Source organism: Eleutherodactylus coqui, chromosome 6 (assembly GCF_035609145.1).
Source record: "Eleutherodactylus coqui strain aEleCoq1 chromosome 6, aEleCoq1.hap1, whole genome shotgun sequence".
Taxonomy (NCBI): Eukaryota; Metazoa; Chordata; class Amphibia; order Anura; family Eleutherodactylidae; genus Eleutherodactylus; species Eleutherodactylus coqui.
Window position 1 is genome coordinate 18,967,680 of NC_089842.1, and position 52,149 is coordinate 19,019,828.

The 52,149-nt window shown below is 48.6% G+C and overlaps 1 protein-coding gene across 3 annotated transcripts; it reads left to right on the top strand.

Annotated features, from left to right (window-relative positions):
- The first annotated feature begins 30,839 nt into the window (after window positions 1-30,839).
- On the top strand, window positions 30,840-46,322 carry HAUS5 (HAUS augmin like complex subunit 5). Of its 3 annotated transcripts, none has more exons than XM_066606384.1 (20): window positions 30,840-30,925; window positions 31,358-31,457; window positions 31,547-31,609; window positions 32,411-32,443; window positions 32,843-32,867; window positions 33,150-33,282; window positions 33,462-33,609; window positions 33,696-33,774; window positions 33,857-33,936; window positions 37,408-37,465; window positions 37,762-37,955; window positions 38,887-38,941; window positions 39,126-39,271; window positions 39,379-39,541; window positions 39,617-39,697; window positions 40,434-40,579; window positions 41,231-41,342; window positions 41,406-41,544; window positions 44,377-44,509; window positions 46,027-46,322. In XM_066606384.1, the coding sequence occupies exons 2-20, from the start codon at window positions 31,360-31,362 to the stop codon at window positions 46,151-46,153; spliced, it is 2,013 nt and encodes a 670-aa protein (XP_066462481.1). In that variant the 5' UTR covers window positions 30,840-30,925; window positions 31,358-31,359; the 3' UTR covers window positions 46,154-46,322. The 3 variants fall into 3 exon arrangements, with proteins under 3 accessions (XP_066462481.1, XP_066462482.1, XP_066462480.1); XM_066606385.1 differs by having other exon boundaries at window positions 30,858-30,920; XM_066606383.1 differs by lacking the exon at window positions 30,840-30,925 and having other exon boundaries at window positions 30,932-31,457.
- Window positions 46,323-52,149: the final 5,827 nt, after the last annotated feature.

The window sequence follows — 52,149 nt, forward strand, 5'->3', positions numbered from 1 at the left end:
AAAAACAGATCCAAAATGCTATTTTTGTTTATTTCATTCCATTGCAATAAGAGTGATCAAAAAAGGTACCAATTAAAACTACAGCACTTCACACAAAAAAAACAAGCCCTCAGGCAACTGTTTGCAGCTATTGCTGGTGGGTGTCAGCCAGCACACGCATTGTATGGAGCACAATCAGCTCCCCATCCCCATTCATACAAACCCTGAGCACACAGGATCTAACCATACGTTCCTTCTCCAGAAGGAAAAGACAAGCATGCACAGACAGCCTATTCGGGGGCTTTGATGTCTTTTAATACGTAGCACTGTAGAGGCATTGTTCAATTTTTCCATTTGCATACAGTTCACAGAAGAGCACGGCCTTATTAGTCTCCTGGAGAAGAAACTATACCCTACCCTACATACTTTGACCTTGTTTCCAGATCCTACTATCCAGCCCCTGTTCTAGCTCCGCTCGTTCCTGATTAGGACTTCCTATAAAAGCCTTGCCCTGACACTCCTTCCTTGCATAATTATTCTGCTCCAAGCCTTGATCAAGCTTTACTTCTGCCTGCTCTTCTGCTACAAGACCTCCTGTTACTGCCTCCTGGCTTCCCTTTCCGACTATGCTACCCACCTCATCCCTCTGTACTGTAAACCGAAACCTCCTGTTGCTGATTCCTGGCTCTTCCCTGGCTACTCTCCAAACCTGGGGAGTCAGTCATGACTCGGTGCTTGCACCAGGGGACTTTACCTTACCTATCCTTTAAAGGGGTTACCGGTTGTAAACTATTTATGACCTAAATAGTAGATCAATAGGTGTTCATTGCCCAGGACCATCACTCAGCTGATCGCTGGGTGGCTGCACTTGTGCACTGGTTTCTGACAGCTTTGTTCCCACTGCATTTACTGCAGTCCCATAGTCAGACTGTGTGTGCGAGCGCCTACTTCGTGGGTATACAGTACAGGAAGGGGGCACTACATAGTAACATAGTATGCTAGGCTGAAAAAAGACAAATGTCCATCCAGTTCAACCTGTTTCCACCCCCAGAGGAAGGCAAAAAAAAACTGTGGCAGAAGCCAATTTACCCTCATTCTGGGGGGAAAAAATTCCTTCCCGACTCCATAATGACAGTCAGAATAATCTCTGGATCAACATTTGAGATAAACAACCCTTCTGGTTATTTAATGTCCATAAATAGTACTGCTCTAAAAAGACGTCTAGTCCCCTTTTAACCCTTTCCAATCCACTGTCTGATGTCTTCCAACATCCTGATTAAAGGCTGTACAGCTCCGATGTCGGAAGACATCTGGCAGGGTATTCTTACTGTATATGACTGGTTGCTCTGTTTTCGAGGGCCTCTCCGGCATGTCACATGATGCAGTACTGGCTCTAGCCAGCAGATGGCGCCATTGTAAAATGGCAGAAAGGAAAAGCCCCCTAGAAAACACTGAATCCAAGATCTCTCTCACTCTGTCCCCCGCTCCCCTCCCCCACCCCACCCCCCCCCCCCGCTGCCCCCCGAGCCTGCTCGGAGAAGAATGCAGTTACTCAAGAAGAGCAATGCTCGCTCGAGTAACTGCATTATCCGAGCCTGCTTGCATATCTCTATTACTATTCCCTCCCCTACAAACCTCTGCAGTCTCAGTTGCTATGGAATGCTAACAAACACCTAGCCGGACAGTAGCCGTGTGCTTACAGGACCTTTGATGACATCACCATCATGTGATCAGGGGCAGAGCATTTAACTCACTCGGAATGAAGGACCTTTGATGACGTCACTGTCATATGATCAGGGGTGGAGCATGTAACTCACTCACTCTTGCTCCGCCCCATTACATCTGGAGTAACTTGCGTTTTCTGTCCCTAATCATATGACGGTGACGTCATCACAGGTCCTTTATCTGGAGAACATCCCGAATGAGTGAGTTATGCATCCCCTACAAACCCCTGCGGCTGAGTTGCTATGGAATAGGACCTTTGATGATGTCACAGTCATGTGATCAGGGGCGGAGCATGCAATTCACTCACTCACTTATGGAGAAGTGGTCGTTTTGATCACTTTGCCCCATCAGTACCCCATTTAGTGTATATTAGTGACATCCGTTTCTCCTGCCCATGTGCAAAACCTTACATTTATCAACACTGAACTTCATTCACCATTTTTCTGCTGAAGCCCCCAGCTTATCCAGGTCCGTTTGTAGCCGTACATTGCCCTCCGTTGTATTGATTATATTGTATAATTTTGTATCATCTGCAAATATTGATATTTACTGTGCAGCCCCTCTATCAGGTCGTTGATAAATATATTGAACAGAATGGGGCCTAATACTGAACCCTGTGGCCCCCATTAGCAACAGTGGCCCTGAGTACGAACCATTTAGGCCCAATGTCCACAGGTGGATTTGAATAGCGAAATCCGTGTGGACGATCCACAATTCAAGCCACCCATAGGGAGGCATGGGGCGTCCGCACTTCAATTTACACCTGTGGATTTGATTTGCAGATGCCACGCGCGGATGGGTCCATTGATCTCTATGGAAGCGAGCGATCTGCAATGCATCCGCAATTCAATTGCAGATGCGTTGCGGATTTGTAGACAGATGCCTCTCTGGTTACTTGTAGACCAATCAGGGAGGAGGGGGAAGGCAGTCCCTTTGGGCTTGCGATTTTTTTTTTCCCGCGCGGATGATCCGCAGTGCATATGCGTGAAAAAAAAATTGCATCCATGATCGCCGGCAAGCATTTAAAAATCATTTCCACACTGACATGCAGGTTTTCCACTGCGGAAATCCATGTGCAGAATCCGTGCCTGCCGTGGACATGCGGCCTTATTACCACCCTCTGCTTTCTATCTCTGAGCCAGTTCTTTACCCAATTACACACGTTTTCACCCAGACCGGGCTGCCTCATTTTATATTTCAGCCTATTATGCGGCACGGTGTCAAAGGCTTTAGAGAAGTCCAGATATACGAGATCAATAGACTCTCCCAGGTCCAGCCTAGAGCTTACTTCATCGTAGAAGCTGATCAGATTGGTCTGACATGATCGCCCCTTCATGAACCCGTGCTGGTGAGGAGTTATGCCGTTGTTCTCCTTGAGGTATTCCAGGATGGCGTCTCACAGAAACCCTCGAATATTTTTCCAATTATTGAAGTGAGACTTACCCGCCTGGGTGAGCATAAAGTGTAACTTCTTGGAATTCCCTTCCCTTACCTTTGAGCACTATAACATGGTTTATGGTGCTCAGAGGTGCTGCCAGATGCCCTATAAACTAGTCCTGATGGACTGCTATTTGGTCGATCGTTGCTTGCTCTGGGCGGTTTATTTGCCTGGGTGGCGCGCACTTCTGGCATCTAGCAGACTATTGCAGAGGTCTCTTTTCTGTAGAGATTCGTTCAAATGTCAATGCCCAGAAAGCGACTGATCGCGGCTCCTGTGACAGCGATGATGTGAGGCTCTAGTCACTGTTCAGAATGTGAGTAAATTCTTGTAGCCTCCCCAAATTAGTAAGATATCTGCTATATATGTTAATTCTATCACTGCATTAAAAAAAATAATTCTGTACTGCGCATAACTGACGGCGAGCGTCTGCGCCATTCGCTGTACAGAAGAAACGGGTACCCGGGGTCGCCGTCCGGGACCTGCATGCAGAATCCGGCTCTGCCGTGGGCAGGCGGCCTTAGTGAGATTGCCTTGAAGCCTTCCTCCTCTCACCATATTGTGTAAATATTCGTACATGTTGGCGCTCCTGCCACGCCCGCGACATCACCTTTGTACCTGCCAATAAAAGTGATCATCAAAGAGAAGATAATTGTGTCTCAGTACAAATTAACCTGAAGGAAATGTTCTTCTGCATGAGACTGTATTAATGATCTCGTGGCAGGGAGACTTCTGCTGCTGTGCCGTGTCTTACGTGGTCCTGACTTGTATACAAGTGTAGGTCCCCATCACATAACACTGCGATGGGCAGAAAATGCGCGTTAGAACCAGGCGACTCATCAAAAGAAAAGGTAAAGAACGTGATATGTAGGCAAAATTAAAGTTCGGTCTCACATGGGCGGATTCCTATTGCAGAATCCGCGATCGGCGTCCGCACGGGGGATCGGCAGCAAAACCCACGCATGTAAAGGCATATAAAACTGCTTTTTCACTCACACTTGTGGATACAAATTGCATATTCCGCAAGCAGAGGAAAAATCGCAGCATGCTCTATTTTGCTGCGGACGGCCTCCATTGAAGTCAACGGAGGCCGTCCGACTTGAGCCCATACACAATTAACACAGCCATGGTCATCTGCAATGCAGGAAAATTCACGTATGTAGGGTCGCTGTCCGGGCTCACAGCCGGAATCTGCTGCGGTCCGCCTGCTTGCAGAATCTGACCCGTTCATGTCTGGCTCATTATCACTGGGGCGCCTCTACTCCCCCACACAATTGGTTTTCTGGTGGATTCCCCACACAATTGGTCTTCTGGTGGGTTCTCCGCATTTTTTCTGGATCTTTGTGAGGATACTGAAGGGTTCTTTGCAGTCCGTCGGTCCCTTTCATTTTTGGAAATCATCTCGGGTCATACCCCTCCTGGATCATCTCCGGACCCTTTTATACGGGGTGATGAGTCGTTCAGATTTCTGCATCCAGCGGGTATCTGAATGATTATCGTTCAGTGTAAATGCTCCGACTGAAAGCTGAACGAAAATTCATTAGCTTCTTGTTCGTTGTTCAGTTTATGCATGAATGATACTGAACGGAGGATCGGGCCGTGTAAACAGGCAGTCGCTCAATTAGAAAGAACTGCCTGTTTACTGCGTGTGAAGGCGGGTGGGCTGGAAAGATCCTGCGCCGCCTGCATTCACTGTAGATGTACAAGAACGATTATTGCTGGACATCTGTGCCCGACAGGCCGTCCCTTCGTGTATTCCTGTGTGTAGCGGAGTCTCTCCGCAGGGGTTTGTAGTGCTATCTGCCCAATAATTGTCTAAACCTTCATCTACAGATTTATCTTTCGGCCTTACAACTGTCATGACAGTGGCCATGGATCTGCTGTGCCTTAAAGCCAATTAACATGGTATGCGACCACTTAGCGAGTGCGCCGCTGGACTGCGGGGTCTGTGTTGTGTCGGTTGGAGTTGCGCTCCGCTGGTGGTTGGTTTTTCTGTGCATTGGTGTCTCTCTGACACTGATGGAAGTGGTTGGGGGTTGTTACTGTTAGAGCGCACCTGAGGGCTATCAAGGTGGGGTTTTATTACCTCCTCAGCCATGGTTCTGTGCTAGTCAATTGTTATTGCAGTCTCTGGGAGTGTAGGAGACAATAGCTGTATTCAGCGGCTCATCCAGAGTTTGATTCTGTGTCCCCTCAGGGCAACCTTAAAAGATAAGTTCTGTGTTTCATTTATAGTGGAGCGTGTACACTGATTTTGGCGTATATTTATCTCTAGGTCAGGGATAGTGAGAGCCCCAGGTTACAGCATGAGTGCGTCCTTATCAGGGCGATCCATTCATTATTTAGGTAGGGACTATCACTTGCTAGAGTTCCATAGGGATAGTTCTCTTCTTCTTTGTTTTCTTTCTACCGTTTACTTTCTGGATTCTGTGGTGTGAACAATTCCCAAGCATTTATTTCAGGAATACACTTACCGCACATTTGTTGCGGACATGACAGTCTGGTTGTTGCCCCTTTTTCCTGGTCCTTTCCTCCTTTTCTGGCTGTGGCTATGACACCGGTCTAAAAGGGTTAATTCCAACTCCCTCCTCTTTCTCTAAGGGGTGAAGTATGATTGGAGACCCATCTAGAGGAGTGGGTATTCCTTGCCCCCTTCTTCCCAGCATGCTGTGCTTGTTTAAAAGAAAAGGGTGGGCTTACCTCCCTTCTCTTCTGTGGCATTCTCAGGCCAGGATGTTTTCCCCGTCTCCTGCTTTAGTTTACTGATAACTTATGTATATTTGTAAATTGTTATATAGTTTATATATATTTTATATAAAAGATAGAAACCTTACAAAAAAAGGGAAGACAGTGAGTGAGCTGGTTGTTCTCTGGTTATTGAGGAATTTCTTCTTCTTCAATGTCTATTCTGTTCTGTTTTTTTCAAGTCATGGCTTGTGGTGTTTTCTAGAAAACTGAGAAGTGGGAGATTGGCATGCAGACTTGCCCAGGGATTAGTCTGCGGTCAAAAATTTGCTTCTGAGTGAAATGTAAGTTGAGCCATTAATTAGTTGTGGTTAATGTGGTTTTAATAAATGCTGTGACCAACTCCCACCCATCAAAAAAGAATATTGGTTCTGGGGGTCTTTATTTCTGGGTATGGCAACAAGTGCCTTCGTAATTTGGGGGGGCGGGGTGTTTATGCTGTTATAGTATCCCGGCAGTCTGGTTTTAGGCTAGATCTGGGAGTAGCACTTGGGATATCATCCTTTAACCCCACCAGTCGGGATCTGGTCTTCGCTGTTGGGGAGCCCAGATCATTATTCCAGATCCTTCTTTTTTTCTGCATGTAGACTTCCAATCTATGAGAAGAACGAATCCTGGCCATGTAGACTGAGGTGTGGATTCCCAATAGAATGAAGGGGACGTTAATTTGCGCTGATTTGACCCTGAATTTCATGTGGAATCTGAGCGGATTCCTCATCAGGTCCATGTGGACATCGCCTAAAAGATCTATCTCCTCCAGGTGGGTTGACTTTCCTCCTTATCCTGTCCCGCACTTTCAAGACGTTAATCTTCCAAATCCCTGATAGCTTCTAATTCAGGCTCTGACATCATTTCAAGACGTAGCAAGGCTGATAGTTCTTTGGGTGTGTGCACTTCCAGACCGGAAAATATATTTTTGTAACATACTCTATTATTTATTGTTTTTTTTTTTTAGTATGTCATTAAAAAGGCTGTACACATTAACAGGGATACCAGGACAATTTGTACAATGCACATCAACCAAGGTATCCCAAAAGAGAAAAAGTGCACTCACATAAATATTTTACTGAATCCTAAGAAGGAAGAAGACAAATCTTAAAAACAATTTTAAAAAAGTTCATAAAAAGGCCCGATCACCCATACAGTACATGTGCAGCGTCCCATAGGGAGACCCCGGACACCTGACATACGTGGGGACCTGGGAGGGTAAAGTGTTGGCTTGTCACGGCGGCACTTACCAAACTCCTTTTCACGGAGGGACACATGCAGACAAGGCCAGAGTATTACTGCAGGCCACCAAAGATACCCCTATGATAGGGAATGCCAATAAAACAGGAAAATGGAGGTTGTAGTTGTCACGGGTGACGCCACCGTTCCTACACACCGGAATGATATTCGGCGGAGAATAAATGCAGACAGAGACAGTCTTTGAGTACCACGGGTCCCTAAGAATAGTTAGGGCCCGGCCTAAACTTTTACTTGAAAACTTAAACAGATGACACAAGGCAGTTCATTTTAAGACTTTACAGTGCAGGCAAATGACTTTCAAACATAGTGCAGTACCTCCACCCCAACTCTGAAACACGTGGGTGTGACAGTTAAAGGGTGTACCTCTGCACGGTGATCATGGATCTGGACGGCCACGTAGGAAAATCAGACAGAACAGTAGTACCTCTCCACTGGCCTTGTCAGAAGAAATAGTTCCTTACAATTGCTCTCTCACTATTGGGGATTCACTCCATTCACATCCAGAATTTAGACATCACGGAAACTCTCTCCTCCTCTTCCATCTTCACCACAAGGAAGCTGAAGGTGCTTCCATGTGGCTCTGTGTTAGGAGGCACTCCGGTAGCAGACAAGATGGAAGACCTCTTCCCCCTCTCAATCACTCCTATATATACTTTCTCTCGTACCACGTGACCTGACAGATTTGATACATTGGCAGGCAGACTTGGATTTTATTAAAGTTAACCTCTCAAGCGCCGCAGCTGTACAACACACCTTCTGGAAATGACAAGACAGGTTTGCACAGTGCATCTACATAAGACAAACATGTATGATATTTATGGAGGGGACCAGGATGATGTGCTGGGTCACTACACATGTAAACCCATACAACAGCGCCAAGATGATAATATTGAATGTCGTAAACATGAACATGTATAAAAATACAGAATATACTAAAATAATGTGCGTCCCATAAAAGATCCAGAGAAATGCCAAACAGTGGAAGTGCTAACAAAGTGCAAGAGGAAGTTTCTATAAACAATGTAATATTACTTTACAGAAACCTGTACGAATAATGTGACATCTGATACATCTAGAGGAAACGGCTTACAAAAGCCAGATAGAGACAATAGCGAGGGCCGTGCAGAGTAGGAGACTGCTTGTACAGATAGTCCCCGACTTGCGAACATTCGACTTGCGAATTTCGCTAGATACGAACTATCTGTTTTGCACAGTATGATGTAATGCTATGGCATTACATCATACTGTGCAGGGACCGGGCAGGCTTCTATCAAGCCTGATAGAAGCCTGTCCGGTCACATCGCGGTTGCTGGGCAGCCGGGGGCCTTCTGAAAGGCCCTAGGGCTGTCTATGCAGAGCGCCTATCAAGCCGTGCGCTCTATGGGCACTCTGCATAGGCAGCCCTGGGGCCTTTCAGGAGGTCCCCGGCTGCCTAGCAACCACACAGCATCCCACGATCTCATCGTGGGACGCTGTATGGGCCCCCTGAACGTCGGGTGCAGGCTCTATCTTACAGCGGGCACCTGGCGGCAGCAGTTCTGACGTGCCGCGCCGCTCGTCAGAACTGTTAACACTTTAAATACCGCTGTCAGAGCGGTATTTAAAGTGTTAACAGTTCAGACAAGCGGCGCGGCTCGTCGGAACTGCTGCCGCCGGGTGTCCGCTGTAAGAACAGCCGGCACCCGACGTTGTATGGAGCGGGATCCACCCGCGATCCCGCTCCATACTACTACTTGTTCGACTTGCGAACAAAACGGACTTGCGAACGGGCTCCCGGAACGGAACCCGTTCGCAAGTCGGGGAGTATCTGTATGTGGTTTCCCTTGATGTATCAGATGTCACATTATTCATACAAGTTTCTGTACGGTTATATTACATTATTTAATTAAACTGATACTTGCACTTTTTTTTTGTTTTTATATCCAAATATGCATTTCGTAATAAGATACAGGAGGTCCAGAATGTCTTCAGACCCTTTCACTTTTTTTACATTTTTGTTATGTTGTGGCCTTGTGCAAATTACCAATTATTGTGCACACAATACCCATAATGACAAAGTGACAACAGAAAGTTAGAAATCTTTGTAATTTTTTTTTATTAATGAAAAGCTGCCATCTTGCATTGACATAAGTATTCACACCCTGTCTCTTAATTATCTGTGAGATGTTTCTACACCTTGTTCATTGGATATAATTTTAAAAGACCACCCCTGTCTATATCAGGTCTCACAGCTCACAATGCATATCAGAGTCAAAACCAAGCCATGAGGAGGAAAGAACTACCTGTAGAGCAAAGTTCCCAAGAGCCTCCATAATTCTTACATGAGGAAGTTTGGAACAACCAGGACTCTTCCTAGAACTGCTGAACCACCAAACTAGGTCATCGGGGGAGAAGGGTCTTGGTAAGAGAGGTGACCAAGAATCCAATGGTCTGGCTGAGCTACAAAGATCCTGTGTGCAGATGGGAGAAACTTCCAGAAGGTCAACCATCACTGCAGCCTCCACCAATCTGGGCTTTATGGTGGAGTGCCAGAAAGAAGCCTCCTCAGTAAAAAACATGAAAGACTCCTGGAGTTACCAAATAGCATCTAAAGGACCTCAGACTGCGAGAAACAAGATTCTGGTCTGATGAAACCAAGATGGAACTTTTTGGCCCCAATTCTAAGGATTATGTCTGGAGAAAACCAGGCGCCGCTCATCACCTGCCCAATACCATCCCTACAGGGAAGCCTGGTAGTAGAGCATCATGCTGGGGGAGACCGGTCAGGGTGGATGGAAAGCTGAATGGAGCAAAATATAGAGAGATTCTTAATGAAAACCTGATCTAGAGCGCAAAGGTCCTGAGACTGGGCAGAAGGTTCACCTTCCAGCAAGACAATGAGCCTAACCACGAGGCCAAGACAACACAGGAGGGGCTTAGGGGCAACTCTGTGAATGTCCGTGAGTGTAGAATGATGGGGGGAAAACTTGTTATTTTTTTTACTTTGCATAAGGGCACAACATAACAAAATGGGAAAATGGGAAAGGATCTGAAGACCTTCCGGACTCATTGTATGCTGATAGTACTTAAAGCATACCTACGTTTTCAGACACCTTTCAGAATAAGCTGGTATGTACTGTATGTGTACTTTAGGAATGAACATCTTTCTGGCCATTATATGACTTATATCCTGCATTGTTCCCCATTTTCCCCTTCTGTAGGATGTATATCTGTTTTTCCATGCTCTTAGGACTGATGACTCTGGAGGTCCCTTACAACTCTATCATTCTATGTTTCTTTAACTGGTGGGTGAAGCCTAGCTGCTATGCTGTGTTCTTCAGACTGTTCTCAGAGAACTGCAGAGATCCTGCTTTCTGTCTGTCTCTTACACATACAGACATAACCTCATCATGTAGGAGTATACAGAAGGATTTCGCAGTGTACATGCATATAAATAGCAGATCTCACCATTAGCTCTACTTGCAGCTCTCCCTGTGTGATGGGTCTCCCTTCTCCTCCTCTCTGCATACTGTTCAATGAGCTCTGATGAATCCTTCCCTTATCTGCCATCCCAGTCCTCTGTCAATCATGGGAGAGCAGAATATGGGCAGCAAGCTAGGAGAAAGGGAGACAGCACTTTAGAGGGATTTTTCAACACTCCAAAAAAAATTCAGGTAAATAAAATACATAGCAGTTTTGCTAATGATCACACTGGCTATGATATTTCAAGCTGTTTGAGAAGTTAGTGACTCTTTTAGTTGGTTTGCTTTGAGTACTAATTTCACTACTAAGAACCTACTAATAGAAAATCTGTGTTGGGGTCCAGGCATTGCAGTTAAATTTAGAGGAGGAGCCTATTTTGTGGTAAGCAATCACAGTCTTTACTTAGCAGCTGAATCAGACATACAGTCGCATTAACTTGGCACACAGTTTCAGAATGTTACAACACAGTTTCAAATACTTTCGCAATGCTGGCTTTACTGCTTAGCACATTATCTCAGCTGGTCAACCCTTGCGGAATCAAGTCTCAGTCTCTTTATATATTCACAGTACTTTGGTTACTCAGCAGGGACAACAGTTCACAATGGTGCACACTCACAGTCTCTTAATGGCACACTTTCACTCTCTCAGCATTGCAGCAGGTCCATATCCAGAGCTCCCACAGCCTGACAGTCCCGATTCTGATATATTTTCAGGAATTAATCACTAGTGTCCATTTTTCATACTTTTAAGTATTGTGCTGCACTTTTAGTCCTGGAGGCTGCTGTTTTTTGCTTGATTTGCACTTACATAATATGGCTGATGTTGCCCATTTCAGAAGCCTTTTTGTTTCCAGTTTGAGCCTACTTAAAGGGGTGTTCCAGTGGTAACAAGTTATCCCCTATGCCAGTGGTTGGACCCCCACCATTCAGCTAGTATTCCCCTATTCTGTGGATAACTTGTTACAACTGGAATCCCCCTTTAAGTTTTCACGGGAAGTCTAAACCTTTAGTAGTTTGTGACCAAGCTGTTCTGCCTAGTTCCTTACTCGTATCCCGGGGACCAATCTTTACCAGATAGATCTCATGGATTACTTACCACCTTATGCTACTCGTAGGTTGTTCCTCACAAAAAAGTCATCTGCATTCTAAACTATGTTCAGCTCAACTTCTCCAAGCAATTGGATTCCACCAAAGTCCACCAGTATGGCAACACTGACTGACCAGGCACTGTAATCTTGAACCACGAGGCTCCAGGGCTTTCTCAGCTCATGCTCTCACGCTGCACCCAACCTCTTCCACACCAGACTTCCAGGGTTTCTTGTAAGGGACAAGGCTGGGAGGGGTAGCAGGGAGATAAGAACCCGGCCAAGCATTTGAGGAAGTCAGTGCTTGCCAACGCCAGTGTGGGGGCGCTTCAGGCTCTATGGAGAGAAGCCCCGCTCATGCACCAGATCTGCCACAGGGAGTAGGGAGATGCACAGCGGTATAAAGGGCTATGTTGGTGAAGCCTCTGTGAGGGGTTTTGCCCCATAGTGATGTGGGTGGTTACATGACTAGCAGATCACCACCTAGAAGAACGTCTTCTCTATAGGAGATAATGAAAGGCTAAGCCTTTCCCCAGCCTGCAGGTCCTACAAGTAACTAGTAGCCCTGCAAGAGGACTATTAATACAATTGTAGCTGCTTCACCAAGAGCAGAGTACAGGAGAAGCAGTAGACAAATGGTGCCACTGCCGCCTATAAGGTCAGCTGCCACAGCAAACACCCGGACCACCGCGGGGCTGTAGCACTAGGTCCTGATGACAGCGAAGAGGTAAATAATAGTCAGTTTATTTTACTGCATGCAGCTGTATTGAAGTGATGTTGTCTGATAAACGGACAACCCCTTTCACTTTTTCACCCCCTTACAATGTGGTTTAGCAAATAACCTACCTTGTTTGGTAATTGGACTCAACCACATACAAGCTTCCTCATTGCTACTACCATCGTAATACCCATACTTACTCTCTGAAACTCCATTTACATTTATTTGCTGTTACTGAACCAATTATGCAAATTCTACATCTCTGAGCGTCATAATATGGTTGTCTTCTCTTTACCACCCTTATATTTGACACAATGAGAATTTTTTGTGCTTACTCCATCACTGATGACAGGGAATTCTGGGTGAGCAACATTTGTATACTTAAATGAGTCAGAACCAGAGGGTTTTACTTGGCCGGAGGGAAGGAGTAGAACGTTATTATTAACAAGACTCAAAATGATCAAAACCAAATTTGAGAAATACTTTTTAAGATGTCCCCAATGTATGTGCTCGAACGCCTTCTCCGCATCCATCAACGGCAAGTGCCATCGGTCGTGTGGGGGATCCCATGCTTGAGATGGATTACGGAGCCCACGTTACAGTAACAAAAAACAATAGTTTTAACTTGGAAGCTTAATTATCGGTTCGGTCACTTTAACTTGGCACACAGTTTTAGAACATTGCCACATAGTTTCAAATACTTTGACAATGCTGATTTGACAACTTGGCAATGCTGTCTCGGCTTGTCAGCCCTTGTACATAACATAGTGGCCACGGTTGGTACTGCAGCTCAGCTTCAGTTGAATTCAATGCAACACCAAACCAAGCCGCAGGACTATGGTCAGCGCTTCCTGCTTGTTCCACTGACCGTAGCGACATCGGCATCGGGAATCAGCTAAACAGCTGGCATCTGAGTGGTGGGTTCCTAACAATTATCTATAACACTCTAAGTGTGAGAGCAACAATGTTTATTACGGTTTTGTTAAGTAAAGTTTATTTTTTGCTAAAAAGTGCTGCTTCCACCTCCGTTGGTCATCGCTGTGCCATCATGTACCATCCACCTGCTTCAGGATCCTGCCGCCATTCACCATTAGGATGTAGGGTGAGGAGGTTCTGATAACATCTTGATGCTGGATATAGTCTGGTCTGCAATATAATTTATGGATCTGATCCGGGGTCTGGATAAACCTAGGGGTTCTTAAGTTAATATAGAGGGGTCTGGGGTCTGACTATATTTAGGGGTCTGGTTTGGGGTCTGAATATATGTAGGGAGTCTGAAAAAATTTAGGGGGTTTAGGGACTGAAATGAATTAAGGGGTCTGATTTGGAGATTGATATTAATTACTTACTTAGACTTTAGTCCTCCCACGTGCATCGGGTGGCAAAGGAATGCCATGGTTGGTGATCAAAGGCAGCATGTCAAAGTTCTCACGCAGGGCTGGAGTCTCTTGTTGTAGCGGCTTCATGAGGGTAGCGTTATCAAGGAATATCCGAGGTCTGGTACACAAGATGGTGGGGTAGCACAGAGGGTTTGAGCAGTAGAGTAGTCAGGAGGTTGCCAAGGTCTGGTGCACAAGATGGCAGTGCAGCACAGAGGGTTTGAGCAGTAGATTGGTCAGGAGATAGCCGAGGTCTGGTACACAAGATGGCGGGGCAGCACAGAGGGTTTGAGCAGTAGAGTAGTCAGGAGGGAGCCGAAGTCTGGTACACAAGATGGCGGGGCAGCACAGAGGGTTTGAGCAGTAGAGTAGTCAGAAGATAGTTAAAGTCTGGTAATACAGGAGGACGATCTAATTGTAGAGAGGCAGATATGAAGGGAGGCAGCTTGGTTAAAAGGCACAGTGCACAATAAACACACACGGAGATGGAGGAAGGGCTAGGCCTTTATAGCATGTCCAATCAAGGAAAACACAGGGTGGGGTCAGTCAGGAAAACACAGGGGAAAAGAACTAGGAGCAAGGACAAGGTTTATCAGGGGAGCTGTCCAGCAGGCTGGACAACTCAGTAGGAAGGGCTGCTGCTTGTGACAAAAGAGGTCCCAGGTTCAAGTCCTGACCGTAGCCCTCTCCTTCTATGATGGACTCTGGACATCCTAGGGGCTGGCTTTTTCCTGGGTGCCTACGATGAAATTCTCCCATGAGTCCTGGAGCGCGAACATTCTGAGTCACCTCCCAAGAATTCTCTGCCGGGCCATACTTTTTCCATTGAATTACAGTAGGTGCTGACTGTTCTAACGTCTAGTTTGTTCTTTCGGTCTGACCGTTGGACTGAAGTTGAAATGCAGACGATACAAACATACAAACGTTCTTCCAGAATTTTGATGGGAACTGGACCCTACTATCCAACACTACATCATCAGGGATATAATGAAAACGTAATATTCCTCTGATCACCAGTTCCACCGTATACTAAGCTGTAAGAATCCCTAAGGAGGGGATAAAATAAGCCATCTTTGCAAGCCAGTCTACCACAACAAAAATGGTGGTCATCTCTTTTGACGGATGGAGGTCGACAATAAGATCCTTAGATGTCTGGAAGGAACTGGAAGTGGTTGTAGAAGGCCCAGAGGACGGGCTTGAGGCATCTTATTTCGTGTACACGTATCACAGGAGTCCACGTCCTTTCTCACATCATCCTAGCAATTGGACCACCAGAAAAAAACTAAGCTTGTGCTCCAAAGTCTTTGAGATCCCAAATACTTTTGAAATCTTGCGTGGATCTATGCTCAGACCCCTTGGAGAGATGACATACCACAGAAATTGTATCTGAATCTGCTCAAATTCACATTTTTCCAATTTGATATAGAGACAGTTCTTTATGAGCCACTCCAAGAGCAATTGGATGTGACTTTGTTGTTCCTCCAAGTTATCAGAGAAAATAAGGATGTCCTCAAGGTAGGCCACCACAAATTGATCCAGTAGATCATTGTTAATACAATGGCGGAAGGTGGCAGGAGCATTGCAAAGCCTATACGGCATTACTGGTTATTCAAAGTGTCCATATCTTGTTCTGCATGTCATTTTCCATGAATCCTCGGGGCGGATCCGTACAAGATTATATGCTCCTCTGAGGTCCAGTTTAGTAAAAATTTTGGCTGCCTGGTGTCAGGGTACTGGGTTTCGGGTACTGGAAGTCCCTAGAAGCTACCCGCAACCCCTGTCCCTACCTACTTGCCCCCCTGGGCTAGGCCCCAGGGCGACGGTCCCTATACTCACTAGGGAAGCGGGGGCAGGGGGTCAGACTTACAAACAAATACCGAGACAAACAGACACAGAGGCAAGTCAGGAAGTCCGGGTCGGCAACAGGAGAATACGCGGTACGAGGGATCAGGCGAAGTCAAGGTCAGGTCCAAAAGCAGAAGGTCACAACGGGAAATCGGATGAGAACAACGCGGGTGTAGCCTGGAGACAAACATACACTGGCAATGCTGGAGAGAAACAGGCACGTTTAAATGCTGTCAGAACTCCCGCCCCAGCAGCTGATTGGGGCGGGGAGCCTGCCAGCAGCCAGACCCAGGTAAAAGGCAGCGAGTGCAGATCCCAGACATCCCACAGCAAGTGCAGATGCTACTAGTCAGGATGTCACTGCATCGTCGCATCTCCAGCAACTGACCACCCAGGCGCCGCCCCCTGAGCACAGAAGCACGCACCCGGAGCCAGTGTCCGGGACCCCGACGGCCAGGGGAGGTCACCAAGACCGGAGCTCCCCTGCGCTGCACCCGATCAGATCGGGTGATGGGATGCGGAGACCCCGAGAGCTGCCGGTCCTAACACCTGAAGTCTCTCCAGTAATTTTGGGATTAAAGGTAGAGGATAGCGATTCTTAATAGTAATTTTGTTTAGTTCCCGGTAATCAATGCACGGTTGATAAGTAGAATTTTTTTTCTCTGTGAAGAATATAGGCACCCCAGCCGAGGAGGAAGAGGGCCGAATGAAGCCTTTCCTTAAATTTTCAACTCTGGTTCCAAAAGTTTGTAGATACGCTCATACAGAATGGAAATTGCAGAGAGCAGCTCAATTGGACAGTCATAGGGCCGATGAGGAGGTAGCTGCTCCGCTTTCTTCTTGCTGCAGACATCCTGTACGGTTGGTACTGCAATGGCAATTTCTCTTTTTTGAGAGGGACTCTCTCGGAGTCTACCCCTGACTGGGCGCAGACCGTTTTGAACAACAATTCCCCTTGCAATGCTCAGAGGGGAAGGTGATAGTTCTTGCTTCCTAATTGATGGTCGGGTTGTGAGTGGAGAACCAAGGGATTCCTAGTATGACTCAAAATTTTGGAGAGGAGATAAAAACTTATCTTTTCTTGATGATCCAGCTCAATGTGAATTTCTAGTTCAATTGTCTCTTGACCGTCAGGTCCAGAAATTAGCGGGGATCCGTCCACTGTTTTCATGTCCACGGGTTCAAGTTTAGTTCTGATTGCAATATGGTTGTCAAGAGCATATTGGCAATCCGTGAAGTTTCCTCCTCCTCCGGAATCTAACATTGCGCTGCCAAGAATCTTCTGGCTCCCTATAATGACTTCCATAGGGATAAGAAAATGGAGTGATGAAAAATCTTTCTGACAGTGACGGTGATCAAAGAGTGGAACGGGTTACCACGGGAGGTGGTGAGTTCTCCTTCAATGGAAGTGTTCAAACAAAGGCTGGACAAACATCTGTCTGGGATGATTTAGTGATCCTGCATTGAGCAGGGGGTTGGACCCGATGACTCCGGATGTCCCTTCTAACTCTACCATTCTATGATTCTATGGGATGGGTGATGCCTCCTATTATCTTCATGGGTGATAGATGGAAGGGCTGACCGAGCAGTAACCAGCTGGGACAGTCAAGTTAGTTATAGTTTTAGCATATGCAAAGGGCGATGGTCCTCTGGAACCTATTAGGACAGTTCATAGCATAGTTACCTGAATACCCACAACACAGGGGTAAAGAACTAGGCACAAGGTTTATCAGGAAGGGCCTCTGCTTGGAGCACAAGAGGTCCCAGTTTTGATATCATCCCATGAAAGGTCAACAGTACGCAAGTCCTCTATAAATGTACGTCACCAGGCGATTTTTTTTTTTTGCCTGCCAAATATTAACCCCTTAATGCTATAGGAAGTACAGTTACGTCCTGCAGCGTCAGAGTATGTATGAAGGGAGATTGCAGGGTGATCTCACACCATTAGAGATGAGCGAGCGTACTCGGAAAAGCACTACTCGCTCGAGTAATGTGCTTTATCCGAGTATTGCTGTGCTCGTCCCTGAAGATTCGGGTGCCGCTGCGGCTGACAGGTGAGTCGCAGCGGGGAGCAGGGGAGAGCGGGCGGGAGAGAGGGAGAGAAAGATCTCCCCTCAGTTCCTCCCCGCTCTCCCCTGCAGCTCCCCGCTCCGTGCCGGCACCCGAATCTTCAGGGACGAGCACAGCAATACTCGGATAAAGCAAATTACTCGAGCGAGTAGTGCTTTTCCGAGTACGCTCGCTCATCTCTACACACCATACATCAGATCTGCCGGCTGTTTCTTACAGCTGGCACTCGCCGTCAACAGCTCCGATAAGCTGCGCGGCTCATTGGAGCTGTTCGCCCTTTAAATGCTGCTGTCAATTCTGACAGCGGCATTTAAATTCCCTGACCGATGTTCAGGGGTCCCGTTCAGCCCCCTGTGATGAGATCGCAGGGAGCGGTGCAGGTATCATGGCAGCCGGGAGCCTTCTGTAAGGCCCCAAGGCTGTCATGGCAGAATGCCTATCAAGCCAATGCTATGGCATTACATCATACTGCAGGAGTGATCAAAGCATCGCAGGTTGGGGTCCCCTCTTGGCACTAAGAAAAAAAGTTAAAATAAGATCAATTAGGTTTTACTAATTATTTTTTAAAAAGTAATAAAAGTAAAAAAAAATATTTTGCCATATTTATAATAAAATAATCTAAATAAAAAAATAGTTTTTTTCCTGTGCCACGTGTTTTTCACATTCGCTAAAAACTAAAGCAAGCCCAATTATTATGGGTTCCTATGCTGTTTTTTTTAACGGACTACACGCAAAAAGAAAAAAACGCCAGGAGGCCGCAGGCGAGAAAATCATGCGAGATTTGTGCATTGAACCCCATTCTTTTGAATAGGGTCATACACCTACGGTACCATTATGGAGTACATATTTCTTCGCTGTGACCAAAAATGCGCAATTCTAGAGTTGTATATATTTTTTACTGACCATGCTCACCATGCAGGATGAATAATGGTGGTTTCACAGTGGCGAGAAAATTGTGCAATTTTCGCACGATTCGAAAGTGAGTAAAAATGCAGGATCATGAAACCAATGATTTTCAATGATTTCCTTCACTGCGATGTTGCAAGAGAAAAAAAAAATGGCGGCGTGTCCTTTCTTTCTGTGTTTCACGTTTTGTTATCGGTTTTTCGGTGGCGCAAAAAAATACACAGCGAGCTCTATTTTCCTGCACATTTGAGCAGTCATGAAACTAACTGGCGTAGCCTCGTTGTGTATTTTGGCGCATCAGATGTTGGGGTTTTTGCTTCTGCGGTTTTTACTGTATAAATCATGCGCTCTCGCACGTTCAGAAGCCCCGCAGCCGCGGTCCCGTGCACTAAAATGTCTAATCAGCCTAATTAGTTTCATATATTCTATTTCCCTGCGCCTGAAAAATAGAACGTGCTGTGTATTTTTTTTCTGTGACAGAATTGCGCAATATTTGCCCGCACACTACACGGAGAATTAATTTCAATGGGCTGATTCGCATGCGCATATTTCCTGTGCATTTCGGTCATGCAAAAAAAAAACGAAGCATGCTCTACTTTTATGCGCATTTGTACACCAAAGTCAATGGGCGGTGCAGATGCCTACGCAATACGCTAGGGGATACGTTATACGCTGCGTAATTTAAATTGATTCGCCTTTGTTTACCGCGCTTAAATGAACATGGCTTGTGGGCGAAAAAAATACCGTAAAATACGTTGATACATGTATATCGTACAGTGCGCAAAAAAATTGTGCAGAGGTGTGCGCTGATATGCGTAAGTCCATGTGACGCGGGCCTGAGGGCTTCTTCACACGATTGTATGCGCAAAAACGCTCGCTGCAGGACAACGTATTTGGACCGTGAACGAGGAATACTGGCTCCATAAGTAAGTCCTGGCGATGCCGCTGCAGCCCGGGTATAAAGAGGAGCGGAGTATTCTGCCAGCGCCGTGTGCGGATGCCATTTTATTGCTCCCTTGGCAGACGGGAGTTTCCGCTGTTTTACGAGCAGGACTTCGTGTTTATTGCCGGCCACAAGGCCAGATCGTGTTTATAAGCATTGCACAATTATAGGGGCAGAAGGGTGATGTCAGCTGCGCCGTCTGCCCAGTTTTATGCCAGCTTCACATACTCCCAAGCAGACCGGGCACCGTTCCCATCAGACAGCCCTCAGTGTGCTGCTCGCTCCCCACGGACCCTGAGCATTACATGGCCCAACCTTTGATTGCAAATGTGAAGCTGGAACAATGCCTCTACAGCGCCACCTAGTGGAAGGCAGCGTTCCTGCAAGTCTTGTAACAATGACTGGGAATATGAGCCAAACCAGACTCTTCTCCAGAAGGAACACAGCGGGGTCTGCTCTGCACCGATCGGTGATACACTTTTTCCTCGGGTCGGTATGATTACAATAATACTAAATTCTATATTTTTTTAGGTTTTTCCACTTTTGCACTATAAAAGGCCTTTTTTGGAAAACTTTTTTTTTCTTTTCTGCATTGCTGCATTCAAACTCTCATAACTTTTTTGATCGACTGATTGTCCTTTTTCTAGCATTTGTGCGGTACCCCAGAGGAGGACCCCGGACACCTGACACACATGGGGAGCTGGGAGGGTTAAGTGTTGGCTTGTCACGGCCACACTTACCAGACTCCTTTCCCTGAGGGATGACACGTAGCCATGGCCAGAGTAGAACTGCAGGCCACCGTTGACACCCCTAGGATGGAGAATTCCAATAAACAGGAGGATGGGGGTAGTAGTTGTCACGGGTGACGCCACCGTTCCTACACACCGGTATGTTACACAGCGGAGAATAATCACAGACGGGGATTTCTAGTACCTCGGGTCCCCAGGAACGGTTAGGGCCTGGTATGAACTTAAAATAACTTTGGCAAACAATTATTACACAGCAATTCAGGTACAATCTTCACAGTGCAGGTAAGAAAGGATGTCAGAGGTAGGGAGTATACACAGAATGAAGCGGGCCTGCAGCCCACATTATCTGTCAGGTACCGCTCCTGAACAGGGAGCACTCCGGAGGAGGAAGGGGCTAGGGTCACTCCACAGACACTCTGGCAGCAATTATTGACTTGATTTGCACCCCGCATGGGAGACAAGTGGGTGTGACAGTTAGGGAGAGTACTTCTACATGGTGATCCTGGCTCTGTACGGCCCCGTAGAAAAACTGTTAGAAGTATTGAGTACCTCTGCACTGCTCTCTTACGACAGCTCTCTGTTACGCATGGGGCTTACTCCACTCACATTGAGAATACAGTCGCTACGGGAAATCTCTCCTCCTCTTCCATCTTCACCTACATGGAAGCTGAAGGTGCTTCCATGTGGCCCTGTGTTAGACTCTCTCCGACTGAAGACACAATGGAAGCCCCTTTCCCGTTCTTAATCACTCCTATTTAATAATAATCTTTATTTGTATAGCGCCAACATATTCCGCAGCGCTTACATAGACAGGGGGGAATACAGAAAGACAAAATACAAACATTACAGAACCGAGGTTACATAGTAATCAGTTGATGGAAACAATAGGGGTGAGGGTCCTGCTCCAACGAGCTTACATACTACAAGTAATGGGGTGATACAGAAGGTAAAGGGGCTGGAGATGTGCACGGTATGGCGAGGTGGAGAGTGAGCGATGCTATACACATAGACAATGGTCAGACATTTAGCCGTGTTTAGCCGTATTTATACCTTCTCTCACGCCACATGACATGACATACGGATACAATGATACCGAATGTTGGTTTTGTAAATAAAAAAAACTTTAACCAAAAAAAGGACAGTATTATGCAACAGGCAGTTGTAACAGGCGCCTCTGACTGGCAGAATCAGTGTATGACAATTGCCTTGGTACTGGCTTGGTAGTACCTAATCTTTAGTCTCGCTGCCCCACTTTTCCGGTGGTACTCAGCCTCACTCTGGCAACAGTTTGGCACTCTATAGGGCAATCTCCACAATGTTGGCTATGTCTGCTCACCTGCTCAACTCCTGCGGGAAGAGACATCTCAGCGCTTCCACTGTGCAACGGAGCTTCATCATCACTGATATTCTGCTTGGGAATCCACTATTTAAGGCACCTCTGTAAGGGACCGCAGGCAGCTCTCCCGGTTTTCCAGGTCAAGTCGGAGAGCTATGCTCCATATTGTGAAGGTTCTGTAGGCACTATTTTATGTTTTACCTATGTTCAATTTATATAGCAGCTGTCCCTTTAAGGAAGTAGAGGTGGAGTGAATAGTGTAGTTGTCGGTTCTGGGCGCGCAATCCTGAACCAGAAATCAGGACAGGAACCGTTTTGGTGCACGGAGAGCCCCAGAGCAGACGTAAGTTCAGATGAGAGCTGATCCCTACGGGATATGGCTAGAGTCCAATATGAAGCATAACGACACCGACCAAAGCCAGACCTAGCCTGGCCCGAACCAGGCCATGAAAGCCTACTGGGCCTAGACAAAGTCACTATGACACCGATCACCATTCAGGCCCCGGTGCAAACCAAAGTCTAGACCCGGTGGTACTGTCAGCTCGACGCGTTTCACCGGGCCGACCCTCTGTGGTAGGTAAAGCTCCCCCTAAAGCCCGCAGCTCGTCAGTTTGTGACATCAGCCTCATGGACATAGGGCGCAGGAGTCACCACTGCTGAACAAACAACGCTTTGTTAACCCCTTAGTGACCAAGCCTGTTTGTGCCTTAGTGACGGAGCCAAATTTTGGAAATCTGCCATGTGTCACTTTAACATAGAATAACTCCGTAAAGGCTCTGCATATCCAAGTGATTCTGACGTTGTTTTTTCGCCACATGTTGTACTTCATTTAGGTGGTAAAAATAGACTGATAGAATTTGTGTATATTTATTAAAAGCGCCAAAATTGGGATTTTTTTTTTTTTTTAAATTGTCATTTTTTCACACTTTCAATTGCAATATCTTAAATGTGTGCAAACACACTGAACACATTTTTGATCAGATATATATTTCCATCTGTTTACTTTATTCTGGCCGGACATTTGAAAAATGTTTGTTTCTTTTTAACCATTTAGGAGACGTACAAATTTAAAGGGGTTGTCTCGCGAAAGCAAGTGGGGTTCAGCACTTCTGTATGGCCATATTAATGCACTTTGTAATATACATCATGCACTAAATATGAGCCATACAGAAGTTATTCACTTACCTTTCCTACGCTGGCGTCCCCGTCTCCATGGCTCCTTCTAATTTCAGCGTCTAATCGCCCGATTAGACGCGCTTGCGCAGTCCGGTCTTCTCATTTGCTGAATGGGGCCGCTCGTGCCGGAGAGCGGCTCCTCATAGCTCCGCCCCGTTACGTGTGCCGATTCCAGCCAATCAGGAGGCCGGAATCGGCAATGGACCACGCCCGGGCACGAGCGGCGTTCTGGCTCCGCCCCCTTCTACGCATCATCGCGTAGCTCCGCCCATCATGTGTGCCGATTCCAGCCAATCAGGAGGCTGGAATCGGCAATGGACCACACAGAGCCCACGGTGCACCATGGGAGAAGACCCGCGGTGCATCGTGGGTGAAGATCCCGGCGGCCATCTTGGAGGAAAAGAAGGAAGAAGTTGCAGAGAGGGGATTCGGGTAAGTAAAATTTTTTTTTTTAGTTCTACACATCCCTTGGGTTTGTCCTGCGCTGAACGGGGGGCCTATGTAATGGGCAGCGACTAGGGATGAGCGAGTCTACTCGCTAAGGCACTACTCGCTTGAGTAATGTGCCTTAGGAGAGTATCTCCCCGCTCGTCCCTAAAGATTCAGGAGTTGGCAGGGGGCGGGGGAGAGCGGGGAGATCTCTCTCTCCCTCTCTCCCCTCCCCCCCCCCCCCCCCCCGCAACTCATCCGTCACCCGGGCCGGCCCCCGAATATTTAGAGCCGAGCGGGGAGATACTCGGCTAAGGCACTACTCGCTCATCTCTAGCAGCGACACCCGGTGCTGCATTTTTGGCAGCGTTAACCGGGGTGGGGGAGGGGGTTTAAACATGAGCCCTACCCCGAAAATCAGTTCAAGCTACACTAGATAGAGAAAAAAAATAGTACTCACCTAGCTGCTGCTGTCCAGGTCGGGGCCGCTGGTCTCTGCCGCCGATCCGGGCTGACAAGTCTATTGCCGTAGGCCAGGTTTGAGAACCCCGGCAATAGATTGTTGTGATTGGTTCTCGGTGCTGGCCCGATGCCTTCATTGACTGTCTCAGCCCATCAGAGCCGGCAAGCTCTGAATGCCAGCGCTGCTGAAACCGGGCAAAATCTGCAGGAAATGCAGTGTTGAAAAATGCTGCGTTTCTGCAAACACCTGTGTGAGGGAGGCCTTAACCCCTTAGTGACGGAGCTTTTTTGCTTTTTTCCATTTTTGTTTTTTCCTACTCCCTTTTAAAAAATCGTAGCTCCTTTATTTATCCATCGACGTCGCTGTATGAGGGCTTGTTTTTTGCGGGACGAGTTGTATTTTTCAATGGCGCTATTTATTGTACCCTATAATGTACTGAAAAACTTTTTAAAAATTCTTAGCGGAGAGAAATGGAAAAAAAACGACATTCCACCATCTTTCGGTGCGTCCTGTTTCTACGGCGCACAAACTGCAACAAAAACGACCTGATATTTTTATTCTACGGGTCAGTACAATTACTACGATGCCAAACTAATATAGTATTGTTTTTGCTGTAGTACTTGTATTTTTTTTTTTTTTTTTTAAGATATTACATTTTTTTCAATTTTTCTCTGCGGTCATTTTGGGCGCGCGATAACTTTTTTATTTTTCCGTCGACGTAGTTGAGCAAGGGCTCATTTTTTGCGGGATGTCCTGTAGTTTCTGATAGTATCAATTTGGAGTACATACGACTTTTTGATCGCTTTTTATTGCGTTTTTTCTGGGAGACAGGGTAACTAAAAAAATGCATTTCTGGCATTCTTTTTTTTTTTTTCGGACGACGTTCACCGTGCGGGAAAAATAATGCACTACTTTGATAGATCGGACTTTTACGGACGCGGCGATACCAAATACATATTTTTATTTTATGATTTAGATTTTTTAATAATAGATATGGCAAAAGGGGGTGATTTAATCTTTTATAACTTTTTTTTTTTACAATTTAAAAAACTTTATTGATCTTTTTTTTAACTTTACTTTGAAGTCCCCCTGGGGGACTTTAACATGCGATGCTTTGATCGCTCCTGCAGTATGACGTAATGCTATAGCATTACGTCATGCTGCTTTTTTACAGGCAGTCTATCAAGCCACCCTGTGTGGATGGCTTGATAGGCAGTCTGCTAAGGCAGCCCTGGGGCCATTCATTAGGCCCCCGGCTGCCATGACACCTGCACGGCTCCCCCGATCTCACCACGGGGGGGCCGTGCGGGACCCCCGAACGCTGTTCGGGGGATTTAAATGCCGCTGTCAGAATTGACAGCGGCATTTAAAGGGTTAATAGCCGCGATCGGCCGAGCGCGGCTATTGCCCGCGGGTGTCAGCTGTAATAAACAGCTGACGCCCGCGCTGTATGGAGGGAGATAGCGGCGCTACCTCCCTCCATACACGTCCTGCAGCTGCAGGACGTAAAAACACTATGGCCCGGTCGTTAAGGGGTTAATGTATTCACTGAGGGGGTCCGGAGTATTTTTACCCCACAGTTTTTTTTCAGGAATTAATGGAATTTAGAGGAGAAACAGTGAAATGTCATATTTTTTCAAATACGTAATTTTATAGCCAGGTATTTTTTCTATAGTGCGCATGAAAATGAGGATTTTTCACCCCAAAATGGATAGCCCGGTTTGTCCCGTGTTCAGATACATACCCACTGTGGCCCTAATCTACCTATAGGACACATGGCTATAATGGAGGGAACACCCGATGGATTTCAGGGCACAACTGAATAAATTCCAGGCTCCATTGCTGACTTGTACGGAAAAAATATTGACTCCCTGTGTCCGGCATTTTGCCAGCGGTCGCATGCGCAGAATCCGGGTAAGGTCCGTGGAGGAGGATCATGTGGGGATTAAAATACGGAGCCCACTGGTAAAAAAAAGTTTCATCTCCCCCCACTGATGCAATCGGTGAGGGGAGATGAAGCTTCAACTTCTTTTTACTTTCACGTGATCGCCATTATCCATCGGACCAGGACCACTTACCTCGGAGCGCATCGCCCATTGTTTTCAATGGGACAGTAAAACACGTGATGCGATGCGAGGCTTTTCATTGAAACCAATAGAAAACACTTGCCGATCCTCTAATGTGCCTGAAAGCTGCGCCAGAGTTCTCATGTATGTGAAGCCCATGTTTCCCTATGGAGTCTTTATTTTTGTTGCATTGCACTGCGCAAAATCACGGTTTTCGTGCCACGCGATGCGACTTTAACATTAGAGTCCTGCAACCAGGCAGTGATCTTCTGTCGGCAACTGGGGACTGCAACATGTGGCTACTTAAGAGCTATGCAGGCGGAGCGTTACAGCGCCACTATCACTCGGCGAACAATACAGCTGTTCTGCATAAGCAAACAGCTGCATTGTTCTCCGCGCTTACAGCTCGCGTCCCTCTGTGAATTACCAGTGGCACACAAGCTGAAAGAATCTTATCAGCGCTGCCGACTGTGATAACAGCCTTCACCACTGATAAGAGTTCATCGCTCAATTCAAGACAACTAGAATTGAGCGAGGAACGAATCGTGCACGAAAACTGCACCATGTTCGTGCATTTAGACCCAACTGTTATCGCACAAAAGATGGCGAATTTTGAGTGAGAATTGGGTCTAAATGGGCCTTAAGAAATAAAAACCAATCACAGCTCAGCTTTCATTCCTTCTACTGCTGAGGTAAAATGAAGGCTGCGCTGTGATTGGCTGTTAGGAGCAACACAAGATTTTTTTTAGACATCATTTTTGTGGCCCCTTTGTATATTCCAGGACCGCTAGTCATAAAATCGCCGTGCAACGCAGCGGTATATCACCTAGTAGAGCATAAAGCTGGAAGCTGCGTAGTGTTGCACGCCTAATGTCCCACAGATACCGATGAATAGCAGTGCATGAGGCCAATGACAGGGAGGAACCGCCATGCTGAAGGATGAGGAGTGCGCACAACCTCGCCGCATCACGCTTCTCTATGTAGACTGCATTCACATCATACATTGGGTGACCACAAGATAATCTGGGCTGTTGGCCATAGGTTTTCCTTTATTAATATTGCGACTTACAGACATTTGCCCCTGTATGACCCTACCATGGTATACATTGAGAAATATCACATGTATGTAGTGGCCCAGAACACCATCCTGGTCCCCTCCATAAATGTCATACATGTTTGTCCTATGTGGATGCGCTGTGCAAAGCTCGTCCTGTCATGTACAGTGTGTATGTTGCACAGCTGCGGCGTTTGAGAGGTTAACTTTAATAAAATCATTGCATGCATGTAAATGTATCAGTCTGTCATGTGTGTGGTACAAGTGAGGTTATAAATGGCAGAGATTGAGAGCGGGAAAGGGTCTCCAATCTGTGCCTTCTTCATCCTGTGTTCCATCTTAGCTAACACCTAACACGGAGCCACATGGAAGCACCTTCAGCTTCCTTGTGGTGAAGATGGAAGAGGAGGAGAGATTTCCCGTGATAACTGTATTCTGGATGTGAGTAGAGTGAGCCCCAAGTATATGAGAGAGCAGTTGTAAGTAATCACTTTTCCTGACAAGGCCAGTGCAGAGGAACTAAGTCTTCAAGTTTTCCTACGCGGCCGTCCAGAGCCAGGATCCCCGCGTAGAGGTACGCTTCTTAATTGTTACACCCATGCATCTTCAGGGCTGGGTGAAAGTCAATAATTACTGACAGAGTGTCTGTGGAGTGACTCTACCCCCTTCCTCCTCCGGAGTATTCCCCTTCCAGGAGCGGTTCCTGACAGATAACGTAGACTGCAGTACCGGTGTCATCCTGTGTTTCCTCCCTGACCTCTGATCTCTTGTCTTGCCTGCACTGTAAAGACTGTACTCAATTGCCTTGCATAGTCTGTTTGAAGTTTACCAAAGTAAAGTTTATACCCGGCCCTAAGCGTTCCTGGGGACCCGAGGTACTCAACGACTGTCTGTGTCTGAAGTTATTCTCCGCCGAGGGTCATACCGGTGTGTAGGAACGGTGGCGTCACCCGTGACAACTACAACCCCCAATCTCCTGTTTATTGGCATTCCCTATCCTAGGGGTGTCTTTGGTGATCTGCAGATATCCTCTGGCCATGGCTACGTGTCATCCCTCAGGGAAAGGAGTCAGGTAAGTGCGGCCATGACAAGCCAACACTTAACCCTCCCAGCTCCCCCCGTACATCAGGTGTCCGGGGTCTCCCTATGGGATGCTGCATGTACACTTCTGACATATACCAGTTGCCATCGGAAAATTGTTATAATTTATCGTTCAGATTTACACAATTTAGTTAAAAAAATACAACTCATTCTGCAAAAAACAGCAGCCTAAGACTTCCTTCACACGAACGCAGAATATACGCTGCCCATCTGATGCATTGGTTTACATAGCATCAGTTCAGATGGGTGGATTCCTGCAGCGTTAAAGGGCCCGACCAGCCAAGATAGCGCATATGGAGCACATTTCGGCTGGGCGCTTTTACGCCGGCCAGCAAAGATAGTTCAGGAACTATCTTCCGTCCGGAATACAGCGACGGCTGCGTAGACTCCTATGGGAGCCGATGGGAGCTGCCAGAGAAGGGAGGTGGGAGGGAGTTTAACAGCGTGACTGCTAGACTCCCACCTCTTTTCTCCTTTCTGCTGTTTGCAATGGGAGGGGGTGGGACAGGGCAGGAGCTAGTTGCTCAGCGAGTGTCAGCGAGGGGCAGAAAGGGGGAGACAGTTTAGCAGAGCTAAACTGTCTTCCCCCGACTAACGGCAATCCGGGCTTGGCGAATATGCACCAGACCCAGGCCTTCTGAACGGGCGCACAAACCCCAGATTTGTGCGCCCATTCACACGATTTTCGGTTGCGTTGTGGCCGTGCCACGGCTGACCGAAAAACGCTACACTTGTGTAAATGAGCGCAAAGAAAGATAAAAATGTCATGGCTCTTGAAAGGCAAGGATGTAAACAAATGAAAGCGAAAACCCCCAAAGTGACTGTTAGTTAACCCCTTAATGCTGCAGGACGTACAGTTACACCCTGCAGCTTCGGGGTATGTATGAAGCCCGATCACAGGTTGATCGCCCTCCATACAACGCGGGTGCCGGCTGTTTCTTACACCCACACCCATAAGCCATGCCGCCAATCGGAGCTGTGAACAATTCTGACAGCGGCATTTCAATGTCCCAACTGATGTTTGAGGGTCCCGCACTGCCCCCTGCGATGAAATCGTGGGCTGCCATGCAGTTGTCATGGCAACCAGGGCCCTTCTGAAAGCATGGCTTATTAGAATGCCTGTCAGATGGCGGTATAATGTAGTGCTATAACATTACATCATACTGCAGGAGCGATCAAAGCATCACCAGTTCCTGTCCCCTCAGGGGACTAAAAAAAACTGTAAAGATTAGTTTTAAAAAGTTTTATAAATAAAGTCATCAGGTCCTTTTTGTTGCAGTTTATGCGCCGTAGAAACAAGACGCCCCGAAAGATGGGAGGTTTTATTTTTTTTTCCATTTCACTCCACTTAGAATTTTTCCAGTACATTTAATGGCACCATTGAAAAATACAACTTGTCCCGCAAAAACCAGCCCTCATAGGCCCCCTACAGACGGGCGGACATATTGCGATGAAAATTTCCGCCCGTGTCCACCGCCGTAGGATTGCATTAGATAATGCAATTCTGTGCAGACCGCCGCGATTTGACCGCGTGAAAACATGTGCGGTAAACAATCGCGGCATGTCCTATTTCTGTGCGGGTCTCACAGAGGCCTGCATAGAAATGCCCCCAGTGATGCATCGGCTGAGCGGCAGCCGGCACATAGAAGAGCGGAGGAGCCGCGGGAGCAGGTGAGCCGCACTGGTCACTGTAGGGGCACGGATCGGATCCCGCTTCGAGAATCTTCGCAGCGGGATCTGACCTGGTCGTCTGCAGGCGGCCATACAGTGACAGCGGTGGATAAATAAAAGAGTTACGATTTTTTAAAAGGGGTGAAAAAACAAAAAAAGGGGGGGGAAACGCCGCATCCTTAAGGGGTTAAAGAGTTAAAATATTCTTCCCAGTCAGTAGTGTTTCGGCCTTAGGCCTCGTGTCCACAGGCGGGTCAGAGTCTGCATGCTTGAGCCCGCAGTGGAATCCCACCCTGCCCGCGGTCGAGGACAGCGCTTACCTGTCTGGGTCTGTATGATGTATGATTGCGGAAGCGCCGGCCAGTACGTCGCCGCACGTGCGCAGTAGTTTTTGTTTTAAATCTCCTGCTTTCTCGCAGAATTCACAGTCTGTCCGCAATTCAATTGCGGATGGGCCACAGATCAGGCGGCTTCCATAGACTTCAATGGAAGCCGTCCGTGCGGGAACAAAAGGTAATCCACATGCGTTAATTCAGCTGTGGACGCCCATGTCTCCTATGGGCAGCTTGAACTGCGATTCGTGCGTGCGGGTTCCGCAATTTGAATTTGCCCGCGGACGTTGGGTCTGAGGCGGTTTTCACGCGGCTGCGATTCTTACAGAAGATTTGTGTGTTGTGAGACGCAGAACTCTCTCACGAATATGCATTCCATTCTTATAAACGGGGTCATATATATCAGTGATTTTTATTTTCGTAGCACGTCTTATCTTTGGGCGCGCCCTCGCATCGCACTGCCCATTGTTTCCAACAGGGCCAGCAGCAGCATCGCACTTTGAGAGGCGCACGTGACTACGGTGCGAGGTTTTCCACTGATCACTACTTTCCCGAAGTGATGCGAGGAAGTTTTGATATAAAAGAGGACTTGCTGTGATTTTCAATCTCGGTTTGAGCAAAAAAACGCTCATTTGAATTAAGCCATCGAAAATAATGGGTTCTATTCATGTGTGTGTTAGTAATACCGTGAAATTCCCCAAAAATAGCCAATAAAAGACGATATCGCAGGACTTACTGGCTGATGTGAACGAGGACAGAGCGGCAGCAGTCAGTGCTGAGAGATACATATACTGGATACAATTGTGAAAAAACAGGGTAATGCAGTACACACCACTGACCACAAGATGTCGCGCACGGCTCCTGGCTGTCCCTGCTCAGACGGCTGTGACGCGCGGGCTCCCTCTGCTGGTACAATGTGAGAACTGCAGCCCCGTGACGTTAAATAACCGGTGATGACACCGAAATGTCGCGCCACCAGCGATAGGCGGGAAGACTGAAAGGTGTGGTGAGATGAGTCGGGCTGAGCAGGAAATGATGGGGCTTGTAGTCCTCGGCGGGGTTATTGTACTACACCTCCTGACAGTCAGGCTCTGCTGGGACTTGTAGTCCCGCCTGCCAGATGCATGTTGGAGTCTGTAGCCTTCAGGTTGTACTGCTGGGTGTTGTAGTACTACAGTACATGTAGGCGGTTGGGGAATGATGGGACTTGTAGTTCTACAGACTAGTTAGACTGTCTGCTGGGACTTGTGCTTCTCATACAAGACATGCTGAGGCTTGTAGTGCTGCCTCCGGGCCGCCAGTAGAGGGTGCTAAATGATTTCCTTTCTGCTTCCAAGACCTCTGCTTGCTGTCATGGGAACAGAAACTGCAGTGACAGCCGGAGGGGGATCCCTGACAGCAAGCGGAGGTCCTGATCTGAGTGACCTTTATCTTGCAGGGATGGAGCGCCGCGGTTTGGCGCAGGAGCTGCGGCGTTGGGCGCTGGAAGAGATGAACATCCCACATCTGAAAGCCCCGACGGAGGACATGCTGCAGAGGTGGGGCGCGATCAGCTAACCAGCCGCGGCGCACATTGCCCCTGCCCCGCCACGGCCCGCATTGCCCCTGACGCTCTTCTGTCTTGCAGGCTCTTCATTGGTCAGTGCGCCGACATCTGGAGATACGCCGTACGCCACGTGCGCAGCCAGAGGTGAGTCTGGGGGTCCGTGAGCCTCGTTAACCCCTTAATGGTTACGCCTAACGATCTCCCAACTTTTCCTTTTTTTTTTTCTTGTACGTTTTAAGTTGAACCGTTTGGTGACTTTTATCGCTTTCTCTCCCGTTTATGATATCAGCGGTCTCCGTGGCGCCCGCTGCGCCGGTTAGATGCGCTGACTCAGACGGCCAGTACTAAACTTGTGGTGGTTTTATCTTGCATGCTGCGGCCGTGTAGTGAGTCACACGCAGCATTCTTTGGCGCGGCTCGCATCACGCAATACTGAAGCCATGCAGTGTATTATATTGGCCTCTGAAGTTGTGGGGTCCGGTGGGTGACAAGGGAGCCCCGCCTTCTGTCAGCCTTTTACATGCCATGGTCGTGTTGACTGCAGCATGTAAAGGGTTATCGGCTGGGATTGGCGGTTTCACCGGTCCCCACCATTAGAGCTGCAGCCTGTCTGTCATCAGCCGGCCGGACCCCCTCCTACCGGCACGGGAGACCCCTGTCTGTATTCTGATGCAGCGCCATAAAAAGGCATCGGTGTCAGAATGCGGCCCATTACTGACCATTGTGAAAAGGTGACTAAGGGGTTAAAGGGCAGCTGCTGCTCAGTGAACCCCGGCTCTTCGTACTGGCCCCCCAGAACAGGTTGGGGACCCCCAGTAGCCTTGCATCAGACAGCTCGCCCGTTGCTGTAGTTGTAGGGTGATGCGATGGCCAATGCAGGGGGAGGGGAGAGGTGCCCCCATTGCAAAAGTTTCCACCTTGTCTAAACTCTTTGTTCCCCTTTAGGACGGTGAAGAACATTGAGGGGAACCTCCTGTGGTATCCTTGACAGAACGGTCAGCCGCTGCGGAGGAGAACAAACCGCTGAATTCCCTGCTGGGCGCGTTTACGGATCTGTTCAAACTGCGCCGCGTAATTCCGAAGCTGTGGCTCTGCTTCCTGCTGCGGATGGCCAGTAGAGCAGCCCGCGGCGCCGCCGTCCCGTGGAGGCCACATTCCAATTATTTTCACTTTGGGGCTTCTCCTCCTCCTCCCCCCCCCCCAACGGGCGCGTCACACGATGAGGCTGAAAAAAAGTCCGCCTGTATAAGCCACATGGTCTTCAGGCGCGGTTTTTGCGTTTGCATGTTTTGAAGGTGTGTTGTGTTGCAGTTGTCGTAAATTGCGCGGCCGTCCCTTCAGACCGCAGCCGTGTTTTCTCCTTAACTCGCAGTCCAGGTATCAGCAGCTGCAGTACTCGCAGGTAGGTCTGCCCTCCGGATCGGCGCTCTCGCACCTCCAGCGCTGCGGGGCCGCCCGTACCGTTCATTAGACAAGGGGATTCCTGGGTCTTGGCAGCCCCTTATATATGGATGGGGGCGTGATAATATATGCAACGCTCCCCTTGCCGGCTGCCTCTGGGACCTGCTAGTATATATTGGGGTCGCCGCCTGTTCTCCACACATTGCGGTTTTGCCTGGAGGGGGAGGAGTCTAATGGGTATAATGGCGCTGTTTTGTCTGTGTTTACCCTTCCGCTTTTCCAGGCGCAGCGCACGCTGGAGAAGGAGCAGCAGCAGCGCAGGAAGCGGTTGTGTCAGGAGATCCAGGAGCTGCGCTCCGAACTGCAGCATCTGCAGGAGCAAATCCAGAGCACCGAGAGGGAGATCGTCGGCCAGGGTGAGCGGCGGGCGCCTGACAGCGGGGGGCAGAAGTCTTCACCCCCTCTGAGCCAATATTGGCATGGCTCCCATCCCTTTACATCTTAGTCTCATGTCTGACCCCTCTCTGCTTCTTCTTCACTAAAGTATTTGCCCCCCTGCCCAGCTGGATTAGTAGTTTTCTGTCTCCCTCAATAGAAATGTCCAACTACAAGTCGCACGATTTGCGCCGCCGATCGCTGCTGCTGCAGGTCTACAACAAGAAGAGTGAGGGAGGGTGCGAGGCTCTGCGGGAGAATAACCTCCGGATCCAGAAGCGCTGCGAGCAGCTGCAGGAGATCAGCAGGTGGGTAGGACTACTGCGCTCACCCAGCACTGCTACGTCATCCTGAGGTGGGAGCATCCGTCACACCTTGTATGTTGCATCAGCAGAGCGTTGCAGACGGAGCCGGTATTCCCAGCCCTGGATGTGAGTTCGGCCTCGAGCACGTTCCCGGAGCCGGAGGTCCTGGTACGTATCACTCGGTTCGTAGGGTGCCTCGGTAAAGACGTCTCTCCCATAATGCTTTGCTTTTCTTCTTCTTTCGTATTAGAGAGAAGTGCGGGAAGTTTGCCAATCGCGAATAAAGTTCTGGACCTCCATTCATGAGGGTACGATTTCCGGCTCAATGCTGTAAGTGTAGAGATCCCTTCCACCGCCATCTACTACTAATGTCTGTATGGCTTTATATTCTCTCCCATCTGCTAGTCATGTCTGTTTCAGGATCTCTGCAGTAAGGTCTCGTTTTCCCTATATTTCTGCACTCGGTGCCCCATAATGACAGCGAGAACAGAATGTTACCGGGTTTCCCCAAAATAAGACACTGTCTTATATTACATTTTGCTCCAAAAAAGGCGCAGCCGGCGTCTGTCTCCTGTGATGATCTCCCCAACGCTGCGGCAGGCTGCTGTGTAATCCTCCCCGCTGCCAGAGGAGTCTGTCTGGTAAACAGAGCTTTGAATTCCCCCGGCTTCAGCAAGTGAGCGCTGTGATTGGATCAAGCGTCAGCCAATTACAGCTGGCGCTTAAAGAAGCAATCACAGCCATTCAGTGATGTCATTCACTGAATGGCTGTGAATGATCGAGCGCCCGCTCTGATTGGCTGCCGCAGCGTTAGGGAGATCTTTGCGGGAAACACAGGTGCCGGCTGCGAGGTGAATCTATGCCCCGGTTCCCACCCTGAAATTAAGACACTGCTTCTTTTGGGGCAAAATTTAATATAAGACCGTTTCTTCTTTTCGGGGAAAGTGTGTGTGTGTGTGTGTGTGTGACATTTCAAGCCCCCCTGAAAATCAGGGTAGGGCTTATTTTTGGGGAAACACGTTAGGAATCATTGTGTTTTTTTTACTGGACTAGAGTAAATTCAGTAGATTGGACATTATAGACACATGGCCGTATATGAGGTCTCACCGCTCACAATACATATCAGAGCCAAACCAAGCCATGATGAGGTAAGAACTGCCTGTAGAGCTCCGTGACAGGATTGTGTGGAGGCTCAGATTTGGGGACGCTATAAAACATTTCTGCTGCCCTGAAAGTTCCCAAGAGCCCAGCGGCCTCCATGATTGTTACATAGAAGAACAACCAGGACCCTTCCTAGAGCTGCCGACCCCCAAACTAAGTCATCAGGGGAGAAGGACCTTGGTGAGAGAAGGGACCAAGAACCCAACGGTCACTCTGGCTGAGCTCCAAAGATCCTGTGTGCAGATGGGAGAAACTTCCAGAAGGTCGACCATCACTGCAGCCTCCACCAATCTGGGCTTTATGGCAGAGCGGCCAGAAAGAAGCCTCCTCAGTAAGACAGATGGAAGCCACCCGGACCATCAGATGTTCTCCATGACACGTTTTCTACTAATGTCAGATACACTTCAGCTGGTATTTTCCCTCCATTCATCCTGCAAATATCTGGCAATTTATGTCTTAGAAAATGCATTGATCCGTCTGCAGTGATGCCAGGAGCGTTGTCATAGGACAGCAAAGGAAGAACATTCTATAGAATAACAAATGGCGCTGCACCATCTTCACATCAGATGGCCTTACTTGGGTGTGGGGGATGCCAATGCTTTTGGGGGTACTGACAGGTTCATTAGCAGTAACTGCAGGATGGTGAAACTGTGAGGCAAGTAATGGCTGGGGGGACCTATCAGACGTGTCGGCCCAGATGGGAACAAAACAGACTTCACCAATCGGAGACGACTATTGTGATGACTGGAGGTAACTGCACTGTAATCACTATCAGGGTGCGGGCAGACGAGCGTAGGCGTATTTACGTTCGCACGAACGCAACGTATAATCGCCCGAGAGAACGTTTTCCGGCGATCATGACCAGAGCTAGAAAGCGTATTTTCGTTTGTTCCTACTTCGCAAACTATCTTTTCGGCCATCGAATATGCGTTGGCGCGTATTTCGGTCGCATATGTTCCGTTTTTTTTTCGGGTTGCCGTGTTTACGCGCCGTAAAATCGCCCGTACGAACGAATACATTCTAAACCATTGCCTCAGATGGTCACATTTATACGTTTGGTCGCAAAAACGCGCCGTTTATGCGCTCGTGTGAACGCACCCTCACTGTGTAGAGCTGATGTCTCACAATAATATGGTGACTGTGTTACGTAGGGGTATCCATGAGATGAACTGCTGTGTCCAAACCCACGTTAGATGCAACGTATTTACAGAATAACTATTTATTTATTTATTTTTTCAATGGAGGGGCGCCAAGTCTATTTGGGCCCCATGACTTATCCCTGGAGACTATACGATGCCTTTAGGGCCAAAGCGGGCGCCACTAAATATTAACATATGGAAATAAATGCTACTTTTCATATTTGCTCAGGGGCCCACTTACTTTTGGTAGGTAGTATAGATTGTGATCTCGTTGCCCTGTTCATGGAGATTCCCTCCCGTCTGCTAGTAATGTCTGTCCTATACTGTGGTTTCGCTGCTCTATACGTGGAGATTCCCTCCCATCTGCTAGTAATGTCTGTCTTATATTGTGATCTCGTTGCTGTCTACGTGGAGATTCCCTCCCATCTGCTAGTAATGTCTGTCCTTTTATTATGGTCTCGCTGCTCTATACATGGAGATTCCCTCCCGTTTGCTAGTAATGTCTGTCCTATACTGTGGTTTCGCTGCTCTATACGTGGAGATTCCCTCCCGTTTGCTAGTAATGTCTGTCCTATACTGTGGTTTTGCTGCTCTATACGTGGAGATTCCCTCCCGTTTGCTAGTAATGTCTGTCCTATACTGTGGTTTCGCTGCTCTATACGTGGAGATTCCCTCCCGTCTGCTAGTAATGTCTGTCCTATACTGTGGTTTCGCTGCTCTATACGTGGAGATTCCCTCCCGTCTGCTAGTAATGTCTGTCCTATACTGTGGTTTCGCTGCTCTATACGTGGAGATTCCCTCCCGTCTGCTAGTAATGTCTGTCCTATACTGTGGTTTCGCTGCTCTATATGTGGAGATTCCCTCCCGTCTGCTAGTAATGTCTGTCCTATACTGTGGTTTCGCTGCTCTATACGTGGAGATTCCCTCCCGTCTGCTAGTAATGTCTGTCCTATACTGTGGTTTTGCTGCTCTATACGTGGAGATTCCCTCCCGTTTGCTAGTAATGTCTGTCCTATACTGTGGTTTTGCTGCTCTATACGTGGAGATTCCCTCCCGTTTGCTAGTAATGTCTGTCCTATACTGTGGTTTTGCTGCTCTATACGTGGAGATTCCATCCCGTCTCCTAGTAATGTCTGTCCTATATTGTGATCTCGCTGCTCTATACGTGGAGATTCCCTCCCGTTTGCTAGTAATGTCTGTCCTATACTATGGTTTTGCTGCTCTATACATGGAGATTCCCTCCCGTTTGCTAGTAATGTCTGTTGTTTGTTGTGGTCTCCCTGCTCTCTACGTGGAGATTCCCTCCCATCTGCTAGTAATGTCTGTCTTATACTGTGGTTTCGCTGCTCTATACGTGGAGATTCCCTCCCATCTGCTAGTAATGTCTGTCGTGTATATTGTGGTCTCGCTGCTGTCTGTGGAGATTCCCTCCCGTCTGCTAGTTTAGTCTGAGCTCCCTGCCGTCTGATCTTGTCTCTAACCTTCTCCCCTCCCCGCTCAGGTCTGGAGGAGAGGATCTGCTCTCGATGTCTCACAAGCAGTGGCTTGCTATGTCAGAGGTGAGTCGGCCGTGCAGACGGTAGTGGACCTCGGCGTATTCTATGGAAGTCCTTTAATCCGGCACTATATGGTCTGGAAAATCCTGATAATTCCACTCCTGCGGTAACTGTAATCACCTGATGGTCCGGCGTTCACCCTTGTGGCCGCTGTAGGCACCTGGTCCTTCTGATGGTTTGGAGTATCCAAAAATCTGGACCGTTTCAGGAGTCACAAAAAAAAAAAAAAAAGTAAGAAGTAGTTTGTCTTAGTTTTTTTTCTGCTGAACGCCCCTCCCCCATTCCTCGTGTTTTTGCAGAAGCTCTGGAATTCGCGGCCTGCGAAGCACATACTGTCGTCCCTGGAACATCTCGCCTTGGAGTCCACGCAGGAGATGAAGAAGCTGCAGGCTTCACTCGGCGCAGAACCCGCAGAGACGTCCTGCAGCGTCCGCCAAGCCACGAGGAGCGGCCATGAAACCAGAGGGAACCTGGAGGAATCCAAACGCGCACGGTGATCGCCATGACGCTAATCACATGATCAGCGCAGGGTTTGTTACAATGTATCCAGTGTAAGGTCCGGTAGTGTAAACATATTCCCTCTCCCAATAGCATCGGTGCAGGTAAGGGGTTAATCGCACTGCGCTTCTCTGACATGGGAATAGCAAATCCCCAGCAAATCCGCACGCCACTAGTTGTGATGGAAATCCGTACCGCGGTCTATACAGCGCCGAATTGGAATCCACGTCTTCTGTGTCAGGAAGTCTGCCTGCGGGTTTGCTCATTGAGATGTCCGTGCAGCTCCTCGGGAAGAAAAGGGGCATCGCCGGGGCAGAAATCTGCAGAGCTGGAAGCGGAATCCAAGTGGCGATGCACATTCAGCCCGTGTGAATGGCCGATCTGAAGTGAGGGCCGTAATATCACAGCGAGGTGCGATCCCGCGCTTGTAAAATTGCGGTTTTCTGGTCCATACCATCGGGGGACACGGCTATGACCGCGGGTATAGCTACTGCCACTTACAGGCGGGCACTAGGCAGTAGGAAGAATTGGCTCCTCCTACTTGCTATATTCCCCCTGCAGGTACCAAGCTAATAACCTTTAGCTTGGAGTCCATAGGAGGCATGCCTCATCACTGATCTATAAGTGCCAAAGGTGGAGACAGGGAGGCAGGACTCTCCCGGTTACCCCGCAGGGGGGTGCAAACAGAACGGTTCCATCCCTTCTGATGGTCATCTGAGAGTGTGGGGTTTTTTTTTTTTGTTTTTTGATCTGTAGTTTTATTTGACACACTTCTGGCCGCCGTACCATTTCCCACCACAAGGAGGATCACCCAGCTTTCCCACGCAGATCTGCAGTAATGGGGGTATTTCAGTACATCACTGGGCTGAGTGAGGGCAGTTAATGGCGGCTGCGCCCGTGCTCACTAGTTTTCGTCTGTCTTTCAGGTCGTTGGACGACGACTCGTTGGACGTTCTCCCTTCGTTCAGCTGCCTCATCCAGGTGAGTCTGGCGTGTGATGGAGGGGTCCCGGTCTTGTATGGGGGGGCACATAATATCCACAGATGTGACTCTTGACGGTGCCCGCCGGTCTTGGCAGAGGAAGGGGCCGCACATAACTTCCACATGTGATGGTTTATACAATGCTGGGGGTCACTCCCTTCTCTGCCCTCTCGCCGCTCCGCAGGAAGGTTGGGCGCAGTCGGTCCACGTGACGTCTGAGCTTCGCAGCATTCAGCACCAGTCGGAGGAGCTCGCCGCACACTTGGCCTATCAGATACAAGAAGTCCACCGAATGCTGTCGGACGACAGCGAGCTCTCCGCGGCCAGAAGGTAGGATGTGTAGGCGGTAATGGGATTCTTAGGCCACACCCCCTAAAACTTAAACCCCTCCCCCTCCAAGTCACAGCTCCGTATGTCATATCTCTCCGCTGTCGCAGGGCCGCCTTTGACGCTGAGCTCCGCCTGGTGCTCCTGCGCGGCTGTCGCAATGCCCTGTTCCACGAATGTCAGATACTTCATGCGGAGGCGGCACACGGGAAGCAGGAAATGAAGTTTCTACAGCAGCAGCAGCAAAACGTCCAGGATTTGCGCCTCCTACTGGTGAGCGGCCCAAACTGGGGAACTCGGGGTCACCGATGCGAGGGGATCGTTACTTTAACACTTGTCTCCTTGCAGGAGAGGAACCAGAAACAGATCCAAGTCCTCATAAAGGGGAACTCCGCCTTCAAGGCCGAACTGCAGCGGAGCGGCTCGGAGGTGAGGTCATGTGACTCCCAAAATACCGTAAGAGCCCGCAGACTGAACCGGGGCATACTAGTGGAGACTTGTGCAGAAGGGCGTGTAGACTTATGCAGCAGGCGCCTTCTAACCAGACGTGACTGTAGTTGTGAATACGATTCTAGAAGAGGGACAGGGGCGTGTATAATTATGCAAATGAGCGTCCAGCACCTCCTTTCCAAAGCCCAATCTACACGCAAAGTTCATTCAAAAGCTAGGATGATTGACAGCCCGAGCGATCGTTTTGCACAAACTACTAATGCTCATCAGTAGCTTCATTTGTGTGTAAAAGAGCCTCCCTTCGCTGTATGCAGATAACAGCGGGTGGTCTGTTATCTGCATGTAGCTCCATTGTTTTCAGCTACTGTCCCCCAGGAGGACAATGTTATCAGCGCTCCCGTGGAGAAACTCAGCGTGCGGTCCCTGCTATCAGCTGCGGGCCGAACGATGGATTTTATAACAATGAAAGCCTTTACACGCAACCATTATCGCTCATAAGACATGGTTTGAATGAGTTCTGAGCGATAATCGCGTGTAAATGGGCCTTAACAAGGCCTTGACTGAACCTATAAAGTAAGTCCAGAGGAGTTTGGGGGGTGTGTTCTTGTGATGAGTCTTGGCCCCATGGGGCGTGTATACTTGTGCAGCGAACAGGAGGATCCCCTCCATCGGTGTCTGGGGCGGCCATTGAGCTGCGTGTCTCTCCTCTCACAAGGTGCAGCAGTTCGTCCAGGAGCAGCTGATCCCGCGCCATCAGGAACTCGCCCACGAGTCGCAGCGGCTGAAAGATTTCGCCATGAAGGACGCCGAACATTTCCGTACCGTCTCCCTCCACGCGCTGCGGACCGTGTCTGTGGAAGGGTGAGCGGCTGCGCCATTTCCCATCTCTCTTCGTACAAACTATGGCCCGGTTGCATCCAGAGCTGCATTCGCAATTCATCTGGGTGTTGCTTAACCCCTTGGTGACGCGGCCTAGTTTGATCCCAAGGACACCATAACTTTTTTTTGTCCCCCCTAGGGGACTTGAACCTGCAATCCTCTGATCGTTCTGCATTAGGGCCCGTATAGACGGGGTGAATGTCGGGCAAACGATGCCCAACGCTCGTCCCTGTGCAAAAGCAGCTGAGCGGGTACTTGCGGGGGCGAGTGTCGGGCATCGTTTTCATGACATTCGTCCCGTCTAAATGGGCCTTTACTTCCGTTCTGCAATGCATCATTGCTGTTTGCCATTGTCTGGTGTCCGATTACCATGGCAACCCATCAGCCCTCCACGATTACATGGAGGCAGGCTGATGCTGTTACAGAGAGCATGTAAGGGGTTAACCGCTGGAATCGGCGTTCTCTCTGATCCCTACTGTTGCAGCGGGAGGTCCGCACACAATCCAAGTTTCTGTCCTGGGTGGGGTAGCTTTAAAATCTATTAACCCTTTACAAACACAGGACCTTGTTGGGACTGCAGCTCTAGCTGTGACTAGAGGATGTTGGCTGATGCTTGTGTTGGTTGTGCTGCAGGAACCTGGTCCCGGCTCAGGATCTCTCGGTGAACCGGCTGTCGGACCGCCTCTCTCCTTACTCCGGCATCTACGAGAGGATCTTCTCCGTCATCCGCCTGCCTCTGTATAAGGTGAGGTCACATGATCGCGTGGAGCTGGCGGTTTACAGGATGACTGACGTCTCTTCCTCGCAGGCGCCGGAGACGGTTCTGACCCACGTGGCGGAGATGAAGAGGCAGCAGCTCTTCCTGCGCTCCCTGTTATATAACCGGAACCAGGCGGTGACCAGGGTCCAGCAACAGATCTGCGAGAGCCAACACCCCGACTTGGACAGTGAGTAGCGGCTGAGATGCCTCACAGCTGAGGAGTCGTTACACTGTATCCATATAGACAATCGCAGCTCCGATCTCTCCTGTTCTGATACATTGTTACAAAGTATCGGTTCGGCGTGCAGCTTGTTAACCACTTCAGGCCCAACGGCTGTAACCGTCCTGAAGGGTGGATGGAGCGGCCCGGGAGCAGAGCCCCCTCCATACCTGATGGCTGTCCGCCGCCGCCGGTAACTGCTGCAGTCAGAGTTGGCTCTGATTGTGATTAACTGTTTAGATGCTGCGGTCAAAGCTGACCGCGTGTCTGATCAGTCAGCGGAGTGGGGGACCCCAGCGGCAAAATCAGAAGGTGCTGATGGGCCATCATGGCAGCCCGGCGCTGAAGGCTCCCAGGGCTGCCACACACAGAAGCGCTGCTAGTGGCAATGGTTGGCAGGCAGCATCACAAAAAACACACATTTGGTATCACCATATACAATGTATTCAAATATCACAATATTCATCCCACACGGTGAGGTCCTTTTTAACCCCTTAAGGACTCTGACTATTTTTGGCTTAAAGTGGTTGTCCCGCGAAAGCAAGTGGGTCTATACACTTCTGTATGGCCATATTAATGCACTTTGTAATGTACATTGTGCATTAAATATGAGCCAAACAGAAGTTATTCACTTACGTTCCCTGCGCTGGCGTCCCCGTCTTCATGGCTCCGTCTAACTTCAGCGTCTAATCTCCTGATTAGACACGCTTGCGCAGAAGGGTCTTTTGCCATCTCTTCGCTCCGGCACGAGTCGGCATTCTGGCTCCGCCCCCTTGTACGCGTCATCGCGTAGCTCCGCCCCCGTCACGTACCGATTCCAGCCTCCTGATTGGCTGGAATCAGCACATGTGACGGGGGCGGAGCCAGAACGCCGCTGCTGCTGGAGCGCATGAAGGCCTCCTGGAAGCACGATGCACCGTGGGGCGGGACAACACAGGCGCCATCTTAGCTGCTGAACTTTATAAGTTATTATTTCATCTCAACAGTAAGTAGGAAGCGGTTTTTAAACGGTTTAAAGGGCTGCTTTATGCCGGGGGGTGACTGGGGGAATGTGCAGATTTAAAATTTTGCGGTTTTGGCTCGGGACAACCCCTTTAAGGACGCAACGGTTTTTGGCGGATTTTCTTTTTTCAAAAGTCATAACTTTTTTTATTTTTCCGTTGACGCGGCCGTATGAGGGCTTGTTTTTTGCGTGGTGAACTGTAGTTTTTATTGGTGGCATTTTTGGACTATATTGTAAAACTCTTATTAATAATAATAATTTTTTTCCTTTCCATTATGATAGCAGGGAGAGAAAACGCAACAATTCTGCCATAGTTTTTTTTTTTTTTTTTTAAGGCCTGTCACTTTTTTATTTTTCCATGGATGGAGCTCTGTAAGGGCTTATTTTTTGCGCGACGAGCTGTAGCTTTTATAAGTACCATTTTGGGGTACATATGGCTTTTTTGATCACTTATTGCATTTTTAGTGAGGCAAAAATGCTAAAAATTTGCATTTTTGCCTCAGTTTTTTTTTTTTTTTTGTTTTTTTTTTAAGCGTTTTTTTTAACACTTTTTTTTTTTTTTTTCCCTGCACAGTCAAAAGCCTGTGCAGCTTATTGTATGCGTCGTTACGGACACGACAATACCAAATATGTGGGGTTTTAATTTTTAATTTTTTTTTTTTACTTCTGCTAATATGAGAAAAAGCATTTAAAAAAAGGCTTGTTTTTTTTGTTTGTGTTTTTTTTTAACTTTTACATTTTTCTTTTTTATTCATTTTTACTGCCCTGCTTTATCACTTATACAGCGATCACAGGCTATGGCAATACAGGACGTCTGGCGTCCTGTTGCCATAGCAACCAGCCGGGCTCTCTGTGATTATATCACGAAAGTCCGGTGACGTCACAGGGAGCGCCCTTCCTCTGTGAACCCTTCCCATGCCACGATTTACATAGATGGCAGCAGGAAAGGGGTTCACAGTGGGAGGGGGGGGGGGGGGGGGCTGTGACTGACAGCCGGCTCCCGCTGCAGGATAGTGCAAGTTCATAAGTGATCCCGCGCTATCCCAAGGACGTAAGTTTACGTCTTGTTGCAGGAAGTACCCCGCTCCCAGGACGTAAACTTACGCCCTGGAGCGGGAAGGGGTTAATGTATTTATTTAACAAAAACCACCAGAGTCGCTCTTGATATAATGTATATTTCCTTTTTTCCCGGCTCCCAAAAAGTTTGCATAAAAGACGTCTTCCCCCCCCCCCCTCCGAAATGGTGGTAATAAAACTACAGAAATGAGCCCTCATACAGCCCGACTATCAAAGGGGGAAAGAAGAACTCCTACGGCTCTCTGAATACGGCGACGGGAAGTAAAGTTTGCTTCACTTATTAACTTTTTACAAACAGAAACCTCTTAAAAACTCTATAACCTTGGCGTCGCCGCGATCTTCCTGAGCCGCAGCGCTGCGGTCACGGGTCGGCCTCCTGTATGGTGAATGCTGTAAAAACTAAACCCACCAAAAATGGCGCAATTGCATTTATTTTTTTTTCAAAGTTTGTGTCTTTTTTCCTCGTTCCCTTATACCGTAAACGGCGCCATTTAAAAAAAAAAGTTAATAAAGTACAACATTCCGTCCCGCAGCGATTGGCAATGGAAGAATTAAAGCGTTCCGGCTCTTGGGAGGCGGGGACAAAAATAAAGGCGCTAAGTCTCCGGTCGTGAAGTGGTTAAGCTCATAGAGGATTGTTGGTTGACCCGTGTACACTGTAACAAACCCGCCGCCCCTTAGGCTTCTGCTGCCGTTTAACCCTTCACCTGTCTCCGCAGCGCTGTTTGAGCGCCTGTCCGCTCACTACGCCCACCAGGTGGATCATCTGGTCCCTAAAGTCGAGCAGCTGGTCCAGCAGTGCGAGAAAGCCCAGGAGTACCAGGAGGTGGTGCAGGCGGCCGTGATCGACTGGTGAGTCCGCCGAGCCGACACTCTTAAAGGGAACCTGTCAGGTCTTGGGGGCCCTTAGTTTTGCACGCTGAGTTCAAAGGTCGTTTGCTGATACCAATCTGTTCGGTCTTGTAAATGTTACTCTGCAGCGTGACGTATTCATATATTTGCTGCTCCCTCCGTCCCGGATTGACGGGTCTCTGTGTTACCCTGCGTGTGGGAGGATGCTGTCAATCACCGTCTGGAGGGAGGAGCAATGAATATTAACCCCTTGGTGACCTCTACATCGGATGTGTGAGGGGGGGGGGGGGGTATTATGGTGCGTTGCTGTCTCTGACACCTAGTCATGATCGGAGATGACTCTGATCCTGGCTGTTAACCATTTAGATGCTGCTGTCAGAACTGACCCGACGGAGAGGGGCTCCTTTTTGCCTCTTGAACAGCCCCATCGCGGGGTGCCGATGAGTTAGCATGGCAGCCTGTGGCCTTGTGATCGCCAGTTCAAGCTAAAGCCGTCCGATGGGCGCTCGGTGTGGCTGGTAGTCCCGGGCTTCCTGCAGTAACTGATTGTCAGTCCTTCCTCTTATGGCGGCTCCGATATAACACTGGCAGCCAATCAGGAGCTGGGGGGAGGGGCTGGTCACTTGCTGCAGGAAGCCCAGGACTGTTGTAAGTAATGAACCGTCAAGCAGATCGCTTCAGCGTGGTTTACGTATGAAGTTTAATGGGTTGAAAAGTGGAGCCCCCAAGGCAGGCTGAGTAGCGGGGGAGGGGTGTAGAGTATATGAATATTCATGAGGCTTGCTCCGCCCACAATGGAAAAGTAAGATTGGTATAAGAGACGGACGCCTGAGATCGTGGTCGTGTGACTAAACTGTACTGACCGCTCTAAGGTCGAGACCCTTATCTGTAGAGTTCTCCATACCACAGGAAACTGTATTAATAACTATGTTAACCCCCCCCCCCTCCTATGATGGTCGCACGGTTTCTCTGACTACGTGATGGGCACGGTTCACTAGAAGGCCTCACTAGGCTAAGATCCTACATGCAGCTTGTGATTGGCTAGCACTGCTTATGTGGACAGCACTGGCCAATCAGGGCAGAGTGAAGTGTCTTAGACTACCAACGCATCAGGTAGAGAAACGGTGCGGCCATCTTGGTTTGTCCGGGACCTTTTACGCAGGCGATCTGTGTGCGCGGCCGCTATTACAGCCTTCATAGAGGTCACCCAACTTTCCCGGAATGACCATGTGACTTGTTATGAATGGCTGCATCACTCACCTGACCTGCCGGTCAGAAGTCTGGGAAAGCTGGGAGGCAACATGCACTGCTGCCGTTACGGCGCTTGCATAGTGGCACCCAGCTTTCCTGGGCTTCTGAACGGCAGAGCAGTCTAGTGACGGAGGAGCCGCAGCAGCAGCCATATTGGTTGTGACTTGGTGATTTGACCTGCTGGACAGGTACCCTCACCCCCCCATGATTTGCGTTGTCATCATGCCGCCATTTATAACACATTGTTTCCCGTCTCTCCGCCGCAGGTGGGATCAGCCGGCGCAGTACTGTCTGTCCTGGGAACAGCGAGGAGGCCAGACCCTGCTGCAGTGGCGAGATCGCTGGACAGTGGCGTCGGCGGCCGTGCAGAGGACATCTGGCACCAGGACCTGAGTGTTGTTTTTAAGTGGACTACCACGCCAACCGTTTGCCCTCCGGAGGCGTGGCCTTTACTAGGGGGCGGGGTTTGTCCAAATCAGACCCCTCAAGTTAAATGACTTTGTGCTACATTTCTGTTGATTGTCCAGTCCCGTCAATAAAGCTCAATCACCCTATAACAAAACCACCTGCTTGTACCGGTTTGTATCCGCTTGCTGTCAGTGAATGGACTCATTCTTGTTTACAACCTGTGTGGTTCTGCGGTGGATCGGCTCACGGATTTAGCCCTGTGAATATACTTGTCTGGACTTTCCGGCACGATTCCACGTGAATCCGCGTTGAGGCGGCGTGTCACGTGCGGGAATTATGTGCATTCGTTGGGCTAAATCCGTGTGCATCTGTCACGTGTGGTAATGGCGGTCCGTGGGACGGCGCCGCAGCTGACGGACAGATTAATATAAATTGTTACTGAACTGCCGCCGTTGTATTCGCGGTCCGTGGGACGGCGCCGTCCGTGAAGGTTGCAGAAACTTGAGCCAGCATTCCACATTAACAAAACCCTCGACCGGCGAGGCACCGCCATCTTTCTGGTTACTGTCCCTCTTCATACTAGTGCTGCATGCTTCAGTTCCAGAGGTCCGCGGCGCGCGCTAACATGCACCGTAGGCGCTGTCTGTACATACTATAGACCGCCATTTACACGTACTTCCAGAGCTCCGCCTACTCGCGGACTCCACGCAGTTGAAGCCAATGGTTTTTAGTCACTGCGCCATACTGCTGCGTGCCTTGGGCAGTAATAACATGAACGCATTGGTCTGTGAAGTTCGCGCACGCTCACCCTGTAGGCGGCTGCGAACGCACAAATCTCACGCATTACACCGCTAAGGACATTTGCACACGGCCGAGAAAATGGCATCTGATTCGCCCGTGTGCGCACATCTCGTGAGGCTCATCTACACGGAGGCGGGCGTATGAAACTCTGTTCTAAATAGTCGTACCGCATCCATCGCAGATTGTCCTCCCAGCGTAGACTTCCCAGCTTTTGCACTGATGCATTGTAACAAACCCTCAGCTCCACTAAGGCAGAAACGGTGCCATTCACTGACAGCGAGCAGAGATGTGAAATGGGGAGGAAATGAAACAAAGTTTGAACGATTACCTTTATTTACCCGAGACCGCCCCTTTAATGATGGCCAACTGTCACTTCCCAGAAGCTGCGCTCGAGTCTCTTACCGTTTGCTCTGAACATGACGTGTCGCCTGGTTCTCGCTATTAGTCACGCTCGGTGGGGTTGTCACAAGCAGCTTTGGCTGTGTGCTGGAAACGGCCGCCCCCGCTGCGCCGCTGTCACAGCATCCCCCCCCCCACTGCAGTCAGACCACTTCTGTCCCAGCAGTGAAATGGTCTACAAGTGATTTAGTAATGTCCTTGTTTTCTACTATCTCGCTGCCAGGTGGCGCTGTTGTGCCGCACTCATCAAGGCTGCCAGCAGTCAAGTAACAATGGCGTGCGTTCTCCCCGGCTACGGTTTGGCTCATCACCACCACGTGTGATCGCTTAAAGGGCTCGTCCATCTGTTGCCGTATTGAAGAAAGATGCTGGATTTACATTCCACAAATCTGCGCAGCGATTCGTCAGATCCGCCGCACGGATTTTCGCTTTTGGAGCAGAAAAAAAAGAATTCCAACAGAGTATCCGCCGGGTGGGAAGGAGTTTCTGCGGACGGGCGTACATTCGGCGTGGGCTCAGGTCCCATCGACGGACGGCTGGTCTACCGCTGCAAGAGTGGAGATTCGCGGTAATCGATGTTGATCGCAGCACGTATCACACCGGACGGAATCACGCCGCAGCTGGGGAATCCCCCACACCACGTATCACACCGGACGGAATCGCGCCGCAGCTGAGGAATCCCCCACACCATGTATCACACCGGACGGAATCGCGCCGCAGCTGGGGAATCCCCCACACCATGTATCACACCGGACGGAATCGCGCTGCAGCTGGGGAATCCCCCACACAACCTGCTGCTGTATCTACGGATATTGATGCAGAATTGCCGGCAGGTTTTAAATTTTTTTTTTTTTCAATTCCGCATCAAAATCCGTAGCTCGCCTGCAGATTTTGGCGCGATATTTACTGCGGTGCGGTCTGTGCCGTCCCTTTTAGCAACCCTCTGATTTCCGGATAAAAGTTTTTGTCCTGGGAGCGGAGGCGGCCGCTAGATTACCTGCTGCTGGTCTTTTGTGCGAATGCCCCTCTTATCGGCCGGTTCCAGGTCGCATTTTCAGCTGTCCAAGATGGCCGACACAATCTTCAGACCACCCAATCCACACAGTAATGTTAGACTACCAATGCACTATATCTGCTCTCTGATTGGTCACCATCACTGATCCTGTGATGGTGACCAATCAGAGAGCAGTTAAAAAATTACAGTAGCCATGTTGGACTGAAAAAGGATCCCAAACTAGGAGACCGGAAGGGCAGCGGCAAAGAGGAACGGCAGCGGGCAACATAATCCACCTGTTGGTCCCGGGACAGATTTTTGTCCTGAAACCAGAGGGTTCCTTTAATTCCTGTGTTATGGTGTCACAGGAAATCATGTGACTGCTTCAGCCAATGAGAGGCTGCCGCATGACAGGTTTGAACTCCTGGTATCACGGTGCTCAGGTTGGATGTGCCAATGCAAGGGTAACGGGCGCTGATGCTGCAGCCTCAGTTGGCATCATCTGTCACAGGAATCTCCGGGACTACTGCAGGCTGCAGCCCCGGATTCCGGCGTCCATGGAGGGGTAAGTATATCTCTTATTTTACTCGAGGGGGGTCCTATTAAAAAGGGGTTGTCCAGTTGTAAACTACTAATGGCTTATCCTCAGTACTGGACATTTTCAGTTTCCATTGGAATGAATGAGAACTTTGCTTGCAATACCAAGCCTGGCCCCTACAGTAAGAATGGAGCTGTCTGCTTTCAGCAGAAATCAGCTCAGTGCACAAGCGTGCAGCCATCATTAACAGCTGATTGATGGGGGTCCCAGGCAATGGGCCCCCTCTAGTCTAATAATGACCTATCCTGAGGAGAGACCTGCAATAGTTTATAACTAAACACCTTTAACCTGGATTCCACATCAGAAAATCTGCACGTAGCTTTTGCCCATTAACTGGACTAAATCTGCATCTAAAACCATTTAAAATCTGTCAGAAATCCACATTAATTTCAGACGTGGAAAAACCCAACACAAATGTATCGCCTGTGAACAGCAGCTGTCACCGAGGCCTACCCTGTTTCCCTGAAAATAAGACCTAGCATGATTTTCCAGAATTTTTGAGGATGCAAAATGATTTTTCAGGCTTTTTGAGGATGCTTGAAATATAAGCCCTACTCCAAAATTAAGCCCTGCCAACAGTTAATTAAAAAAGTCAATTTAAATAGTGTCCAGGCAGCTATACATGTAAAAAAAGGTAAACCTTTTTGTACAAAAATTAATATAAGACGCTGTCTTATTTTCGGGAAACACGGTAGAGCTGAAGGAGAACGGCCACCCAACACAAATATATCCCCTGTGAATATCACCCAACAAGCTGGCTGGCACCGAGGCCTAGAGGCGAAGGAGAATGCCTGCCCAACACGTGCCCTGTCAATGGGGAACCCATATTCTGTCCAGGACCGCTAGTAACCTGTATCAGCACAGGGTGCATTTATTTTTGCAGCAGGGACAGACCTGCCCCCTTATGGTTGTTGGTAGCTGTACACGGCTGCCTTGACTAATGTTGAGGCTGTAGTTGATATTCCGCGTCTGCCTAGAAGTTTATTACACATGTGGGCCGCTGCTATCTGGGGTGAAGATCAGTTTCTGCTGTTCTATCTTCAATATTCCAAAAACAGCTCATAAAGCAGGAAGTCAAAACCAATCTGCTGCCGCCAAAATAGCTGCCGCAGTTCCACTCGTGACCACTGGAGGCAGTCAAGAAGAAAAAAAACTACAAGTTCTGCAGCACTAGGGTTTTGGATATTTTCTCTTCGGGCTGGTTGATGGTAACTAGTATGGCTGCCATTATGACCATGACAGGGGTTGTCACCCAGCTTTATCAGACTCCTGAACATTAAAGGGTTTTTCGGGATTTGTAATCAATTACAGATCGTAAGGGGTCCGCCGCTTGGAAAGCCTGCCGTCAGCTGTGTGATGAGGCTGTCGCCGCTTCACTGCATACCAGGCACAGCGCTGTACGTTATATAGTGGCTGTGCCTGGTATAGCAGCACAATCCCATTCACTTGAATGGGACTGAACTGCTGGAAATCCATATAAAGAATTAAGTGACGTCACAGTCCTGAGAAGAGCCAGCGGCGCTCACCTGCGTGCTGCAGCATCCTTACACCATTGCTTGGCTGGGGTCCTGAGTGGCAGACCCCACCGATCAATTGAGGGCAATGGGGTTGCGGTGTGAGTTGCATGCGGCCGTGATGTGCAGGTCACAAGAAAATCCACCAACATTGCAACCTATGTCGCAGCAACCTGCAACGTGCATCACAACCCCATGGACCTCAACGTGAGTGCGACATTGTAGGGCTGCATCTTCAGTCGTGCAGCCAAAGTCACTATGAAGCCCGAGCCTTACCGCTGTCCAGCTATACTGGTGCTATACAGACAAGGAGGGACAAATTGCCCCCATTACAGTCTGCAGGGCACAGGACTGCCATCTATAGATGAACCGCCCCTCGCCCACCACTTATGTTCAGCGCATTTCAATAATCACGTATTTCTTAAGAAAAACGAAAACCAAATATTTTATTAAGAAAATACAAAATCTAACGATATCTTAATATTTACAGGATCGGATAAAGGAATGTACCTGAGCGGGAGCTCTGCAAAGGATGATGGGAACTCGTCAAGTAAAAGGGGCCGAGAATCTGATGCCCTTGAGTTAGCGGATGTTTTATAGGGAAGGAGATATTAAGTACTCTTGTGTAAAAAAGACAAAAGTATTACAGAGGTGATAGCTTTATTGGCTAACCAGAAGAATTAGATATGCCAGCCTTCGAGGCTACAAGGACCCTTCATCGGGCTGGTGTAACCAGAAGAATTGGATATGCAAGACTACAAGGACCCTTCATCGGGCTGGTGTAACCAGAAGAATTATATATGGAAGCCTTCGAGGCTACAAGGACCCTTCATCGGGCTGGTGTAACCAGAAGAATTGGATATGCAAGACTACAAGGACCCTTCATCGGGCTGGTGTAACCAGAAGAACTATACATGCAAGGCTTCGAGGCTACAAGGACCCTTCATCAGGCTGGTGTAATCAGAAGAATTATACATGCAAGCCTTCGAAGCTACAAGGACCCTTCATCGGGCTGGTGTAACCAGAAGAATTATACATGCAAGCCTTCGAGGCTACAAGGACCCTTCATCGGGCTGGTGTAACCAGAAGAATTGGATATGCAAGACTACAAGGACCCTTCATCAGCCTGGTGTAACCAGAAGAATTATACATGCAAGCCTTCGAGGCTACAAGGACCCTTCATCGGGCTGGTGTAACCAGAAGAATTATACATGCAAGCCTTCGAGGCTACAAGGACCCTTCATCGGGCTGGTGTAACCAGAAGAATTGGATATGCAAGACTACAAGGACCCTTCATCAGCCTGGTGTAACCAGAAAAATTATACATGCAAGCCTTCGAGGCTACAAGGACCCTTCATCGGGCTGGTGTAACCAGAAGAATTATACATGCAAGCCTTCGAGGCTACAAGGACCCTTCATCGGGCTGGTGTAACCAGAAGAATTATACATGCAAGCCTTCGAGGCTACAAGGACCCTTCATCAGGCTAGTGTAACCAAATAAATTATATATGCAAGGCTTCGAGGCTACAAGGACCCTTCATCAGGCTGGTGTAATCAGAAGAATTATATATGGAAGCCTTCGAGGCTACAAGGACCCTTCATCGGGCTGGTGTAACCAGAAGAATTGGATATGCAAGACTACAAGGACCCTTCATCAGGCTTGTACCCAGAAAAA

Coding starts and splice junctions, on each gene's coding strand:
- HAUS5 (XM_066606383.1), top strand. CDS start 31,234: ATGATTTCCTTTCTGCTTCCAAGACCTCTGCTTGCTGTCATGGGAACA. Junction 31,610..32,410: donor CGCCACGTGCGCAGCCAGAG/GTGAGTCTGGGG, acceptor GTTCCCCTTTAG/GACGGTGAAGAACATTGAGG. Junction 39,272..39,378: donor GAGCTCTCCGCGGCCAGAAG/GTAGGATGTGTA, acceptor CCGCTGTCGCAG/GGCCGCCTTTGACGCTGAGC.